The sequence below is a fragment of the Scatophagus argus genome, chromosome 9, assembly GCF_020382885.2.
Source record: "Scatophagus argus isolate fScaArg1 chromosome 9, fScaArg1.pri, whole genome shotgun sequence".
Taxonomy (NCBI): domain Eukaryota; kingdom Metazoa; phylum Chordata; class Actinopteri; family Scatophagidae; genus Scatophagus; species Scatophagus argus.
The window spans coordinates 7086182-7158270 of record NC_058501.1 but is presented as its reverse complement, the minus strand read 5'-3'; the positions used below and the strand labels follow the sequence as shown (position 1 = coordinate 7158270).

General features: G+C 40.1%; 1 protein-coding gene and 1 long non-coding RNA gene across 2 annotated transcripts; one reads left to right on the top strand and one right to left on the bottom strand.

Annotated features, from left to right (window-relative positions):
- Positions 1 to 26963: 26963 nt before the first annotated feature.
- Positions 26964 to 50751, bottom strand: LOC124065433. The gene is made up of 4 exons (XR_006844402.1): positions 50615 to 50751; positions 50445 to 50518; positions 30439 to 30605; positions 26964 to 28635 (listed from the first exon to the last, which is right to left on the bottom strand). It is a non-coding gene; the product is annotated as an uncharacterized LOC124065433 (long non-coding RNA).
- A 1831-nt stretch (positions 50752 to 52582) lies between these two features.
- On the top strand, positions 52583 to 68857 carry sall3a (spalt-like transcription factor 3a). Its single transcript, XM_046400329.1, has 4 exons — positions 52583 to 54312; positions 62832 to 65984; positions 66357 to 66694; positions 67198 to 68857. The coding sequence occupies exons 1-4, from the start codon at positions 54231 to 54233 to the stop codon at positions 67627 to 67629; spliced, it is 4005 nt and encodes a 1334-aa protein (XP_046256285.1). The 5' UTR covers positions 52583 to 54230; the 3' UTR covers positions 67630 to 68857.
- Positions 68858 to 72089: the final 3232 nt, after the last annotated feature.

Here is a 72089-nt window from a genome sequence, read left to right as displayed (position 1 = left end):
TGAAACAACAAGCTGCCCTTGCTTGTCTTCTGCTGGCAGGGCCAGTGGGATGGGCAGTTTGTGAAATGACAGGACACGCCAACAAATTGCATCACTTCTGCCTCTGTGGCCGAGGACAATGGGCCACCATATGCCGAAGTGGGGAAATGAATGGATCTCATTTGTGCTGGCACCCTGAGCCCCCGCTCCTCCCGACCCTGCTGGGGCCGCCGTGGCACCGAGGCCGACACAGACAGACGAGCCCACCCTCTGCCACACCGCCGTGCTGCTGTCCGCCACAGGATGCCATAAGCCAACTCCAACAAATACTTTGTTGGATTTGTTATCCAGTGTAGTGAAATCATTAAATCATTAAAAAACAAAAGATAAATCAGTTTATTTAACTGGTAACATGCCATTCTGTATGGAAAGACATGTTTCAAGCAAAAATTTTAAACACACTGCAACTGCAGGATTATTTGTGTGCTTCTTTAAAAAAAAGTTATTATTTACATATTATTTTGAACAAAAAATGATTTATGAACAACATATGGTACACCACTTAGGCTTCATACAGAACATGATATACATGTTTTGATAGATTTATATACTGGACATGCCTGTAGCCTACATGTAAAGTTCGTGTTTATCTGTGTCTTTATTTGTGTGTGTGTGTCTGTGTGTGTGTATGTGTGTGTGTGTGTGTGCAGGCCTGGGATGATAGCAGATGATTAAGGAGTGGCTGCTCTGTTGACATGAGATACTAATGAGGATGAAATGAGAAGGTCAGGGCTCGTCTCCAGGAGGGGCACACCCCTCTCCTCCCCCCTTCACCCCACCACCCCCCCCTCTCTCCTTGTACCCCCCGGTTGCCTCCCTCCTCAGTATGGTCGGCTAATCCTCCTCTTAATCGGCACAGACGAGTACACACACACTTGTATACACACACTGACACAAACACACACGTATACACTGAGGCGCCTCTGATCAGGCACTCTGCATCTTCATAATGGAGGTAATTAGCAGCTCAACAAGGCTGGCTCAGCATTATGATTAGCACCTCTTTTTGAGGACACTCTTACTCTGACCAGCCTGGCCTCTACTGTCAATCTGTTCTGCTAAACACTGCCAACACCACAGACATGAAAATAGTTTATTATGGAGTAGATTATTGTTGTATAATGGACTGGTTGCACAGCAGACATTTTGGCATAGCAGGAACCTCGCATGTGTATTACTGACTGCTGCAGTCCAATTAGAGGAGGTCTTGCATGCTGGTTCACTGTCACTGGGACATTTAGTGAAACTGAGTTGTTGAGAGGGATTATTTTGTTGCATACAAAATAATCCTCAATCATTACTTATGACCATTTAAAAGTGTGAGGCAGTAATTGTATCTGCAAAGAACCCTGTTATTTTCCATTACTTTGCTGTGTTCCAGATGTTGCTTGGCATCAGTGATTCTGAAGAAAGATAACAGATTATTCAGTGTTATTCCCAGGTTGTCAAAATATCATGCAACAATGAATTGTGTCCACATGTTAATTTTGTTGAAATAAGCACAAGCATGTTTTTCTTGATAAAAATTGTAGGCTCATAGGCTGACCAAGAGAGAAACGGGTTGGCGTCAACATGTCTTCAACACAAAATGTAGTAAACAATTGAACAAAATGACTACAAATTGCACCTTAAATATCTTTGGAAGTGATGTTTTCTAATTTCAGGCTGATAACTACATATGTCATGCAGCTGTCTGTCATCACCAAAATAATCAATGACTTATGCAGTGGAGGAATGTAATGATAGGATATCCAGACAAAGGTAGGAGTGATGGCTGCCCAGTGATGCAGCAAAGCGACCTGTGTGAGTGCAGTGGAGCTCTTATTAATGGAGGTGTGAGGGTCTCTATCAGCATAGTGAACTGCTGACCCTAACAAAGGGAAGGAAGTACTTGGCCAGCTGCATGCCATTTTTCATCTCTCTGATAGACCTCAAAAGAGAGATGTGGAGGGGGACAAGGGGTACAGAAGAGAGGGAGAGAGAGAGAGAAAAAGGGGCGAGTCCAATAATAAAAAGAAGTTGGCCCTGTGAAGTGTGGCGAAGTGTTGGATGGAGGCCCCCTAAACCGTGACCCCAGTGATTTTAAAGACTGTGTAGCTCACATCGTTAATCAAAGGCTGATGTGTATCACACTGACCCCCCCCCACACACACACACACACACACACACACAGCCACACATGCACGCACGCGTGAGCCAGGTCCTTATTGCACTTTGTCATTTTTCACAGGAGGTTCACAGCAAGACAAGAATCCTCAGACTGCCATCAGGAGATGACTGGTTGAGAAAGGTGCGTGCTTGATTTTAGTGTTTGCATCAATGAAAGGGGAAGATCATGGTGCATGTAAGGAAGAGGTTTTGCAACACTTTCATAAATATGACGGATATGCTTAATGATGCATTACATCAGCACTCATGATAGAGAAAATTTCACAAATCAAAGTCTGTTTATAGGTCTTCCACATAATATAGCATTCTCATAAACAAGAAAACTGTAATTTCAACCGTGTGTGATTCTGCCATGTTTGTAATTTGTAATGTAGAAATTTCGGATTAAATTATCCGCCACATTTTGGGGAGACAGAGCTTCTAAAGAACTCATGTGCAAACTGCAGTTCAGGAGTGTGTGTCATGTGTTTTTGACATCCGATTTCCCTCTTCCTTCTGTAATGAAAAATGAAGACAGTTGTGGAATTTATAAAGAGAGCTTTCAGTGAAAAAAAAAAAGCCCTAACCCTAACAAATCAGAAAAAAAGTTCTTCAAGTTTATGTACCCACTTTTAGCAAATCAAACACAACGCAAATATGCTCAAACATCATAAACATGCCTTATATTACAGTAAGTGTTGCTTCAGTCCAATGTGATTGCTGTGTTTGATCAGGAGCAGGGGAAAGAGAGAGAGGGAGAGCGAGGGAGAGGAAAAATGAGCCTGCCAGTGGTTAATTGAGCATACAGATTCCTAATGTGTCAGGCGGTGGCCTCGCAGATGAGGGATGGCACTTTTTTACGATGCATCTTCCTTTGTTTCCTCTTTGAGGCTAATGAAGTCGGCCTTCTAGTTGCCACCTGGGCCAGACACTCAGACACCCAAGACACTCTTACATCCTATTCACAAAGTCTAACAGCAAGTCATCATCTTCAGCATCCGCTCGCCTCCACCTTCCAGCCAGCCCAACGACAAATACACACACACACACAATGACACACAGGCCCAAATGCTGGCAAACTCGTACTGTATATGTGTGTGCACATGTATGCACGCAAGTCGGGTTATTAGCTGGACGTTTGTGATAAACTCACACTCTGGGCTGATGTTTACAACATATTCATTATCAAAGCCGCAGACCTGTTTATTTTTACTGTCTCAAAACAGCAAGCATCCATTATCCAAAGATTTTTTTTGTTTCTCCCGCTTGTCTTTTTTTCCTACATGCCTTGAGGTCACCCACTAATGAGCTTAACACTGAGGAAACGTGGAAGCGATTAGACGAGGCTTGGCTGTTTGAGCAACGGGGTGATGATATTGTGCCTTATGATTACACACATTTATATCAAGAGAAACAAGAGAAGAGTCAAGCTAGAAGGTCTGTAGGTTTTCACAGCTACATCTACAACTGGGTGATTAGTTTTCCTGAGTGTTAGCCAGTAGTGAGTGATGATCACTGTGCTTGGTAGCCTTGCACTCCCTCCTTATCTTTGTTCTGCTTTAGCAAGGTGAGCCTAAACCTCCTTCAGTGTCTCTCTTTTGCTGTGGCAGCTCAGGCCAAGTAGTTCTGGTCACCCAAACATGTTCAAGGTGCTCCATGACCATATGTTTGCTCACTGGGGAGCGGAGCAGGGAAGGGTTGGATTCTATGACCTTCACCCAGGTTGAGCAATGAATACTCCAGGCTCCACTCGCTTGGGTTCATGCCAGGTGAGCACAGTAGTTGAATATCCCAGACATGCAACCAGAGCCCAGCAAGCATTTGACGGCTGCAGACACACAGAGGGTGGAAAATAAGAATGGGTAGGCTGTAGAGAAAACCTAGCTGGTGCCCTACTCTGTGGAGAGCTTACCCAGAGTAGTGTTTCATGGGTAGAATTTTCTAGACCTGCAGGGGGCCATCAGACACTTGATGTTAAAAGGTTTCAGAGTTGGAGTTACAAGGTTTCCACATAGAACAGCACCAATTTTCTCTCATATGTGTTGATCTTCATATTGGAACAAAAACAACAGGTTTCAGGTTTTCAGGTAAAACAACACAGTTACTGTTTCTCACTAGTTGTGGTATGATATGTCTTTCATGGCACACACTGTCCTGAACATTTTGTTTTCTGTAAATCACAATTCAGCTTTCATTGTGCCTTGTTTCATTATATTATATCAATTCCCTATTTAGTAATAGCTATGGCAAATAGCGACATTGCAGCAGAAATGCCTCAAACAGTAGCAACAGTTCCCTGTTTTAGTTCTCTTGGGTTGTAGACAAAAGTGTTGTGGTTTTACAAGCACTCTGTGCCAAGACTGTGATAGTTATCAGTGACTTTTAGTTTCAGTTTTAGCACTTTCAGCACCTTCACAGTCAGAGTCAAGGCCAAAAATAAAAAGACATACTGTAAATGTTTAAACAAGCTCTTCTTCAAAGTACATATTATATTACATGTTTTGGATGAAAATATTAATTAAATATTGGTAATTTTATGGCTACTGTAAAAATGTTCTAATGAAAAAAAAATCCAATATAAAAACATTTGATATGAAAATCATTCTATATACAAATTTATATAATTAGTTACCTAATTTCAGTTCACTTAGAAGGTTTAAAATCCCATTATTTCATTGTTCCCCAGTTGAGTTTGCTTCCATTATTTGAATTAAATGTTTAGTTTTAACCTCTTTTAACACATACTCCTTTGTGAATTATACCATCTGCATGAGTGCAAAATAAACAACAGATTAAACCTGTGCTGATAACTCAAAATGTCTGCACAGTCGAGTCAACAGGGGATCTTTATGGGGAGGGAAAGGGCTGAAAGAGAACACCATTACTCTCCAGATATTTTAAACATGTGTTGGCATTTATCTTGGTGGTCCATGTCCGAACACTAATGACAAACTCTTGTTTTTAGTGGACTGAATCAAAGCCAAAAGCATGCCCACCCAAAACTTTAATCCGTTAATGTTTCCCACTCTCTAATTTGGTATTACAAAAAAATACATGTACAGTAGTTCTTCAAAGTAGTATAAATACAGAGTAACACAACACATATTGGACATGGTTTGTTTTTATCTTCTGTCTTTCTCTGTTCGTACCAGTCTTCAACCATCAAACTTTTTATTTTCGTGGGAAGATTAAATATTTCTGCTTGAGAACACCCTTTAAACTATGAAATGACTGCTGTCACTGACAGAAAGACCCCCCTGTACATACACACACACCACGCTCTCCTGATTTTGGATGGATAGATGGTTGGGCAGTGGAAGGGGGGGGCTGAAATATATAATCTCCTGAAAAGAATGAGGCCCTCTGGGATTTTCTCAAAGTGGCCCCTCTTTGCACTGAGGCTGGGGAAGAGTGGGTGAGTGCTGGTGGTGTGAGTTGGGGGTGGTGGGGGGACAACACTATTGCCACTCCACACTGTAACCTGAGCCAGAAGGGGGCCAATCTGTCAAATAATTAGCTGTTGCCCAGCACAAAGGTTTTATTTGCAGGAATTTCATCGAGGCAGGATTGAATAATATGTCTGTGCATTGTGCAGGGTCATGGGAACATCATCTCTTACTGGTGGGCCATAAAAGACGGCTAAATGATAATGAGAAAAGGCTCCGGTAATTCAATTCCTCGAGCGTTGGTTTCCATCTTTCTCCCCCCTCTTCCTCTCCCCCTTTCTCCCAGTCTGTCTGTCCTTTCTCTCTGCTCAGCTAATTGCAGAACTTCATATTGATGCTGAAGGGATTTTATTCAGTGTGCAGGAAAACACACACTGATGTATGATGTAGACTGTACAAAAGAAACTGTTCAGACAACCACATTTTTGTTCGTATTTATTGTTATGTGGGATTAAGTTTATGAATGAATCGTTGCCTTTTCTGGTCTGATGTTTTATTGTACAATGTGAATCTGCAAATAAGCAATGGAAACTAGTAAGGTACTAAATAAGCAGGCAAAGAAAGAGAGAAATATAGAAATACTTTTTAAACAGATCATATCAAAGATTGATTTCAAATATTGTTAATATTTTGCTGGCATATTGATTGTTAAGACATAAATGAAAAGATAATCAGTAGGATGTGCCTTCCACTCCCACCCCCACTGGCTCAGTTGTCTTTTTGTACATTGACCCCTGACCTCTGAGAGCAGCCAACCAGGAAGTGGATAGTGTTAAAAGGGATTGATTGGTTTGTGGCCTATAGATGATTGTTTATATCATTCCATACTGGAGGTTTAACCTTTGGTGACCCCTCTGTGGACCAATCCGCTGAGAGCCATGACCTGTATCCATTTGCAACAGCGCTAATTAGTTTTGACGGGCCTCGCTTTTGCGTCAGGGTTGTAAAATGAAGCCCTGCAGTGCCCTGATTGAAGAAAGACGCAGCACGGCTACTCCACTTCATGCCTACCATTTCCTCCTGCCGAATGTCAAACACATTAAACTTAATGTACCAGCAAATCTTACTCAATTATTTGTATGTTTTTGAGGTGTGCATGTGAGTGTGTTTATGTGCATGTCTGGTGGCCCTAAATGGTGTTCATATGTCAGTGTATGTTGAGCTGTCTGAGCACACTCAAGCATGCTGGTGTTTACATGTAAGAGGGGGATGAAGTGGGAGAGTTTGTCGTTTTGCTGGTATGTCCATGCGGGCGAAGTTTATACATCCTGGCAACACATTGCAGATGGATGAGGAAACTTGCTTTTAAGAAAAATAATTGGATTATTGCATCCTGTGATCCCGCTAATTATAATGAAAGCAAGCTTACAATTTTCCAATTATTATTCTATGCCGATTCTGTTCCTCTCTAATAAAGAGGAGCACTGATGCAAAACAAAATGCCAGAACTCCATTTCCTGCCTTTGCCTTTGAGCTATTCAGAGATGAGGGATGTACACACCCTCCAAATATCACCTCCAAAACCTCACATAAAAAGCATCTGACGACAGAACATACACGGCACCCAAAATTACTTGTGTAATTACTCGTACAGTACTATTTTCTCTGAATCAGTGATGATTTTTTAAAAGGAAATGTTTGTTCTGGTTTAAAACACACAGAAATGCAACACATAATTCTTGAAGGTCATAATGTCAGTTAATTAATGTCGTTTTGAAAATATACAAACTGATTTGCAAAATCAACAGAACAATACAGCAAAGTTTATGTCTGTTTATGTGGTTTTGGTTTCCAGGCATCATGCTGACATGAGTCACTGAATCTGTCTCTTAGAAAACGTTGTATTCAATCTCCTCCCCTCTCAGTATCTTCCACTCTCTTCTTGCTCCTCCTCCTGCTCCTCCTCCACATGCAAAACTGTATACACACACGCCATCAAACCCATGCCTCTCAGGCACAGTTTACACCTGGCATTAACTGTTCACACCTGGCATTTATCTTGGGTAATCATGAGTGAACATCTCTTCATACAAGTATGAATGCCCTCAAGATGTATCGAGATCCAATCGCTCAAACCAACATTAAGCAGTGGTCTGGACCACATATGACCACGCTGTACGTAAATGTGTCCCGGGCCACGATGAAAGACTGTCTACTCAACTGATGTTCTCAGTGAAACAACAACAAGAATTCACAAGAACTGACAAAATGGATCCTAGTACAAACTAAACGTGCTGTCTGATCTCCATTTGGTAAACTGTCATTCAGATTACACTTTCGGACTCTCTTACCTGCCCAGGTAAACAGCAGATGTTTGTGAACATACTGTTTCAACTGATTTCATCATTGAACTTATAACCACAATATCCCCAGACTTCCCTAAAAAAAAAAAATCCTTTTTAAACTCAAGATTTGTTGAGTGAGTAGAAACTTAACAAGTTTTTTGGAATGGCTGCAGCAAATTCTTATTCATTTGAGTTTTTATGTTGCAGTATACCTGCCTGCCTGCTGCACCGTGTCTGTATCTTACCTTCACATCTAGCATCTATTTAAACACATTGGTTCAACTGATTTCACCGACTACACAAAATTTGCAAAAGACAACATTTTATTGATGGTACATGTCAGATATTACAAGCACAAGAGTAGCTAGTATAGGCATCTTTGTCACTTGTCAACAACACATTTGTTATTTCCAGACTTAAATGATGTACATTTTTATTTGAATATAGAGCAAGGAAATGAGATCCAATAACAAGTGGTCACTTGAGATGCATTTGTAATGCCAGGTGTGAACGGATGCACTTAGAGCTGTCCACTTGTGATCAGATCACCCAGGATGGATGTTAATGCCAGGTGTAAACAGGGCCTCACTATCAATCACTCATATGTCTCTCTGCCCTGCCTGTCAGTCTTCCACCAAACACCCAGGATCACAGTACATCTGACAGTATTTCATCTTGGATTTGAGGATAAGTGAGAGGATTTCAGTTCAAGCTCAGAGCTTAGCATGAAAACGCTGCCCAGTGTGGAAAGCTAAGGGTTTACATGATGTGGGATCCCCAACCCACCCCCACCCTCACCCCAGCCTTTTTTTTTCCTCTTATGTCACTCCCACACTGTCTCTCTCCCTCTCTCTCTCACTCACTCTCTTTCCCTCCTTGTAGGGTTTTTGTTGATTTAGCTGTTAGTGGCTGCCTGACACAACACTGGTTAACTCCTCAAGGAGCTAAATACAGCTAACCCCACTGCATAGTTATTCTTTCACTGGACACCAAAGGGAACACAAAAAGGATGTATTTTAATTAAGTAAAACCCAGGGGCTTCAGCATTACTATAACCACATGAAGGTGGAGATGGTGAGATGAGGAAAAGAGAGAGGATGGAGAGAAAATGTATTAGTTGAAGTAACACTGGATGAGGCACCCTGTTAATGTGGGATAACTGAAAAATAATGCATATTTGTGATTTTACAGCCATAACTTTACACATACAGCACGGTGTTGGCCACTGGGATGGGTGACATTTTGTGCATATATTTTCATTATTATTCATTAAAATAAATATCTCTTGTTTTTATTTTCATAAATCAATGCAGGAAATGGTGAAAATAAACATAAAGCAAACAAAGTTCTATTCTTTTCTTAATATTAACAACTTCTATGCACTGGATGACTTGTTCCTTAGTTATGATGATCACACTGTAGCTTCAGACCCACCAACACCATCCTGCAACTGTTTGAATGTATGAGGGCGGAATGAAAATAGTTCCAAACAAATTTCCTACTTGCTGCAGCTGAGTAAATTTGTTTGTCTGTTTTAGGAAAAAATAAAATGAAAAAACTCAAAAAAAAAATAAAATAAATAAAATTTAATGAAAAGACAAAATTAATAGATAAACAAACTCTGTGTCTATTTCAGACCAAGCAGATTACAGTTCAAGGCAGAGCACTGACAGATTCCCTGCTTGTCTCTAAAGAAGAAGATAAAACATGTTGAAAACCTTTGTGATTTTGTGCTGGATGGACTCCAATCCTATATTGATGATTGATGTCTCTAAAGTAAAACAATACAGCAGATTTCCTGTCAAAACCAACTAGGCAACACAGAGTAAAATACAGTGCAATGTCAGTCTTTTTAGTGATGATCTAATTTACATGTAATCACTGTAATTACGCTAATGCCTTCAAATTTCTGTGGATTTATTTTGTGTTTAGTGAATTGACTGTCTGCTTGTATGTGCAGCACATTTTCATGCAGCATACACATCTGGAAGACTCTAATAACAGGTGAAGGGTTATGGTGGACCCCCCTACACACACACACCCACACACACACAAATATCTGCAGCATAGGTTAACCCTGGAAATAAAGAAATAAAGGCATTACATGGAGAACCTGAGGAGAATCTTGAATGCCAGTTGGCGGTAGGAAAGATGGATTGCCTGAATTCTCCACCAATCACCAAACAACACATTGGCTGCAGCATTGATTGATGAAGTATTTAAGTCGTCAATCTCACATCACCTGCTTTTCTTTTCCCCCCCCCCCCCCCCCCCACCACCTCCCCCTTCCTCCATAATGGCAGCAGAAAAGCTATGCTGTGTCTGCAGATCAGATGAACCCTGACCAATGGAGTGCTCTGATTTTGGGATCAGAAATTAATGATGAGGCGGCATAAACAGTTGAACAAATAAGACAAAAAGGTTACAGCTGGTAGCAGATTGTACAGTACATTTGTTACAGCCCATGTTCACCATAGACAGCTGAGGTGAAGACTTTTCCAGGGACACATAGACAGGTTCAGGCAGAGGGCTGGCATGAAGCCTGTGCTTGTGCGTGTTTGCACCTCCCACATTAAAGCAGTCATTTTCCAAACTGCACATTATACTTCCGCTGCTATGCACCCTTGCACTACACTGTAATACGCCCCAGTGTATATAACTCAGTCCAATACTATTGATTACAAATCATGATTAACAATAATAATGTTGATAAAAATGGAACATTAGCCTTCACCTCTGACCTTATTTGCAGACCTCTTTGTACTCTATGATGTATTCAATATCTTAATCATGCTTGAGTACACTTGGCAAGTGTGGGAGGGGGGCAATGTGCTGTGCTTTCATAAGCAGAAAACATCACACCTGCAGATATAATGTTGACAGTGCATTGGAGAGCAAACACAGAGATGCTGTCGTCCTGGAGTTATGCTGAAGAGGCCATTGATCCACCAGTTAACCTATTCTCCTGCATCTGTACAGCAGCAAATCCTCCAAGGAAAGCGACCTCCCCCCTCCCCAGCCATTGTTTCCCTCCACTAATATGATACCCCCTGAAGGTTCTCCACAGACCTCATTTCTAATCAATGCATGTGGTTGGTGGGATCATCCTGTCTCTGCAAATTAATGACTTCACTTTTTTCTGTGGTTTCATTCCATTGATTTGTTTTATTAGCCCATTGATCTCCATGCACTCCTCTCCACAACCCATCCTCTTCCTCACCCACACCCAACCCCTCTGCCTCCTCTTTGCTTATCAATATGAGAGCCGATGGTGTCAATTCTGCAGAAAAAAAAGTGCTTCCTTCATTAACCAGTGAATTCGCATTTTGATCAGTATTCATTGATTTATTGAGGCAGCAAAAATATTAGTATTTGAATTTCAACAAAAGTGGAAATAGGTCAACAATCCAGTCTTTAACACTCAAAGCATCTAAAATAGGCAAAGTAGAAGAATGACTTGCAGAGATAGGATATGGTGGTGTAGTTGATGTGTTACTGATTGAATACTGACTGTGACTGTGCATTGCAGATATTGACAGATGTTAAACATCTTTGCCTCACTGAATTCACTTTTGCACACTTTGCAGACCATCTTGTTTGGCTCTGCACTGGGAAAGCAGTTGCTACAGAAAGTGGCAGGCAGAACTTGTGTTTTTATAGCTGGGGAGCACTACAAGTGAGCTCAGCAGCAGGGACCTTCGCCTTTATTCTGTTTATATCTGAAAAGTTGAAAAAGCGGCACAGCAACTTTGCTAGGATATAATTTAATATGCTTTACTTGTCCAGTGTGATATCTGTAGCCGTGTGACACAGACTGACTGGTGAAGCAGTTAGGATCTACACTGCCAAAGCTAATGTAGTCTAATCTCCTCCTCCTGGTCAAACAAATTGCTTCACATACAGCAGGTCCAACAGGAATACAAAAGATAAACAACATTAGCATAAAATACATTGGCAAAGTTAGTTAGATGAAAAAAAAAGTGAATTAGAAGAGTACTGTGTTTTGTCTATGTTTTATTTATATATTTGCACTCACAGACGCACCATCTATTTAACATGTTTTTTTTTTTCACTCCAAACAAATTATTTTGCAAAACATATTTAAATTTGGCTCCACTCATTCACTTCATTTTCATTGAAATTAGTTTGACAATTGAACCAAACACACAGTTGCTTGTGAAACCAAGACAGATTTTTTTCAGTTGGTCAAAAATATGAATATTCAGGTTTAGGTAATCTAGTTTTATTAGTTTAATACAACTGTCATGCTCTAAGTCACTTAGACGTTCATCTGGTCAGGGCTCGGCGGTCTTATTAACAGCCATATCTAACTCTCTCCCCTATAATTCCCTTTGAGATCTGAACAAAAGGATAGGAAGTGCTTTACTCCGACAAGTCAGACTTCACTTCACAGGAGGAATTACAGCTTTTCATTTTCTGTCACTGGAGCGTTTTAGTGAGGTGCCCCACTAGCATAACGATGTTCTTTCTCTCTTGTTTTATGACTTGAACCATGCACAAAGAGTTGATTCACAGTAATCACATGTGAAAACACAAAATGCCGATGTGTGTATGTATATGTGAAGCTTAGAGTACACTTCCCGAGCAATAGCCCCAAAGGTACACACAATGGATATTCTGATGCTGAAAGAAATATATAGTCTGAACCATTTGCACCAGACACAAAGACTTACACCCCGGAGAGAAGCTAAAACACACAATTATCCCTAAAGGAAACAAAATTCAAATGTGTGGCTGTTCAGGTTAGCTCCATGTCCATCAGTGCTGTCTGTCTAAAACCATTAGGATAAACACAGTTTGCATTCTCTGGACGACTGCTGTTACACATCGTCCTCCCATAGCCACTGCTGTATTATTCCTGTCCTTCCTGAGCCATCAAATAGTGACACACGCCGTCTAAGAAAACAAGCTGAAGTAATGCTGGAGGCCATAAAATGTCTAGCTCCACCCGTCCTCCCTGCTCACTGCAATCCTCCCTCCTTTCCTCTCTGTAGTTCTCTTGCCGTCCAAAAGCTATCACTCGTTAGCTTGTACTTTTAATGCACGCAGTAAAGTGAGATCAAAATAGGCTGTCAGCTTGAGAAATCATCAAGTGTTCACCTACAATTTGACAGAAAGTATGAGTAAAATGCAGTGATGTCCAAGAGGCAACTATTTTAATTTTGAAATTACAGTTACTTGCTTGTGGAGGATGCAAAACTAAGCCTACATCAGGGTGTGACACAAGTGCCCACACCTACACACTCTAAAGGATAGTGTACTTTTATGGTCAGATATGATATAATCGTGACAATGTCCATGCTTAAAGATGAGAGAGAGACTATCAAGCACCCCATTCCCCCACCATACTGCATGTTTATCCAGCTTGTGGGAATTCCTGTTCCTCAGGATGGATCTGGAGTCGTCACGACTGGCGATGTTCCCGTCCCACCCTGCCGGCCTCTTTCATGGAAATCACATCCCACACAGATAGACGATTACTCACTCTCTCTCTTCTTAGACATTACACTGATGAGGAGAGATGGCTAGTGTGTTTATATTTATAAATAACATTGAGGTGAACCCTCACAAAACTATGCACACCAACACATGCAAACACGCATACTGAATTTACATTTTAGCCATCCAGGCATCCGTCAGAGCAGATTTATGACTACGCTTGTACATGCAAACAATGCAATGTTTTATTTTTAAATGGGTACTCCACTGATTTTAAAACTTGAAGTTTACTCACGTGAGTACTTCTACTCAGCCTGTAAAAACAATGTCTTCTGTGGCCCTGGAAGGGACTTTCCAAAGTTTGAAAAAATAAATGATGATGTCATCAAGGTTACCTCTGCATTGGTTTGAGAATTAAACTTTTTCCTCAGAAAGATTTTTTTTTTTTTTTTACAAACTGGAAAAGCTGGGTTTGAAAGAATTTAGAAATGAGAGTGTGTCTAAACAAATACACCACTTAAGTTGCATTGTGGGAAAAGCAGGTTTAATAGTGAATAAAAGTTAGGTCTCTCCTGCTTTGATTTTGACCATTTATGCTAATAAATCTTATACTAATAATATGGAGTAATAATAATAATAAAATTTAGAAATAAAGATATTCACATAGATATATATTTGCAGAGATATACATCCAATAATATACACTTCCTAAAAGTGTTCGCACATATTTATCTTAACAGGCCTTTAACTTCCATCATCTTGATACTATTATCTGTAATTTATTGCCAGGATACAGGTCATAAAGATTTATCTCTGGTATTAAATGTGGTAAAGTATTCAGCACATAAACAGGTAGGTAACTTAGATTTAGGTGAGTTTAGCCTCCAATACATCCCTGCATCTCTCCTGTCTTTACATAAATCCTTTCAGGGCTTCTGGCAGCAGTTTCCTGCTCTTTCATCTGGCTCCCTTGTGGTAGGACTATTAGCCCAGCCTGTATACCTGCAAGTGTTTGAGAGGCAGCTGGCTCTGGACGCTCAGTGCCTGCATGGGCCCAGGGGCTGCTGGGACCTGGGAACACTGGCACCAAATACCAATGGGTAATTAGACCTTCATTCAAGAGCAAATGTGGCAAGCATTAGACACAAGGCTCTTTCCGGTTCAATTCATATCTCCATCCTTCCTTCCTTCCCCTCCTAGCAACCAACCATCTTCACTTCTTTCCCTTTTCTCTTGTTTTTGTTTTTTGACTGTTGGACAGTCCCTAATCTCAATCTCAGGCCAGTATCTTGACACAGGAGTGTTTTAGACATGGGAATTTGAGGTCTAACAGAGAGACAAAAAGATGTCAGTCAATAAGGAGATTATTTTGATTTCTGCCATTTTGAACATGAAATCCAATTAGCTTGAATAGAGAAAGGCATTTTGGAAACTGGGATGATTTGATCTGTTGGCACTCACAGTTTTAGTTAGTAAAGCAAAGCAAAGTTGTTACACATATGACAAGATACTCATCTCTCCTCATTAAATGTTTTTCATAAAAATGGCATTTAAGACTTTTTATTTTGAATTTGAAAATTAAAATAGACATCCTTCATGAGAGATGTAAGTACCGTCTTCTCTTTCACGACTGACTTGTTCAGTAATAAAACCCAAAGTGTAGTATAATAGCATACCTTCTTTGAAACATTAAAAAAATGATGTTGTTATAATTTATAGGCTTCACTACATTCTCAGGTACACAAGAGCCTACACACAATATGAGCTGAATGTATTTAAATGGCTCTATGGCTATCATGTAATGTGCCACTTTGCCGGTCTCAGTTGTGAGAAACATGACAACGGTTGTTTCTCATGTAAGCGGGGAACTACGAGAGGCCCCTTCTAGTTTTGTGGTGAAAGGTGACATAACCCATAATTCCATTCAAACCACAATGTTCTTTTATCAGATGTTCCTCTCTGATACTGTGAGGGTGGTTCACATGACACAAAGCAAATGTAAAATGACTGGACTGCTATAAACCCAAAGAGTTCAGTAGTAAATAAACACAAAATTAAATAAATCATTGTATGAATCCAAAGTGTAATATTAAGAAACAACTAAATTGTGCAGAAACAACTCAACTTATTATTTCTCTTCTCTTCATAGCTACCACAGCAACTAACTGGCTAAGCTGCTTCATGAATTGAATTATTACTCAGTGAGTGTTGATTCATTTCTTCAGCAGCATTGTGATTTTCTAAATGTGTTTCATAGAAGGTCCATTTCTTAAAAAGATAAGATATATATATATATAAAGTTATTTTTTTATTAAAGTAGGGTTGCATAAGTTACCCATCCTGTTAGTGTATTACCTACAGATGGTGGCTGGGAGAACCACAGTTCAGAGGAGCAGATGGGAGTACTGACATAGAAAGTAAAGCATTGCATTGCTGCAGACAGGGTCAACAGCAGAATGTTTTTTAGAAATATTAAAATATACCTGACGGTGAGGTAAGAATTTAAGATCTCTTATTTATTTATTTGATATTGAGCCCTTTTAGGCTCTCTATAGAAGGACATAAACATGTGGAGATAAAATAGATTTTAGTCAAGTATATCGCATTCCTTGTGTCACAGGTAAAAGAGGCTTGACTGGTCTGATTGTGCAGTGAATGGAATCGTACAGCTGGGGGGAAGCCTGCTTTTAGTGGTCAGGGAAAAATACTGGGTCCAAATTAACATAAACAGGAACACAAAAGAAAAAGGGGAGAGGAATGAAACAGAAAATAGTGTTGTCAACAGGACCCCCGGAGAGGAATTTCAATTTCATATATCTAATTATCCCTGTCAGATGGAAAGAAGTGACAAAAAGCTGCCTTTGTTCTCTCTCTTTATCTCCCGCATCTCTGTCAATTAATTTCAGCATACGAATATGACTAATTGTCTCTCTGCAGCTCTGCAGCCACATAAATAATAATTTCGGCACATGTTGGAGAAGGGGGGTGTTTGGGCATCAATTTATGATATTTGAACACAATGGATTGTGCATAATTCAGGTGATCATGTTAGCAGGCCGCTGCCACCTCTCTGTAGGCATCACCCTCTGCCACACAGTCTATAATACCTCTATGCTTTCCTGCTTTTGTAAACGAGAGCGTTATGTCTCTCATTTCTGTCATTGCAATTGTTTCTTTGTTTAGAGATAGAGATGATATTAGCATCATAATCACACAGAAAGAAAGAGGCAGCAGTGATGACTGATTTATGCATGGTTTGTGTGGAGAAACCAACAAAACCAGTCACCATTTACTGTGCATTTTAATCAGATATGTGCATGTTTATTTCAGGCATTCATGTGCTAAACAACTTGGAAAATCAAATTTGTCTAAAATACACTACTTGACCATTAAAACTTTTTCAGTGGTTGGTCAACTACCTTTAATAAAGAGCTCTTTTCTAATCCTGTAGTGGTGGAAAGTATTACAAAGTACATTTACTAAAGTACTGTGCTTAATTGCATTTTATGCAACTTGATACGTAACGGCAGTACAAGCTTCCCAGCAGATATTAAATGGTTAATTCGAGCTCCATCTTCTACAGCCTAGTAATGAAATGGTATTAGACATAATGACTTTTACCTTTTGTAGTTTAAGTGCCTTTTGATGCTAATAATTTTGTACTTTTATTACAATTTACATTACTATAGTTTTAATGCAGCATTTACTAGGAACACACTTCTCAAACACAGTCCTGCTACATGTAATTAGAGATCTGAGTACTTCTTCCACCTCTGCAATCCCATACAGAAAACTGTGAGTAGTTACTGAGGAACGAGTGAGGACTGGATCAGGAATGACCTGATGCATCATTAATAAGTAAAGTGATTGGAGGTCTATAATACAAAGCACTAGACAACAGAGATACTATAGTAACGAGTCATCATCAGTAATTACTCATGACTTAGAGTAGTTATTTTTTGTTCACCCTAAGATGGTACATATGTTAAGTAATCACTACCAGTAGATTTTCAGGGACTACCTATTAAAGATACATATCAATAATCAGGTACTTCTTAGTCCCTTGCTTGGGTCTTAGTACCTATTCACACCTTTAGTGTACCGTGTTGTAAAGTGTTGCCACTCATTTTTCTGTTTGAATCCAAAGGACAGTGACAAGGAAACACTCAAAGTAATACAGATTAAAACTGTGTTTTTACCCTTCATACAAATTACTTTACCATAAGAATGTTGTGTTTTGGTTTACATTTACTCACATCACAAGGTTTGTGTCTCTGAAGATGACTGTATAATTAATTGGTGTCTCATTCACTCCAAGAGACCTTGTCTTTGCCTGCGTCTCACAAAAAAAAAAGAAAAGAAAGAGACGAAGGCCAAAAATATGCATTCCTACTGAAAAGATGTTTTATCACTTTATTGACATTGGCATAAAAAGCCTTTGAAAGATAGTGCTGAAGTAATGACATTTTTGATTCAATTCAAGTCCCTCTAAAAATCTATCACCAAAACCTAAACATAATGAAACAAACATCCAGAACTTGTCCAAGCAAACACGCAGTCAAGCAGCGGCACTCCAACCATAAAACATACTCACTTATTCACTCAGACAGAGAGAGACAGAAAGGGAGAGAGAGGCAGGCTGGGAGGGGAGTGTGGGGGGTGGTATTGTTACATTTCATTAGACACATTCCTTCTCTGTAGACTCTTGACCAGTTGCCATGTCATTTTAGCTGACCACATTTTGTACGAACCTCTCTCTCTCACACACACACACTCATTCTGTGTCAAATCCAAAATGGCTTACTGTACTGTCACTGCATCTGATACCATATTAAAATATTTCATGAAACTGAAACAAACGACCCAACGAGGCAACAGGCTTTGCATATGCTTTCATGTATTATCCTACATACTTTCATACATGAACAAACAACGCAGGAAGACCAACCAGCTAGCATTGTCAGTCTGTATAAAGTCCTGTTTTACAAGCTTAAAAAAAATCTGATTAAAAAACTTAAGGTGGCGTTATCTGTGGACCTTTTCTTGAAGAAGAGGGTGCCATGGAGTGAGGAGAAAACTGTGCAAAAGTGAAACGCCTGATTAGCTAGGCAGAACAGCCACATAGTTTGGGTATACAGTTAGCTTTGTCTCTTAATGAACTGGCTAAATGGTCACTTACAAAGGGAACTTGTCCAGAAGCACCAATGACAACTTAGTCAAAACTGCTATGTAGAGGTTATTACTGTAACTGACACCTGTTGTAGTCAAACCAGAGGAAACAGGATACATCATATCAACTAAATGCAACCTGTCACTCAAGTCCAGCTGTATAATTTTGTCCCAAAACTTTCCATGCATACATTAATTTGCATTTTTCCATCAACAGTCAAGTGTCTGTGAAAAAGACCACAACAAAAGGAAAAAAAATGATTTGCATTCAGTGTATAAATAGTTCCAGGACAAGGGCTGTTAAGTTTGAAATTAACATGTAAACAGTTGGAAAGTCTGCCCTGTCGCCTCCCCACCCCCCACTCCTTAACCCCCACCCCTGGTTCCCTTTTAGCGCCTTGATAAATATACATAAAGCCTCACACAAAGGCTGCCTTGTTCCTTTAAATGGGCTACTTTTTAATGGAGACATATATTTCCAGGATTATATCAGCATTCAGTTGCAAATTGTGAGTTTTAATACTCGGGTTGGTTAGTCTATGAATAAGAGTATCATTTGAATTCAGGGAACACCTGGTGCTGAGGGCTGGGCTGTGAGGGGGCTTCGAGCTGACCCGGTGTCAGTGCCAAGGCTTCACTTGTTCCCAGCATTCCCATTGAGACTCTCACTGCCTCAGCCTTCACTCTGATACTGTAGACTTCACTGCACATGTAACAGCTCATGCTCCTGTCTTACAAATGCTAAAGAAGTGACATAAGCAGTTTTGAGCCAGAAATGTGAAATATTGTCATGATATGAGATCACTGAAGGGTCAGAGATCTTTTAAACTGATAAAGGTGCATAAGTTTTGATGTAAGAATTAATTTCAGTTGGATTTCTCAGTTTTGCTGAGAGACGCGCAGCATTTTGGAAAAATCATCTCATCATTTTCTAAAATCATTTGGGCCAGATCAGCTGTACTTGGTTTAGAGTGACAGGTTAAAATGAAGACAAGAGCTCACAACTACTGTACCATAGAAAACAATAAAATAATAACTCTTTTTTTACATTACTTACTTGGCTGCCTGAGAAAAGAGAGAGGGCGGGGGAGGTGGAGGGAATGAGAGGTACTGTTTGGAGGAGGAGAGAGGAAGGAGTACAGGGTCCATTCGTATGCACCCCACATCCACTCAACACACAATCAGGCCTGTATTGCATTTTGCAAATTTATACCCAGGATGTTGGTTTAGAGTGTTTCCCTGAAAAAAGAGAAGGAGTTTTTTTTTTTTCAAGTAAGTGTCTGCTTTCATGAGCAAGAGTGATTGAGGCACACAAACAAACCTTTGTTTCCTAGCTCACAGATGCAAGGCCCAAGCTCTGATTTACGTCCCACCCTGAGACACATTTGTGCTTTTTTTAATACTTCAAGACTAAGACTGTATGAAAAAAATAGGGTACTCCTATAAAAAAACATTCTAGTCTACTGAAGGGTGAAATTTATCAAAATTGTGATTTTCTTTTAATTGAAATCTGAATGACTTTTGAGTTTACAGCTGCAAATATATATATTCAAAAAAGTAATACCAGTGATATACATTTGACACTATACATCCACAAGCCATTCAAACCACCCTCCCTTTGTCCTAAATGTTTGCACAGCATTATGTTTGTAGTGGCTGGAGGTAGAGGTAGAGAGGTACTCATGACAAGCCAATCTATAGCCAGTCAACAGTCAAAGTCAAAGACAAGAAACACTGAAGCTAAGAAACACCTGGCTTTGATCGGAATAAATTATGTTTTGGTCTCTGTGACAATGATGCTATAAATGAACACAGTCAAAGAACTATATTTCTTTGTATTAGTGCACTGTCACTGTAGCATGTTGGCACAGTTCTGGTACATCATCTAACTGCAGAGCAGCGCTTTCCATGATGCTGGAGTATTTTAATAACAGTAGCTCTGAAGATGAAGATGCGTCTGAACTGTGCTAAGTGATCATTCAGGTAATTTAGGTGATGCACTAATGTGTGTTTGGTGAGTGTCAGTCATTTAGCAGGCACAGTAGCAGTAGCATAGGCTACACTGAAAGCAGTTTACAAGCAGCATGATTGTAATGAGTAGCTCTATCTGGACTCATCAAGACTTTTGAGAAAAAAATAGCACCATAATTTTTATTTTTCTTCATCAAATCCATCTTTTTTGCACAAAGTACACGTAAACCTGCACTGCATTGGCATCACAGAAAGCCATATATTTTGATGGCCAAATGATAAGTTTGTAATATGTGCACTACATCGGGTCAGTGTTTTATATTTGCTGAGCTGAGAACACAAGTCAAGTGGGCAGGTTGCTGACAACTTGTTTACGTCAGTCCCAATTAATAATTAGTTTAATGATTTGAGCGCTTGACATGTGCCCCGGACAAATGCGGGCAAGAAAATGCACACACAGTGCTGTTTGCATAAATCTGCCATTTCAGCTGGGGCTGAGGGGGAACGGAGAGAGAGAGGTGGGGGAATTATAGGACTCAGATGTGTGTGATTGGCGGTTCCCTTGGCTCCCAGGGTTAGAGAGTTCAGAGAAAAGCCGATTATTGCTCTCCCTCAGGTCAAGCCTTCATAAACAAACAAGGGGAGAGCCTGAGGCACCATGTTTTAGTATGATTAGCATATCATACAGCCTATTGACAAGGCACTTATCATATTACAGCAAAGCCGTCCTCTGAGCACATGGAGGTTACATGTACAGGGCTGCCGAGCACACATCTCTGTTCATTAGAAGAGTTCTCGAGGGAGAGAATAAATCATATCAGCACGTGGTTATGGCAGCGCAGGCATTTGACTCGTTTAATAAGCCGAAGAGGAGCTGAGAGTTAGCTTTACACAGAGGAACAGGAATGGAGATGAATGAAAATGATTGACAGTGGCTGAGGAGTATACTATTACTATTTTACACCAAAATTGGCACATGTATGCAGTATATTTTAGAAACACAGATAAACCCGACAAAATTAAGTAAATGACTAATTCACCATTGCTTTTTTTTTTGTCTTCTCTGGTGCGTCAAGTTTGACAACAGGGAAGAGTAGACAGCAGCAGATTATGTACCTCATCAAAACACACACAAACACACACACACACAAAGAAAAAAAACCTTCTCCATGGAAGCAGCTAAAGAATGAGGCCAGCGACATTACTGTGGTTACTTTTTATATATCATTTACATCAGTTTCTTTCAAACTCAATGTTCAGGTGCTGCTTGAATGAACAAGGATGAAAAATTACATTTCCTTAACTTCAATGCACATTTTAACATCACACCAGAAAATGGGCGTATCCACCCAGATGTCTGCTGATCAGAGCTGGTGCAGATAAATACCCATGTCTACCGCAGGCTCAGATGTTTGTGGGTTTTAGTGTTCAGTTAAACTTTAGAAGCTAAATGTTAGCTGGTCCAGTTTAGTTCATGTCATCCTCAGCATTACAAACTGATTTTTAATGGCATCAGAGATGTATGGGGTTGATCGGGGTTAAAGTCAGGGTTACGTTAGTCCCACAGAGTTACGGTAAGGTTATCAGTTGGACTCATGCTGACTGACTCATGCTGAAGACTGAAACACAGAGCAGAAATGTTCTGAATTACAAATTCTGATTTCAAATTCAGTTCAGTTCTGTTATCTTGCTCTCAGCTTTTAGTTTCACTGTTGGTTTTGGACTTGCCAATCGAGGTCTTGGCTGTCTGCAAGGATGATCCAATGAACAGCGAAATGGCTAAAAATAAGAGGAAAGGATGATAGAGTTTGGTACAGCGAGCAGACAAAATAATGTTTCTTTGGATGATGAAATTAGCTCAGAAGGAATTATGACTGTGTCGTAAAACTGCATCCATGATGGAGTGGAAGTCACCCAGACTCTCAGACACGCTACTCAGATTTCAATTTGGACAAGCCTTTTCTCCTCAGCTACACAAGCTGAACTCACAGACCAGGGGCCACAATTAGCGGCTAGCCTCTCTGACCAGGGAGAAAGAGCAAATGACATCCGCACCTAAGCCCCCCTAAGCCTGAGGAGCCAGGCTACGGAGCAGCTTCAGTGCTCTCCTCCCTCTAGTCAAGCATGGTCCCTTTAGGTGGTCCACACACTGGGGCAGGATGGTATATTTGAAGTGTTTTTAGCGCTGTCTAACCTCCCTCCAGGAGGCAGGAGTATTGGGGATGACAAGCTGGGTGGATGTACAGTGGGCTATGAGAGGTTACAACGCAAATACTGGAATATTGGATGAGTGTTCTTCATGTCTTGGCTTCATGGGTGGTGGCACAAAGCTGGGATCAGTCTGGATGCCATGTAACTTGGATAATCACATCCACCACTGGCATGAATCTTATGCCAAAGAGAAGGACAACACACTGAAGGAGCATGCGTTTAGTTCCAAACTTAAAAATGACAATTAAAAATGTTCTAAATAGCTATGGTCTGGAGTTCTTTTGTAAAAAGTAATTCAATCCAATAAATGATTTGCTTGACCATCCTGGGCTTTTGTGTATACAGTCCAGTATTGAGTGTGCATCATCCCACCCCTTTTCTGTTCACCTTACTCTGTGCATGTGTGTGTATTCACATGTGTGTTTTTAAGTGATGCCATCCCCTCACACCCACTCCCTAAATACCCCCCCATGCAAATTAGAACTTCACACACGTCGCAGCAAGCTGCCGGGTGCTCTGTGATTTCACACGACCAATTAAGGCCCTCTTGGCAGTTGTGTGAACAGTTTCATTAGAGGAGATAATATTGCAAAGTGAAATGATAAGCAATCATTATGATTAATTCCCAGACATTACATTGCTTGTTAATGAGGTGTAAATGATCTCATTATTTTTTGAAAGAGTACAGATTAGATTAAAGTGGAGTGGACAGCGCTCCTCGGTGTTCAGACAAGTTAGTGTTAATTAGGCACAATCTCCAGGAGCAAATGAGCCGCAACCCTTTGGTAAACAATTAGGCTTCCATAGCCCTGGGCTAGATGGACAAGGATAGGCAACTGGATGGAGAGATCGCTGGAGAGATGGATGTTGAGGGAGTGTTCAAATTTGAATCCAATTCATCTTTCTACAGCCATGCAAAATTAGACAAATTACCTTTCTCATGCTGAACAGTAGGGTTAGGCAAATATTTGAGGACGATACTGGGCTTTTATTAAATATCAGCCGGTTATTGTTGTTTACTCCTGATACGATGCAGTTTCTATCTTCACTACAGCTACATAATATTTACAGATATACAAAAAAATGCTACATGTAATTGAATGGCCTTTGTCCTTATCTTTCAACTCTTTTTGCTGAATGATATCACTGAGATGACATTACAAGCAGCAACACAGGATTACATGTTGTTTCCTGTGTCTCTCTTGTGCACAGGAGGCAGGCAGACAGGCAGGCAGGCAGGCAGGCATGCTGATGCCAGTGCAGTAATGGCGGGCTCAGTCATTAAAAAATACAAGCTATGAGAATGGTATTTATACAATATAAATATATTCAGTGGCTAATGCCGAAAAATGACAATAAATATTATCAAAAAATAATTAGACAAATCATGAAATTCTGTTGTTGATTCTCCACTCCATTCAAAGGTCGTGGAATGTTGGCAGACATGAGGGTCAGACTTCTACACAGGTACAAGGTGTGATTTCATGCTCCCAGTCTCACATTTTCATGCCTTGCTGCTTCTCTCAAGGTAATAAAACTCCGACAGTTCAGGTGTTTTAAATGATTTTTTTTTCTTTTTTTGGAAACAAAAGTTGAAAATTGCTTATTTTGAAGTGTTTTATCTTATCTCTTTATCATGAAAACTGAGCTCAGCCTGTTGATGTCAAATTGTCATTAATTTTGTGTCTTTGTTAATTCAAACAACACTTTTGTGTTTAAAAAAAAATAAAAGATTTTGTGTGTGCACAATTTGGCAAAAGAAAAAAGAAAGACTTTTCATTTCAACGAGACTCAGTTTATTATTTTGCTTTTGTGAAATGATTGCATGCTTCATTGTCGGCGTATAATGTCATTAAACATGAGGGCCACATTGTTTCAAAGGTTACAGCTGTTGTGTGAAGTATTAAGAGAATGAAGAAAAGCTTTTTTTAAAACAATAATTAAAATCATTTTCCTTGAAAGAGAAACAGGAGCACTTTCGCAAAGACAAATCTTGATGTCTCAAACGTTAGAACAGTGTTGCTGTATCTCATCTAAAGACGGACTGGAGCTGCCACAGTGGGAAATGTCTGCCTCTGACAACATTGATTTTACCATCCTCTGCCTTTGTCTGAAAAGATATGCTTAGATTATGACAAGAAAAGCGATGCTGTAATCCCTCTGCCATAGAAGTTATATTTTAGAGACATCGGGCCCTTATCAGTGATTGATAACGCTTAACTCAAAAACATATAGAAGCATTAGGAACGTCAATATTTTGCCGGCGACTGAAGGTGACCCCTGGTTCCTGTGTTTGCAGTGTGTGCGCAGAGGGCTTTGATGGTAAATTTGTAAGGGTGGTTATGTGGGGAGGCTATTATGGATTTGCTATCTTGGCCTGAAGTGTTTGCGGCTGATTATGTGATTAAATCAATAATAATTTCTGTTTGGGCTCCTTTGCTCCTCTGCTTCATCTTCTTTTTCCTGTGTAGTTGAGTGGAACGGTGGGTGGGGACTGGTGTACACAAATACAAATGCAGGCACAAACACACACACACTCACACACACACACACGTATACAACCATATATTACACACAGCAGAACAACTGTGTAGCAGATGGCATTAAGGGCACATTCCAGGGTCCACAAAGTTTAAATGAAGGAATTAGTCAACAGAGAAGGACATGTAAAATGGGAAAAATGTTAAAAATCAAAATGTTTCAGCAGGTTTTAAACACTTTTGTCTGAATAAAGAAAGGTGCAAATGCATCTTTAACACAAACAGATAAACAAGGAGCAATTCTTTTCAACAAAATAACTTGCACAAACACTTGCCTAACTTTTACTTAGGATCTGTGACCCTCCTAGGTGATGCAAAACTAAAAACAAGACTAAAGAAGATGCCCAACACCTCAGCTGCACCTAAATGTTTGTTCCTCTACACCTCAGACCCTGGTGTGTTGCCGACTTGTGCCAGCCACTCCTTAGCAACCACAGTCGCTCCCCTCTCTGGTTGTGCCAGGTTTGTTGTTATGTCTAGACTGCAGGAAATGCAACATTACATTTGTTTACAACCAACAGGAACTAGAACCAGAAGCTGTTACGTGATTAAAGAGCACTACCCAGAGAGAGTGTGTGTGTGGCTCAACCCCCTGGGTTTGGCAATGATTGACTCGATATAGGCGAACCAAAATGGAGAAAGAGAGCAGAACTGCTGTCTGCATCAGCTAGATGAACAGATTACATTCAATGCAGTGTTTTCAGTAAAATTCCAGCTAGCAAAAGTAGGTTAGAAGGAGCCAAGTTTGGGTGTTTGTGTCTGTTTTGTACTGTATTTATAGTCAGTTTGTGTTCGTGTGAGCATGTGTCTATGTAGAATATGCATTCAGTGTGTCTGTGTGGCTGCATGTGTGTGATTGCGTGTGGCTGAGTTAACTCACAATCCCTCAGCACCCTCTTAAATCTATACCCAATAAAAATCAGCGCCGTCTCGAAAAACAAAACCCAGGGAAACATCTGTAAAACATCGATTTTGCAGATTGCGAACCAACTGCATGGCTAATGAGAAAAGAAATCATTTTTGATTAATTAACCTAAAAATTGGAGAATCTAAGCTGCCACCAGGGAGATGACAAGTGCTGCAGGCCGGATCACACAGGAGGGGGACATACTGTAGAGCTGCTTCTAAGTCCGGCTCGCTTGGGCAAGGAAGAAGGAAAGACTTTGGGAGCTCTGGTAGTTGAGGTATGGCACCCATTAGTGAGCCAAAATCACCAAGAGACTTTGTGGTGATCAAATGCTGGAGTAAAATATTTTCCACTCAGTGATTGTGCCCATTTATTCATGAAGGGGAAAATGTTGGTTAGCTATCAGCATAGGTGTAATTTAGTGCTTTTACTTTAAGGGGATGGTTTACTCTAATCACACAGACAAACGCACACGTACACACACAAACACACGACAAACATAATGTCTCACTTACCTCTTGCCATGCAGACACTTTTGGTTTCATTTGCAGAGGTTATTGCAAGCACAATCGAGGTGAACGGATTTCTTTGTGCTGCTCAAGCTATTGAAAAATTATGAAAAGCAATAGAAGCTACATGTCCTCAATTCTGCTGTTACTACACTGGATAATTCAACACATTGTCAGCAGTGTTCAGTGGCACTACTTTGTTATTCTTGAATATATATATATATATATATATATATATATAAATCCATTTTCCTTCATCGTACTGGGGGCAAATCAAACAAACTTCCCAGGCTACTGGGCTGGTGACCCTGTGAAATTAGGAAATGCCTACTCATGACCAACCTCAAATACATGTATGAGTTTCCAAGAAACCTCAATCAAAGATGCGGACACTATTTGTAGAAATTTTAGAGCTTTAACGCGGGAATATAATCTTATAATTCACAAGACAAAAGTAAAGATAAGAGCAACATAAAGTGCACGTTGTTTGTTTGTTTTTACTTTAGGTGAAGTCAGGAACATACTTCTAATATTGTTAATTATTAAACAATATTATATTAAAAGTATAATATTAAATATTGTATTAAATTAGTGTTAAAACAACTCTCATGAACATTTAAATCAGATATGCCAGGGCTGAAAACGACTATTCAAACAACTTTTATTCACTGTCACATGCAGGTGAGACAGGTCTGTATCTACTCTGTATACAATACATCCACATATGTGCACTTCTGTAGATTAAATTATTATCCAAACAGTTTTCATTCCAGCATTTTTTGTGCTGCCAAGGACTCTTGTACTGCTTTTACCACAACCATGTACATGCAGTGCATAATGACCCAACCTGTATATACACAGTGTGTCAGTACATTGCTGATATATGTAATGTGAAATCTTTTGGACTTTATCTGCATCCCTGTTTGTATCCTATATTATGAGCTACAATAAAATAAAATTCCTGCTTGATCATACTTGGTCAGTATAGCCTGGAATTACTTAAAAAATGATATCACACTCAGCTCCTGTAACTTATTTTCCTGAAGTCACTGTTTCCATCATAGGCCTAAATCAGCAGAATCTCTCCCCTGTTATTAGTTCAGCAAGTATCTATAAAGAAATGTGAAATTTTTTCATTTCAAAGAGGACATCATCACTGTTTTTCTACATACAGCCCAGGGAGAGAACGTCTAAACACATGTGACCTCTCAAGTTTGTATCCCAAGAGAGCAAATGGCGAGCTAGGACTTGTGGGAAATATCAGTAAGTTCGGAACTTGTTTATAACCGATCAAATTACAAACCTGCAGCCATTTATTGTACACACACTTAAAAAGGGATGCATGCAGTTTGAGTAAAAAGACACTGCTATACTCAAGAGCTCTATTCTGCTCTCTCTCTCTCTCTCTCTCTCTCTCTCTCTCACACACACACACACACACAGTCTCACCCGAATCGAAGGAGGGTGCAGAGAGCCAAGTTGAGCTGCACTCACAACACAGCTGGTTCTCCAAGGTCAATAAGAAACTTGGAGTGTTTATTTGTTCATGTGTTTTATTTGCTTTCTAATACAGCTGAGGCTCTGATTTGACAGATCTTCTTGAAAAGAACCATAGCGCTTCAACATCTAAAGCGCGTGGGAAATTTCCACGAACCAAAGAAGTTTTCTCTGTCCCTTTCTTCTTTTTTCCCTCTATTAAGATTTTCATAATTCATTACCAAGTTGACTATTTCCCCCTGGTGTCTCCATTTTCCCACTTTTCCCCATCAAGACAGCATAATAGTTGTACCCTAGCAGCTCACTAGGGTGATGCAGCAACAGCCTCCTACCCTCTGATGGCTCGACAGTAGGCCATTGTAAAGCTGAATCGCCGTGGATTTATGGCCATAGTCCTGGGTTCCCAGAATGCAATGTCACTCTGTCACACCGTCATCAATCTGCTGTCTCCGACTAAAGACAAAGAGGGAAAAAATCACCGCTGAAAAGTAGCACCACAGTCAGAGTGACACTTCTTTATGCATGATCTTATTTTTATCAGCTGCCTGTCTGTCATAGGTAAAATGTGCGGGAACAAAGAGCCCCATTTACTCAAGACGGTCTGGGTGCCGCCACATCAGACATCATCTATTGGTTCCAGATTGCACAATTAACAAGGGGCTGGTTGAGTGCCAAATGCGGCCATTGTAGCAAATTAATACATCCTTCGATGCCAAAGCATTTCAGGACATTTAATCTTCATTAAGCTGTATCTCTGGACCCCCTTTTCACACGTTAATATCCACTTATGTCATGGCGTAAAGCTTTAATATGAACAATGTCGGAAATGTATAATAATTTAAATGCTGTGAGATTTGGCGTGACTGACTGAAGGAACTTTCTGTCTCTGCTGCAGATCTAATCCTTCTTTCAACGGCTAACTTTGCTATTTTTCAGCTAAAGCAGATTTTCAACAACAAAAGCAGTCTGCCGACAGAGACTGAACACTGTTGTCCTCCCTTGCTCATAAACCCCTACCTTTCACAGTCATTTCCCATGATCTACACACACAGATATTGAACGCTATAAATCAGCTTCATAAAGGACCTCTGAGCGATTCTGTGACTTTTTGGGAAAATAAAAGAGAAAGAAACCTAAATCCTCGTGATTAATGTGCTCTCAAACCCTCTCATAACCATGGTAACCAGGGCAGTTTGCCATGCCATTTAGAGGATCGAGGCCGTGACATAGAAGTAGCATTTTTTCCACGTCTCTCACTGATGCACCGCCATTCAAAACAATTTAAAGTTTTTCAGTCTCCACTCTTGATTCAAGCAGGAAAACAAACAAAATATATTACGCTTGAGCCAAATCATGTTGCATAATATAATATAATAAACAGCAAACATCTTTACAATGATTCCACTTTGTCCACAAACTACTCTGTCCAACACAGAGCACATTCTGTGTCTCTGTCCTTAGGCACTACTCACAAACTTTCTGAAAGTGTTTCAGATCATAAAATAAAAAGCTTTGTGTCATACTACAGTCATAAAAATCATAATCTGTTGTAAGAAAAGAACATCAGTGTTGGATTTGATGCTGGTGATTCCTCTAAATGATCACAAACGCACAAGGCTAAAACAAATGTCTTCACATGGCATTCCAGAGCTGAGGTTTTGGGGGAAAATTTATTTTTTAAAAAAATGGAAAGACTAAGAGCCTTTTCACTGCAGGAAAATGCTATTGCAAGACACAGGAAGGTCAAGTATTGACACACAGATGGGGAGAATTCCCCTATTACTTTTTAAAACTAATTTTCCCATGGAGCTCGATAAAGTTTTGTCTTTTCTCAGAAAACTTATACTGAATTTTCACATTTATTCATTGACATTTTTAAAGGTAAAAAATAAGGAACAAATTGAAGAAAAAAGTAAAGACAAACCACTGAAAATCAATATTAGATAGTGGGTACTATATAAAAATACCAACAATCCTGCTTAACAAAATAAAAGCATAATTAAATAAAATGAGCTGTAATGAAATCAGACAATGAAGAGCAGTAGTATTTCTTCATTTTGCACACCAGATAAAGCTGGATATTTATGGCAAACAAATGCATGCTTTCAGGTAAAAACAAAAGAGGAAATACACACACAGTAAAGGAGGGCATGCCTTTTTAGATGTACATAAAATAGAATGGAGAGGGAAATTACAGGGTGTAGAGGCAGAAGTAAATGAGAAGTATGGACGTAAAATAAATACAGAGAAACTCACCCACTGTGACAGCGCTGCGATTATAAGTTTGCTGTTGATGCCTCCGATCCGTCAACTACCTGATGTGTGCCTCCTTTAATTTACTATGTCAGTAACACTGCCGTGGAAACCCGGCCAGCATGATATACAGAGACGCTTTGCATGGACTTCACTCCAAAGTGCCAATTCTTGAAAGTAAAAGGGAGAGGGGGAAAAAACATAAAGTTAATAAAAAGTGCCATTTCTAAATCACCTTACATGGCTTTGCAGCAACATGTAGCAGCTGCTTTGTCATTCTTAGGAGAGCTGGTGCTCACTTTGTGCCTTTTCATTTATGAGGCATCCACATTCTCCTCAAGTAATTAGTCAACACAGCCAGGGGTGGATGTGAATGCTGTTTGTTTTACGCTGTACCAACATTATTCTGTAGTTTGGGCAAAACAGTCATATTTAAGACAATCTTCAATCTTTAATCTTGTGCATAAAAGTGCTAAATCTACAAGATTCCTTTCTAATAATAAATTAGGCAGAGAAGCTACAAAGGAAAAGCATGCATTCATTAATGAGAACACATTCTTTCAGTCAAGAACTACCCAAAATAAGAAGTCAAATTTTGTAGTTGTTCACATAACTAGTCACAATTAAACAGACTGAAATTTGAAAGGCGTGCTTTAGCTCTATTAGAGCGAAGGACTTGACTGTGTTCTTAGACAAAAGGTCTTGACAGAAAGCGACAAAGTTCAGTTAAAGGAAGAGTGGAGAGGTGAGCATTGATTTTTAAGGACAGTATTTCAAACTGCACCCCAGAGTGCAAGGCAGGGCTCTCACACTGATGACACTAATTCTTCAGGGAAATTCATGTTAGTTGGTGTCTAGACATTTTATTAGTTGGCCAAAGCACCACAAGAATGGCTCCTATCTCCCTTTTTCAAACTCGGCTGCTTACTTAGAGGCTTACAGGTTTGAGCAAATTGACGTCTTTCAGCCACACCAGCCTTCTTTGTGGATTACACCAGTTTGACTTACTTTCTAACTGATATAATGTAAGTGGCATAGCAACAGCCACTGCAGGGAGATACATTAGGTCATTTTGTTGCTTGTTGTATGGTATAATGACAAATATACACTACTACTCATTTACATTTGTTAGATCCAAAAATGCATAGTCAAGACCTTTGCGGGTACCTCAATACTTAGTTTACAATAGTTTTCTACCAGTTCACCCGTACAGCTTGTAAATTTGACAATATACAGTGAGGTAGTTAGCTGCAGCCAATGTTTGGAGTTTTGTATAAAGCCTACAAGACCTTGTTTCATCAAAAGACTCACATCCTATATTTTAGATCAGAAGAAAATAGTTGGAGGCACTGATTATCCAGTCAGGTGCCATGAAACCACTGCAGAGGAAGAGGAAACAACAAGATGACATAATCGCCTGTGCAACCTCAAACAGTGGAAAACAATGTGGAAAATGTGATGGAAACTTTGTGTGTCAGTCTCCTCATTTCTCTGCAGTTGTTTTTTTTCATCTCTTCAGTGGAAGCTTGAGTGAGTGTGTGTGAAAATGTGCACAAAAATGGGCAGATGGAAATACACTCCTTTGTAAATTTTATAAATGTGTCTGGGAGAACTTGACCAATCATTTACTGTCGTGGCCTTCTCCCTCATTTGCTTGTGCAATCTTATCACAATACAAAGCAATGTCTACTTATGACCTCTTGTCACAGGGTGCATGTCTCTGGATTGTCAACAGTTCAATCCAAGTGTCACATTTTAGAGGGCTTAAAAGTTTAACATGCTTGAGCTTGTGAAACAAACTGGGCTTATGAAGCAAACTCGCTCTCTACATGTTTCAGCTGAAACTACCAAATTGTGATGTAAATCTTACATTCTGTACTTTTGAATTTCATTTCAGACAAACTGTTATACTTGCCCTGGAAACAAAACAAAACACTTAAGGAGTAAAAGATGCCCCTTCCCCCCAAGCAAACAAGGTTTCTTACCAATGTTTACAGCAAACTGGTTCATAGGCCGACTTTTATTTACACTGAATCAGAGTTACACTTTATACAGACAAACTGTACCTCAATAAATGCATTTGTATCTTTTTAATTTTAGTCTTCAAATCTGATGCTCTGTTTCTCTCTCTCTCTCTCTCTCTATCCCTTGCACACACACACACACACACACACACACACACACACACACACACATACGCATGCATGTACGCACTCATACTCAAGTTGATTAGCAGGGCTCCTGTGAGTGTGTGTCATGTTTTAGTGGAAAATTACAGCTCTTTCAACAATTCCTCAGTTGGAATCCCACTCTAAAGTGGATTTTATCTGCAAATCACAATTATTTTGTTCATGCTCTGTTTTAATGGGCACACCCGCTGGGCTGAAGAAGACACTTCTCTATTCATAAATGTATTACTGCTGGGGAATCATTAACTTATTGTTAGCGGCACAACTGATGGCTTATTGACATGACAACATTCAACCAACGCTTTTGTCTTTCAGCCCTACATCCATATCACTGAAACGATGTCATCTACCCCATTTCCACCACTCCCCTTGTGTGTTTGAGCTTAGTGGAAGGCTTTTCAGTGACTGGGTAGAAAAAGTACCCAGCAAGAGATAAGTGTAGGCTGGCTTTCTGGAAAGTCTGAAGAGGATTGTTTTTCTTTTTTATGATGAAGAATAAGAAAAACAAAAAGCACCAGATTCCACAGTAAATAGGACAAGAGGGCGTGACATGATATTAGACGGAAATCACTGTTTGCTTAAAATGACACACTTCTTCCGTTATTGTTTCAAGAGAAGAGCGATGAAAGCCTAAAAAGTGGCAAAACACAAGAGAGACGCTAAATTCGAATGTGCGAATTTTCTGAGAAGTGAAGCTTCGACTGATATTTACGGGGGGGAGATGCAGGAGAGTCACAGAGTCAGACAGTTTGCACAGATGGTGGCCATCCTTGGTCAACATTCAAATAAAAAAACGGAATGAGCGTCTCCCCCTGTGTCCAGCTATTCCTCTCCCAGTGAATGCAGATGCAGATAAAAGGAGGGGGTGTAAAAGTGTTTAAGTAGGCAGAAGTTGTAAAGGAGAAAAAAAGCAGAATTGCTATTCACTGCTTGTGCAATCCTTTCTGCCTTGTTGAACTTTATTAAATTCTGTCGTTCTCTCCTTCCCGTCTGGCTCTCTTTGTCAGCTTCTTCTCATGCGTAACTCTTTTTTTTTTTTTTTTTTTTTTTTTTTAACGGAGGTGTTGTGGAGGGCATTCAGGCTGAAAGAATGTGTTGGTGATAATCATCCCACAGTTGTACCAATAAGAACCCCACTGAGATGAATCACTGTCAAAAATCTGGGGTGAGTGGAATAACTAAAAGTGCCGTGTCCACGCTGCACCTTTACTTGCTCGAATTCGCTGTTCATATCTGATTTTTGGGAGCGACTGTTTGCACCATATCTGATACTAATATGGATTTGCAACATTGTTGAAAGGCAGGTGTACACCCACTAAAACAGTAATGTGAATTCATCATATTTAAGGTATACACCATTAAGTTGTGAATGAATAGAGATTTTATCAAGATAAAGTAAAAAGAAAAGTAAAAAAAAAAAAAAAAAATCTTATTGACGTTCATAACAACACATATATCAGTCACATGAGCCAGCGTTTAGTTTTGTGCCACATATCCACTGCAAGAATCCAACCACAAAAAATCTGATCCAAGACACTTTGTGTCAATGTAACTTCAAGCAGTGTCAGCATAGTGATTTGGAAGTGAACTAGAAATATTTAAGATACACGGAAAAATATATTTGGACATTTACCCTGAATGGAACAGGTAAGAGTTGAATAAATGTGATTTAAATCAGCAGCAAAATATTAAAAAGTTCACATCTTTCTAACTGTACATGTAGGACAGAGAATGCTGACAATCTCTCCTATGTATGGCATTTATATTTTAATTTTCAGCTATTAGAGTTTTAGGAGAAATGTAATACCACCATCATAAGGAAGCATGTTTAAACACGTATGCAATATTCAGTGACAACATATTTGGTTACTTTTTTGTACTTTTATTTGTGCTCATATTTAGGACCCGACAGCACATGGTTAAAGTTAGGGAAAAATCACTTGGTTAAATATTTAAAAGTCAAAAGTGGCTTGAAGTATCACATTTAGCCACATTTTAGCAGAACCACTATCTTTCACTAACCAAATGCTTTTGTTACCTAAAGACAACAAACTGTAGGACTGAGGATGTGAACCCGGTCTTCAGAGTCCAGAGTCCTGTGCCTGGCCAGCGTCCACCCTGACCACCTCATTGTACATTACAAATTACGTGCTGAAACAAACATAGCACAAAACATAATCCAAGAAGCAATTATGTTTCAGTCCAAACATATTTGACAAAATAAATCAGTATAAATACAGACATTCAGGGTTTAGACTCTGCTTGTTAAGAGACGGTGCACTAATTCAAGTGAATGAAATCACAGTTTCATTAAACTATTTTCATGTTGCATGACAGGGTACCTGAACACCACTTTGAGAGATTGAGGATGCCTGTGTGAACTGCAACAGTTGTCTTTTTTTTCTCTCCCTTTCTAAGAGACAAGTTTGGTCTTGAAGTATGTCTGTATTCTGGGCATTCATTACAGCAGCTATGAAAGCCAGGCTAATGGATATGAAAGCCCAATCAATTGGCCAGGAAAGGCAGATTAGGGATGGATGAGTCACCATATTCCTCCTTCTTGACAACCATGTCATGCCTTTCAGCCTCTCCAGAGACTTTGCTGATTGATGCCTATCTTTCATCAGTCCAGCTTTAATCTGACATTCCACATCCTTTATAATCATATCAGCAGGAAATCTATATCACATCAGCCTCTCTCTCTCTCTTCCTGTCCCCAACCCATTGCTTTAATAAAATGGAATAAAAAAACTGACAGTTGTGAGAGATGTCATCATCTATTGAACACATTCTGAAAGAAAAAAAAATAACTATTGAGAGGAGGTAAAGACAAGAAAAGGCTGTTCCGTAAAACAAACAATGATTGTGAAGTGACATTTTGGGAAGAAGTGGCAGGCTCTCTCCTGGTGCCAGCCAAACAAACAAACAGAGGAGCGAGACAAAGTGCAATCACTGACCTTTGTTCAAAGAAGACATCTAATCTGTTTCCACTTTACTTAATTAGAAAAAGCAGAGGAATTTTTAATGTGCACAGTGTTAATGGGAAACAGCTCACAGGTGCTAATTAAAAAGAATAAAAAAAAACTGATCTCTTTGGTAACTTTGAGTCCATTAATCTATATATTCATCCATCACAAAGCTGGCAAACTTTTTTTCTAATCATATGTACGCTGTTTTTAAAGCCAAATAACCCAAATATTAAAAGACTCTTATGTTTGAACTCATGAATCAGATTTCAAACTCAGAAATGTTTATTTCTGTATATACCCATATTCGAACCATGAAATACAGGATCTGGCCTTTGTCAAACCTGAGAGCTTGGTCTTTACGGGTTCCACAGAGTTACCATGTGTGCCCTTGAGGTGGCAAATGCATTCATTTCCTCTCTGACTTCGCCTGGAGAAGGAGGCAGCGCTGAGCTGCCAAAACAGTGTTTCATGTCATGTAATCCACTAAGTGTTTGATGGACAGCAAGAGGCGGCCAACATCCAGATCCAGATTAAAGCTGCATTGTTAACAGTTACAAACTGGATAGGAATTAGATGCCTCTTTTGAAGTTACATATGAGTACAGACATCGTAGTAATATCATAAATACAGTAATGTAAGATGGCTTGTGCTGCACTCAAGTTTACTGCTGTTTAAACTCTTAGTATGTTAAAGAGTCCAATTCTGTACCTTCTGGTTCACTGTAGATTTAATTGACAGCTACAGTAACTAGACATTTTGGAGATTTAAATAGCCTACAATCCCATAATGATCTTATTAAACATCATGGCTTTAGTAGATTAAGCTAATCGACAGCATAACGAACAACAACAGTGAAACAGGAATAGCTCAGCATTGACGAGCAACAACTTTGAAATTCTGCTTACATAATAATACATCTGTAATAATAAGCCAATACCATGATTGATCTAACAAGGATATCAGACATGATGATGCTCACCTTTAATGCGAAAAATACATTTTGCAGATAACATTCCTGTGTGTCCTTGAAGATTTTGAGGACATACTTTCTCAATCAGTTTTTTTTTCTTTTTACTATGAATGAATGGATCCTATATGAGAACATTTTCAGTCAAGGATTTTTGTTATTAAATTTCTATAGATTTTTTCCAGTTTCTTTGTGTCAGGCTCCTGTTTGCATGTTGCTGTCAGTCAAATCTCACCCAGTCCAGATAAAACAGATTGTCACGTGTCATAGACATGAATATGTAATATTACTGTGCAATACTTAAAGATGGGAAACCATGTTTTCAGATTTCAAAATCTGATTGCAGAGCTTTTCCTTGTAAGAAAGTATTTTTACATTTCAAAATTGCTGCTTTTACTTTATGTAAAGCTTCTGAAAACTTTGATGAAATAAGTTGTTATATCGGCATGCTTTCATTCCTTTCTTAAAATACATGTCAGTTTAAAACAAACATCTATTTGCAGCTTTTCATTATCTTTGTTGTCCTTGTACCTTTGCTAGCTCTAATACCATGAATAACTTTTTTTTTTTTAAAGAAACATGTTACACTAGTTTTGTTTTCTTAATATTCACTCAAAGAAAATAGTCTGAGACAATAACGCACAGATTTCTGCTTCCTGTGTAATATACGACCCAGCAGCTGATGAGCTCAACCTCATGCTATGCACCCTTAACCACATTAAAGCCCCTCTTGTATGGGCAGTGTGTGGTCTGCCTCTCAGGGACGGCAGGGGACGCAGGAAACAAATTAGCTTTCTTGACCTTGGCCCAAGTTTCCCTTCCACCCTTCACCCCTCCTCCTTCCTGCCCTTCATCTGGCCACTTCAAGGGTCAGCTGGATGACAACACGCCTCTGTTGTCCTCCACAGTCAGGACATATTCAGATGAAAAGATCATACAAGCCTGACGTGCATCGTGGGAAATGAGGTCTATGAGCTCAGTTTATACATGAGGTCAACTGGATCTGGATGTGGTCAAAATGATTACCAGTCAAACAAACGTCAGGTTTACGATGCTGAGCAAAAAGAGCAAGTTTAAGTTAGAAATACAGGAAGACAGAAAAACATAGGTTTTGGGTCTCTCTAGTTTAACCAAAATGAAACAAGATCAAGGAGGGGTTAATATAAGGCGAAACATGAAGACAACTAAATTTCAGCATGGGATTAAACAGTGAAATCACTATTAGAAGGAACATTTCCTGACAACATGGAGCAGTCATTCACGCTTTTTCCACCCTCAGTTTCATTGTCAAGATTGCCATTTCACATATAAACACTCACACACACACACACACACACACTCTGCTACCCCCATGAATGAAAAGTAGGTTTTTCATGCTAATAATAAAATCTCAAAAGAAATGCAATTTTCACAGCCATGGCGGCCTCTGCCCGAGCCCAAAATGAGAGACCTTTGGCTATAGGAGTGAGAAGAATCCTTTCAATGATAGATATTGGATTGTAACACCAACAGGCAAATCTAATTCTCACAGTTCACGCGAAAGCACGTCTATGTGCATCAGTGTTGAGCCTGAGAGCAAAACTAACCTGGGGTGTCCAGGGGAGGGAAGTAGCAGCACTATATTAATGCCCATGTTCTTCATTGATCTACTAGGACTCCTTAATCTCATGGGCAGCATCCTCCTACGTATATTTCATAATGTGATACATTGTGCATCAATAACACTGGTAAGGGCCTATGCTTTCTCATGCTGGCTCACAGCATTTATTGATCCCACAGTGAAGCAAACATGTCTCTAACACATGGGCCTGTCACTCCGCGCAGATATAACAAAATTGTCAAGCCACGGTCCTCGTTATTACACACTCTAATGATGACAGGAATCAATAGTTAACATGACAAGATATCATCTGCAAAGTTAATAAATGTCTAGATGGAAATTGGGGAGGTTAAAAAAGGCACTTCTGTGTGGTTAAAGGAAAGCAAACACATGTTTGAGACATTTACCGCTCACCTCCTTAAACTCTCTGCTCTGGGGATTATTTATTTGCTGTATGATTCAACTGGTGTTCTGGGAATGGATGACAAAAAAATACATACAGTAAAATGACTCAGGAGCATGGCTTTGGCAGTGGACCAAGTTGACCATATCCTTATGACTAAACGGTAGCTTAAGCCAGAGCAATTTCCTCTGCATTTTCTGCAGGCAGCCATGTAAAAATGATTATAGGTGTGAGCTATGAGTAAGGTTCAGCCAAAATGGGTTTCTGAAAGCTGAAGCTACTGGATACTGGCTGCAGTTTTGTTCTTGCAGTTTGTGAGTTAAGATTCACATTTCTTTCGAAACAAATTGACCTGGACTGGTTATTGTTGGTGCTCCTCTATCTCATTTAAATTTATCTTGTTGATAATTTTTTTCACATTTAAATGTGTCTGATGCCTGGGGAAGGTCTATGACCAAAACACTATTGAAAATAAACTCAGTGGTGAAAGTGCGCATTAATTTAAACTTTTTCTTCAACATGATATAATTTTCCCATAAAGAAGTCTGTCAGATGTGCCATGAAAACCATTAAAAGCAGGAGCGGGAGAAAAAGTTACTAGTTTACTAAACACAGTAAAACTCAAAAGAAAATATATAAGAAAAACATGATTCATGTAAGCTGGTAAACCAAAGGCCACCAGTTGCTGATAACATTGACTGAAGTGTGTGTGTGTGTGTGTGTGTCTGTGTCTGTGCTTGGATTCCTCTTAAGTCAGATCACATGGCCGGCAGTCTGAGTCCAGACAGTAGGAAGTGAAAGTGCTACTGCAGCCACAACACAGGTCAGATCTCAAACATGGTTTTCCGCTGTACAGTGCAATCACTCTTCTCGTTTTACTCACAAAACTGCCGGAGATATTTTCAGACCAAGGACAGAGGATGAGCCCAGCTCTTAATGATGTAACAAGAGAACGATGGGAGGAATTCTAAATTTATAAACCTTATCACCAATTAAGTTTAATTTTAGTGACGTATTAATGCTTTTCTCACAAAACAAGTGATGGAGATAAGTTTAAAACACATAGCAGAGCATCACCTGTATTAAAGTCTTACCAGTGTCAGCATTTGTTTAAAAAAAAAAAAAAGTTACGTTTGTTCTAAATTGTTGAGTGTGTTTGTGTTATAAAAATACAAGAGACTGATGCTGTGCTCACTGTTGGATCTGAAGCTCTTATTGTTTTTCTGCAGTTTAATGAGCTGAACCTCAGAAGCGTTTTGGAGAAAAAAGGGACACACTACGGGTTACTCAGTTTGATTTTATTTTGTCATTGTGTCTGACATCGAAGGAGGGAGACAAGAGCAAACGTGAGGTTTGACAAAGACAGTGGCAGAAGTGTGGAAGTGTGAAAAATAAAGCAAAAGGGGAGACAGCTATTTGTGTGCAATGGAGAAAGACATAAAAAAAAAAACAGCCTCGCACTGAGATAGTTGCTCTAAATGAAATACCTGGAGATTGCATGTTGCTTTGCATTTGCAGGGGTATTCAATTTTAATTAGGGTTTTGGAGACATCTTTTATCAGACTGTCACTAATCTCTCTCTCCCTCCCACTCCTCTCTCAAACACACACACACACACACACACCCTCTCATCCCCACATTTGAAAATGCAAATACACAGCCACAAGAAAAATAAAAGACCAAAAAATGAAGAAAAAAAAAAGATTTTATGGAATAGTACCAACAATTGGTCTGATACACACATTATCACAAAGCAATGAATTGGGGACAAACCGTCGTCCCATTTCATTTTGGAGAAAAAAACCATTACCTCTACTTTTTAATTGCATTTTCTTTGGGGCAAAGGTGATAATTAATTTTGCTCAGGGAGACACAAAAGAACCAGTAACAATAAAATAATAAAAAAAAAGTTTAATAGTATTCTCGCCTTCAGTCTCAGAATAACTATTGAATTCTAACATGGTAACTCTATGAAAGCATATTGCGGGACAGGGCAAAAGCAAGTAACACACTATATTCTGCCGTGTTGTTCATGGACAAAGACCTGTTTATTTTGATTTAAATTTCAAAGCCAGAGTAAAGAGAGAGGAAAACACCCAAATCCCGGTGAAATTCTTGTAAATTAAAAGTTGGGCAATTACCTTCAAATAATCGGGTATACACACACACACACACACACACACAACCACACAAAATATAAAAACATGCCTCAGATGATCCTTCCCTCACATTACTTAATTTGATATAATTATTACACTGGCATCAACTTTATTAAACAAATTAAAATATTACAGGGGTTTATACACCCCGTGATGTTGTTTGAACATTTCTAATCATTTATTGAACACAAGCTCTGAACTAAAGTGCAAACTTTTTCAAATAAAACAAAAAAAAAACGTCATTACCCTTAAAATAAAGACAGGGTTCAAGCTATAAAATGTCTCCCCCCTCCCCCCTTATTTCTATCTGAGTGTGATGCGGTGCTAAGCCTGTCTCCCTCTCTTCATTCCCGGCCCTCTTCCATTGTTAGTCACCTTGTTTATTGGCTCGAGCAGCTGTGGCGTACTGGACATCATCTGAAACTACAAACGACAGGATGCAATAAGCTGGAGAATAGCAGCAATCTGAGGAAAGTTCTCCATTCACCAGAGCTCCCTAACTCTCTGTCTTCTTATCCTGGGCAGAAAATAAAAAAATCAATACGGGCTCACAGGGCTTGATAAAAGTGCCGGACAGGGAAAGAAGCTACACTGGATATAGTAAATTAAAGTGATCAAAATTTTCCAGTCGACTCAGCCCAAAGCCTACATAAACTAACAACCCTGTCTCCACAACTGTCTGTCATCCTCCTCACACACCATCTTCATTCTCTCCTTCAACTTCAGTTCATTACACTGCCTTTTCTTTTCTTGTTCTTATTTTTCATTTGTATGATCTTGATGTGAAAATGTTTATTAATGCTTAATGTAACAATATTATGGTTACATTTTTCTCGTGTTCATAGGGTTTGACAACAACTCCAACACAACAAACTGCTCCATGTGGTGGTGGTGCATTAGAAGGCACACGGGTGTAGTACACCCGGACGCTCCACCACTGCTTTAATAGAATACTCACAATTTGAATATTTTGGTTGAAATTCACATAATTTTTTTAAATTATTGACGATCCAGTCATCATTAAATTGTATGTCATCTAATAGAGCCAATAAAGCAAATGAAATGGTTGTCAAATGACATTTAAGGTGTGTTGATTGATTCACAATGTCAACTTATGTAACATGCGAGAAAATATTCCACCTTAAAAGCTGGCGGTAGCTGCTGGTAGCCTTTGAGTGGCAGTCTTTCTCCAGCCTATAGCCTGCTAACATTGGCCTTGAAAGATCAAAACGCAGCCAAACATCCTTGCATTCATCACTCACTTTTTCTGACCATTTCCTTTCTTGCAAAGAAACTACTTTTAATCCTGTTAATTTGTAACTGACTGTGTACCCAAACCTGCCTGACAGAAGGACAAGTTACATTAACTTCAACTTTGCGCATGAAAGTATGTATACATATCATGTCAGGTGCGCTGCTACGACTCTGATTAGTTAAAAAAAAAATATTGTTGACAAGAGAACCAAAACAATAAGCTGAAAGATGCTGAAAGTAACACAAGCTAAAGCTCTGCAGGACTGAGGAAAACTGCAGTCAGCTTATTCTCTGTTGGTTTGTCATTGAAGCACCTTTCACATTCCACATAGTCATTTTTCCACTGTTACTGTTAAAATGTTAATTAGTGTAGTTTCAACTAGGCCTATAACAAATGGAGGCAAATTAAAACCTGGTAGCCTGGACAGTTGGTAGCTCCACTAACACACGGAGGTATTGCTAATTCTAGGGCTCCTCAAAATTAAGACCATAAATCGTGTTGCTTCTCATAAAAATCAGCAACTTGCTGCCTTCTTGCTCTCCCTATTCCTGAAAGAAATACATTTTTTTTTGTTTGTATTTCATCATTTCAATCTTTTCCCATCTCCCATTACCAGAGCACGTGATGTACACTGTAGCTTCCTAGTGTTTTGTTTGTCCCATAAAGTAATAAAGCTGATTTCCCAAAACCTGTGCGGTGTAAGTTCTCATTTCTTCATCTTAACCATATCAATAACGTCTCAAAATGAATGTTGTAATTTAATAACATAGAGTCAGTAATTTGTGAATGGGCACAGAAGACAAACTGAAAAATCATCACAGCTAATTTATTGCAATACATGCCTTCATATACTGTTAGAAGTGCGTCCAACCACACATACACTAATTCAATTACAGTAATGCCAGCAGCAGCTGACTCACTCTGCTAACACACACACACACACACACACACACACACACACACACACACACACACACACACACACACGCACACACTGTGCTAACCCTGCACAGGCCCCCCTTGGCACCTTGTCCACCTAACAGTAAGAAGGGATTAATAGGGATTGGCCAATCCAGTCCAGTCTCATGGTGTATGAGCTTTACCACAGAGCTAAGCTGATGTGCCAGCTCAACACTGATAACTGCAATTTGACGACTGTGCCGTACTGAGTGGGGAAACGTTCCACTTGCTGTCTCATTTCCATCTTCTTTTTAAAACTAAGATTGTGATTTTAGTTGAGGGATTCAGAGGCTTTCCACTTCAGTTTACTGTAAACTTTAACATAATTTCATCTGCCTTGTCCTGTATTGTTTGTGGTTAGAGCATCAACTAAATCTCATATATGAATTAAGGAAGATGTATTTACAGTTGAATAATGTTAGAACTTAACAGGTCACCAAAACAATTCACTGGGTGACGAACGCCATGTGCCACCCACGACTAACACCTAAGCTGCATAAACTGACCTCCGCTGTATGTTTATGTTTGTGTCTTCCTGTACGTGCCAGAGCATTGGTGGATGAGTGTGTCAGCTCAAAACACCAACCACCCGGGCCAGCATTTGCTGTGGCCTTATATCCTCTTGACCCAGGTTAGACAGCAGACAGCCTTGAGAAACTTAAATCCAGCCATAACCCTGAGCATCACGCACATGTCCTATTAGCTCACACCGCAGCCCGACTTTCCAGGGACCCATCGCGGCCTTCAGCCAAGATCCTGCACAGTCCCTACATTCTCCTCTTAAGAGAGTGTGCAACATAATACTAATGTCGAAAACACTTAAGGAACAGTACAGGATAAGGTTTCCTGAGATACACAAATAAAGGAAAAGAAAGGTGAAGTACTGTGGCTCCACTTCACTTCAAGTATACTTACGCTATGGTTATTTGAAGTTTAAAATATGTTTCATACTAACATAGTGGTCAAGCTTTTGACTGGAATTGTCTGATGAGTCTTGCTATGTATTATTCATCTATTTTAATTATTATGTTTAAATATATTGAAGTAATATTGAATAGAAACAAAAAAGATTACATTTTGGTGAATGTTTTTATTTAAGCAGGACAGGAACCACGGAAAGAGACAAGTCAACAGATTACAAGTCAAACGCACCAGTTCAAAGGAGGATTAACACGGGATCTTGTCTGTGTATGGGTCTTATTAATCTTGTGTTAGCCATGCAGATCCTGATGGTCAAATGCTGCCTGTCTGTTTCTATATTTATCTATTTTAATCTCTTTAAAAAGCAAAAGGATTCCAAATACAAATGCCACAAGAGTCAATCCAATTGAAAAACAGTTGGCAGTCCAGAGTTTAACACTTAAAACCTTAAGAAAAGATTACAGAGGGCCCATTGCGTGCATATTCGAGATGCAGTGATTTAAATGCATCACTCTGAAATCATTTGCCTAATTGTTTCTGTTAGAGTTGTGTAACCATTTAATTATAGGTCTTTACTGTACGCTGATGAGTAATTCAGAGAGCCCCAAACCCCAAGAAACCAAGCAACAGTGTGTATAAGAAACCTGTAACTACAAGTGTGTGCGAAGATTAGGATTAAGAGAAATAACCTGAAAAGCAAAGTGTGTTACAATGTCCAATAAACATAACATAACATATTTAAAATTATATATGTTACCCAAAGCACTTTGAAAGACCAATATGAGCTTTGTTTGCTCTGGTATTTCTTTATGTGTAATGAAACACATGATGTTAGTCTGTGATCTTCTGTATGCACAGTTTGCAGCAGCTGCTGCTGAAGCTTGTCCCTGCAAAGCATGATCGATGAGTATGTTGCCATGTAAACACACACATCCATACCTCCCCTACACATTGCACACACACACACACACAAAGCTTGATTTTGAATGGTCCTTAATCACAACTAAGCAATTGACTGATCAATGACAGATATGAGGAACAACTGTGGAATGCTAAGAGGACTACATTGGCTTTTATCAGTTTCTTTACTTTGGCCCATTTTTTATCACAGATTATATTTCTCTCAGTGTTAACAGGTTCCAAGTCCTGCCAAGGTATTAATTAAAATCTAAATACTAAATATTGATCGATACCTTATCAGCACATAGCAGTTGGTCCGCAGGCTATTGATCCAGTCTGTGATTTATTATCATATTTAAGAAAAATCATTTTATGTGATTATACGGGGTAATGGATTTTTAGCAAGGGGTATAATTCTTTTTTTTCTTTTATACTGTGTTTGTTATGTGGAAGGTGGAGCAGATTTCTCAATTGCATTCGGAGATCACTGATATCCTTTGTACTGCACCACCCGAGCCCCCCCCCACCTCCCTTTTCAGCCCTGCGTGGCCTGTGAAGGGCTAAAGCTTGTGTAAGAGAACGATCCCCGCTCTTGTCATTGGGAATAATGGCTATTGGGATTACCTCTTTAATCACAACAAAGATTAACAGATGGTATGAGAACAGTTATTAGCAAACATCTTGCACTCATCAAATCAATAAGATGATTTGTAATCAGCCTGTCGGTGCAAGTGAAAAGGGAGCCGGGGCTGTTCCCAGTGAAAGATCCTGGCAATCAGAGGCTACTGTGTAGCAATTACCTCTCCACAAAATAGGTGCTCTTCCTCCACTGGCTGGCAGTCCTCCAAAACACACACCAGACTGATAGCAACACAGGGCATTAACACAGTAAAACACAAAACACTGCATGGGTAACCTTGTATTTGATCAGGTGTTAGGTTGCTCCGTGATTTCATTTCACTTTGTGCCTTTTAATTTGGTGGATCTCACCGTGTACTTGAAGGAAAAAATCTAAATGTTTACATACGCTGTCTCTCACTACAAAAGACCATGTAGCTCATTAGCGGGTTACCATGAATAAGTCAGTGTAGGGACAAAGAGGGAAGAGCATAGAAACTATACAGAGCAGGGTTCACTGTGAAAATATTTCTCCCTGGAGACGGAGACAGAGAGAGAAAGACAGCGACTGAAGGACTGTAGACATACTGGTGCATCCTGTACTGTAAATGGGAGAATGTAAAAACTCTGGATATGTAAGGAGTAACTTCACTTTTTACTTCACACACACACACACACACACACAAATCTCCATTTAGAGAGTCTTTGCTTTGTTTTTCATTCATATTTCATGTAAGTGTCTGAAAGAATCTTGTGTGTGTGCAAGAGTGTGATTTTAAAATCTGTTTTCTTTTCTCAGCTTTGATTATTACATAATTACATGTAATATACATATAACATATCACCTATAATATTATGCTACTCGTCCAACTCACTTAAACATTAAAACACGTTTTCTTTCATTTTGTTTTGCACATCGAATAAAAACAAAAAATAAACTCAGGCCTACAACACCTGATCATGTGCAAACTCGGCCTTTGTCAAACTACAACAACCTACAACTTCTCTCTACCCACTTCCATTCCACGTCCAAGCCGAGGGTCCACCGCATTAAGTGGTATCCCGAGCCAATTACTCTGGAGTGGAAGTTGGTTATAAAACTCTCCCACAGCGACTCCACACCAGTGCTGACTTACTGACCACGAGCAGCTCCGTGCTGTGTTTGTAGCATGCAACTTATAAATTTAAGTCCATACAAATGTAAACTGCTCAAACTGAGATTGACTTGTAATATTGTCTAGATTGTATTTAAGATCAAATACATCCTCTAGTCTAGCCAAATGGTAGATGTGTTCATTTGACTCTAAAGTGTTGTATGAAGCCAAACTGTGTAAAACTAACAAGCTGCAGAGGCAACATGAGATCACACCAGAATGAAAAGTGAGACAGTGAGACAAAACACACTGCTTCTGAAACACACACAACCACCGTTCTGAACAGGTACAACACTTCCTTTCTGAAACCTTTCCATCCCAAAGGTTGCATCCTGATCCGCCTTCAGGATCCGTGCGTCGTACAGCTGTGAGTGTAAATGCAAACATAGCTCACTACATGATGGAGTGGGAGTGGGGAGGATGTGGTTTGAGAAAGGCCTGTCGACTCCACGACAGAAGTCAGAATCGGCCATTATAGCTTAATTTAGGGGCAAAACAATATCTATTTTACACCAGCTCAGCCTCAGATAACTGACTAAAAGGTATCAGTTTAACTCTAATTGCTGCTCTTAAAGCTTGCGGGCCTTTTGCAATCGACCTCACCTTGTTTGTATTGTGGCATCTTTGTAGCGGGAACAGCGAGATCAAACTGATGCTCTAAAAGATAGTGTTGACTGAAAGCAAGCAGTCGTTTAGGAGCAAATGCAGAGACACATTTCTGACCTTAGCGAGGTGTTGAATTTGTTAAAGCTTGTCTGACTTTCATTATCTGAGGAACCTTGTGAATACTGAACTGATTACTGTCTTAGTCTTTCGTTTTCTGCTTTTTCTCTCATTTCAAATGGCGTCAAGTACACTCACATACAGGCGTCCACTTACCCTCCTGCACACACACACACACACACACACACACACACACACACACACACACACACACACTTCTAATGGCAATCCAATCACAGTATACTAACTTTCATTGTCTTCGAATCAAGGTGCCACATATATCTATCTTTGCCCTCCCTCCTGACACACACGTGAAAACATACACATACTACCACTACTGTCAGTAAGACAGCGTAGGTATGCACTTTCCATGATTAAGCAAGGCTAATGGTGCCAAAACAATGGCACTATGGAGTAACTGATGCTGTTTAAAAATTCAAAGGCCTCTATTGAACAGACAACGTGGCACACATATCACTGAGCCACGGATCCCTGCAGCCCACTGGTCTGGCTGCTGGTGGCTTTCAGGCACATGCATAGTACCCCACCCCCTCCGAGCAACACATCAGGACCTCCATGCAAACACAGATGGATCTCTGACCCACAGTTACATTGACAGACGGGAATTTAAAATTGCTCTAAAACATAGTTCTCCTGTGTTTCATAAAACATTCACCGAGACATGCATGCTTGCAGTCGTATAACTGCAGAAAGAGACACACAGGCACCTCTCCCCTCCCACACACACACACACATGCATACACACACATGCATACACGCACAGTCACTTGTCAAGTGGCTAATATCTTCCCAAGGTCAAACCTGACAAGGAATTCCAATGAGATTAAGTGTCGTCAGTGCGACTTTAGCCTCTTTCTGCTCATTGTTCTTGGAAATGGCATCAGAGCCACGGATGACCAAGGCCACGGAGCAGAAAAACCCCTTCTCTTCTCGTGTAGACCGAGTTCATATGTGAGATATTTGATACAGGCCCTCCAATTCAAACGTCAAAATGTAATAATGTTCTTCTTTATATCTATATCTAGGAGGGTTATGCCAATATGTTGGTCTGACTAGTGTGTCAGGATTTTAATAAATATCAGGTATCTGCCGACTGTGCTGTTAACTTCTGACTGTGACAGAATTTTTTTTGATTTGCTTGCAATTGTTTAACATGTCTTTCATCAGTTGATTTTTTATTTATGAGTCCCAGAGTTTCTCTGCTATAGATTAAGAGGGTCGTTCTTTATTTAAGAGCTGCTAATGCTCTATTTCAGTATTTTGGAATTATGTTAGGACTTTTAGGGTATCAGAAAATATAGTATTCCTGACTAATTAGGTTCTAAATTTTGATGCACTGTTTATAAAGTGAATATAATTATTTTCACACTTGCTGCACAGTATATCAAGTTTTCTTGAATCACATGCAGGCAGATCTTCATGTTTCCCTCCATATGAAGTAGCGTATCAGTCTGGCAGATAATCGGAGGGTGTTTTGTTTGTAGACTCTTCTAAGCACCAGCCTTGTCAATGTGTCAGCCAGCATTTGGTGCGCTGCCTTTCACACTGAATTTGACACGTAGTCCTTTGGTGGCGGCAATGAGCATTTTGTCATCTCTTTTTCGAGTGCCAAGTAGATGTCCAATTACACCCCAGCCACTAATTTAATTACAGTAGCAGATTGGTTGATTCAATTCATTTCAATTAGTCTTGACTGCACCAGTCAGATCAAATTTTACTCATCTCAGGTACAAACTGCCTGTCACATTTTATGCCAGCATAATAGGGAGGTTGTGATATGATAACTGAGAATGTATGGCTGGAGTTCACTGATGTCCACAGATCACACAGAGCCAAAAGCCTCCTAATCTCTGACTCTGCGATAAATGTCAGAGCAAAATATGTCAGTCCAGGATCCCAGCGACTTGCCACTTCGTAGAGTCACAGCTACTATAGTCATTACTTATGCATGATATCCACAGTTGTATCAAATTGTGTGTGTTTGTGTGTGTGCTTTACATATCCAGTTAATGGATGTGTAGCACCGAGCAAACATAGAAAACACGTCAAACAACCTATATAATACCATTCAGACATTCAGGTGCTGCAGTTTCACTCAGTGTCGACTAATGCTACGCACACTGAAAGTGTCTCCCTCCTGAATAGTTTCAGTAACACTTCATTGAAAGAACCGGCGATAGAAGACCAAGCACTAATAAAGTAAACCATGCCAACATTAACATTAATATTTATAAAAACAACGCTAGTGATCCTTTTTGAGTGATAAAATAATACAGTCTTGTATTAAAATAGCTCCCCTCAGTCTGTTTAAGAATAGAACATTACAGCAAGATAAGAAAAACAGACTATGTCAAGGCGATGAAAAGAAGTAATAACCTGATATATATATTTTTAACTGAACAGCACTTTACTGGGACACTACCATAACGAGCAGCACATGCCATGTGACATGTAACTAATCACAGAAATATTATAATGATAGATTAACACAGAATACAGTTTTGATGATCATTACAAACTCTATCAAGTACTGTAGACAAAAATTAAATTTCTGCATGAGCATTAAACAGCGAGCAAGTTGATGCTAAAGACATAAAATCCATAATAAGGTCACAAAAAAATATTTTTCCAGCTGGAGTGATGAAGGAATTTTACAATGCAGGAATAGAACAGATGAACTTCACTAAACGTAGGCCTCCACCCCTTATATATAAATTACCATATACTATGTAACATAAAGGATTAAGCAATGCCAGTAAATACTAATAAGATCACTCAGAGATCACTTGTCTTCAGAGATCGTGTCATTATGATCAGTCAGTGGCAGAAAAAAGTTACACCTCGTCTCTGATTGGTGCAGATCGAAGCCACAGCAGTATGCCATAGGCTGCCATAGGCTGCTACAGTAGTCTGCGGTGTGTGTAAATGCGTCTTGGCACCAGTTGCGGCGGCGCAAAGACGTCTGATTGGACGCTGACGCAAGGAACTCAGCTTTTCGGACTGAATTACTCTTAACGCTCTAATCACATGCTTTACAGTCTGAGCAGCGTATGTAAAATGCGACGCTCTCTCACACTTGTATTTAAACGTATGTAAATGACAAACGCGTTGTATTTCAATGACGCACAACGACAGGAAAACAATACGTTCAAACTGCGAGCGTCGTTTACCTCTTGGTGTCTCCCTGACGGTCCGGCCTCCCCTCACGGTATCCACAGTGAGAGACGGATAAGCTCCCGGCAGGCTGCAGAGTGTGAGGGAAAGAGAGAGGAGTTCTTACACAAGTGCAGTTCATGGTGCAGAGAGGGCCAGTGTGGAAGCCTAGTAGCCTTTTTCTTACCTTGCGACACAGATCCAGAAGGGGTGAAATGGGTAAAAATGGTTGTTTGGGTGATTACACGTTTCTTCTCTCTCACCCTCCCTCCTCCCTTCGTCCCTCGACACCCCTCCTCACCCCCACCCCCACCTCTCTCCTCCACAAGCAGCGCGCTCCCTCCTCTCTCTCGGTGAATGGGGAAGAGTGGCCCCGCCGCTGTAATAGCCGCTCTGGGGCTCCAGCTATGCACACAACGGCTCGTCCTTTAAGGTTAGAAGATACCTCTGAGACACACCCGGTACCAGCTGTGTCATAAAACAAACGTGTATTTTTTTGTTACCTCTCCGCTGCAATCAAAATTAAAGAGCTATTTAGCTGTTGTTATATTTACATTCAGCTTTTCTCCAAATTCATAGTCACTGTAGCTGATGGGGGGGGGGGGTCCACTCTCAGTTGTAGAAAATTATGTGAGGAGAGAATTGCAGGCTACGTGGAGCCTAAAACCAGACAGAAAACCTTTCTGTCAATCAAACATTTCACACCAAATTAATTACTTTCCCAGAAGCCCAAGCTGTTTGGCAATCCTGATCACAGTGGATCTTCCTCCCACTCTCTCTCCCTGTGTGTGCGTGCGTGTGTGTGTAGTCTATACCGGATTAAATGACACCTCGTCTTAAATGGCACCTTGCCTCGTTTCCCCTCTCCTTTCATCATCAGCAAAATAAAGATTAGGCCTACAGAGGAGATTGTAAAGGCTCGCCTTTAGAGGCGTACGGATCTTCATTCCTCCGCCTTTGTGATGATATTGATGATGATGATGGCCAAGTGGACAGTTTGATTTTTGTGTGGCGAGCTAGTTATAAAGAATCAATATTATATCAAGGGGGTAACTTTGGTGATAAAGGACTTCAGCCACTCTGGCTATTCATCATAAGTCTGTAGCAAGCAGATAGGTCAAAAGAAATTATATTGCTCTAAAGAGTGTGTCTCCTTATCTCTCAGTACCAGGGGAGTGGAGGACACGCCGATCGATACAGTAGCTGCCGTATACTCCTTGCAATTATCAATAGCTGATTTTGTCTTCCTGGGGCTGCATCTATTAATACCAGATAATAACAGGCTTTTGGACATAACTTCTGGGGGGGATGATGGAAAGAGAAGGACAAGAAGAAGAAGAAGAAGAAGAAGAAAAAAAGAAAGTTTGTTCACAGGACGACCTTGTTGTCAACAGATTTGTCTCTCATATGAGGTGGACACAGGGGAATAGACAAGTCAAACCGACAAGAGGGGGGAGAGAAGGGGGAGAGGGAGGGGGGAAGCTCTAACTGAGCTCTCCACTATCCTCCCCCGAACTGGAATAAAAGCTCAAAATACATCCATACAGTTACGTGGTCTCTAATTTATTGAAAAATTCACGTTTTACGCTTTGGAAAAACTGCTTTAATAACTCAGAATACAAACCAGATTATTTATCTTAAAGAGATGTATCTTCCCATGACAAATTATGAACTTAATAATAATAAAATAAAAATAACCTAATACGCTAACTTTCCTTTGTTCAGAAACATGTTTATCAATACAACATGAAACAAACGCGTTTGTGTTTCTCTCTTATTTACATGCCAGGCGTCCTCACACATCTTAATCCTCTCAATCCTTCCCCCATTAATGTGACCCCATGATGCATCCAGAGATTTTAATGCAAATAGAAATGTGCACAGTAAACTGCTTGATGTGTTTATTCAGTACCACAACGAGCTGGCGTTGTTGTACAGCATCGTTTCTCTTTTCACCTCCTTTCATTTTAAGCACGTGTTAAAAGAGACAAGAAAAACAAACACACTTACAGCGCACGAAGAATTAGGTTTATACGTTGTTTTAAATGGGCCAGACGCGCCACGCTATAAATTATCTTTATTATTATTATTATTATTATTTAAGGGTAATCATTAGGATGTCGTTATTGTTAGAAAAGGACAAACTGCTCCTCTAGTCGTTGCCATCGTGCGTCAAATGGTCATAAACTAGAAATAAAGTTAACATAACGGCAGGAGCTTGTCATGGAGAGCCTACCGTGGGACCACAAAATCACTGTTCTCGTAAAAAATATATATCTACTCCGCGAGATTAATATGACAGTCTATCTCTTACAGGCGGCGACTGGTAAGAGCTGTGTTGTATTATATGATGGGAGGTCAAATCTGGGTGTTCACACTGGAGTCAGAGGACGAGCCATTGAACAGTAACGTGGTGGTACATCCTAGTGGTGGCTGAAAGCAATGGGCTGAACCTCTGCTTGGGGGTTAACTCTCACACACAGCGCAGTCCCCCACACACACGGAGCCATGTCCAATACCGAGAGACCGACAGTGCTTGTGGGCTGCCAGAAGATAACTTCAAAGTTGGCTTCCATGTGAGCCCACAAGGCGACGAACGGAAAGACGCTGGCTGATACTTTAATTTGGAAAACAAGCGCTGTTTTAGTGTTTGACCACCAGATATCCAGAAAAGCCACTTTTGGAGAGCGCACCGAGGCGAAGACGCAACCGGGAGCTAAGACACGGCGAGAGGAGGAGGAGGAGGGGGAGGAGGAGGAGGAGGACGAGAGGAACTTCATCGCGATCAGAACAGTTGTAGTGGCTTGTCTTATGCGGGACAACTGAGTTTTTCATCACGGTGTTGTTTCATCGTGGCGCCGCTTTTTCCGAAAGAGCGCGTCAAAGTTTGGAGAGCGGAGCTGCGCCGTTAGAAGAAAAACAAGCCATATTAACAATTAATTGATCATTTATTGTCAAGAACTTTGCTCGTCCCGCCCGTCCACCTTGCGATTATCGATGTCCGTGTACCCAACGGCAGCTACTTCACCGGAAAGACGTCCGAGAAGAGAAAACTTTAAAGCCTTGAAACACCTAAGAGACTGTAAACATCGCTTCATCTGAGTACAGTTCAGAGGGAGGTGCGTGTTCTACCACAAAAAGTTGCCCGGAGAGAGAAAGTGCGAGAACTGAGCCAAGCTCTCCACATAGACTTTATGAGAAAGAGGCGTTCTGAAGTTCTCAAGTGAACGTGGGATCATAAAGGTGATGAAGATGAGAGATACTGTGAAGAGAAACACGGCGGCGAATCCTCAGCACTTGTGACTCAGTGCGCTTCGTGAAAGAAGGGGGGGAAAAGACGGTTCCTCGTTGAAGACCCCCCCGTGAGCCGAGCATAACAAGAGATTTGGTGCGTTGTGTTGCGTTGTGTTGTTGGGGGAGGTTGGATAGTAAAGAGAAAAGAGACGGATAAAGTCTGAGAGTGGAGCAGCTAATTGCTTAGTCCGTCCCTCATTACCATATCCAATGCGCGTCCTCTGGACTCCAGCCAATCCTCCCCACCTTCACACGGTGCCATTAATCGCGAGGCATTATTCACTATCATAATTATTATACCGACATGCGCAATCCAACGCACAGCAACAGCAGCGGCGGCAGCAACACCACCGGCTAATTTCACAATTTTTTTTCTCCCCTCTCTGCTTCCAGACTATTTGCGAACTTTTTGTGTGTTGATTCATTCGCTCTTCGCTGATGTATCTGCAAAACGCAGAGACATCTCGGAGCGCAAAAACAGAAACATCGCCAGCACTGACGCCAGCAGCATGTCCCGACGCAAGCAAGCCAAGCCGCAGCACCTCAAGTCGGACGAGGATCCCGCACTAGCTGGGGTGGTTTCCGAGCACGGTGAGTGGATTTGGTCAGCTGAGATCTCTTGTCCAGGTCTTCTTTCGAACAGACAAACTTCCTCCTTCCTCGCAGCTCTGCTACACCGCTGTGGTTTCCCCACCTCACTCTGTTATAGAAGCGTTTTAAAGTTTGACCTTAAATGAGAAGTCGTTTGGATTTATTTGGGATTATCGCTGGGTTTCCGATAAGATTCATTTGGTACATATGTGCAATGATTTGAAATAAATCAGTTGCAGTTATTAAGTCAAAAGTCTCCCTGCAATCGACAGGGACGTACCCAGTTATCAGTGAAGAAGTTGCGTGTTTTGTTGTATTCTCAAACATCATTTTGACCTGCATCTCCCTCAGGCTGCAGCACAGTGTCGGCTGTTGGCTCACACATCACTTCTGAGATTAATATAACCAATACGTGCTTTCATTTACAGCAGTTTGCACTTGCAGCATTTACATCATGTGCTGGAGGCCTTTATGAAACTCCTGTTAAATTAATAGATGTATTTATTTTAATACTTTGAAACATGTTAAATATCGGATCTTTTTTTTATCTTTTTTTAAAAAAAAAAATACATATCTTTGGAATCTCGTACAGTTTACTTTGCATGTGCACGCGCGCACACCAAATCCACGCACAAACGATCTTACACGCAGTGTGAGAAGTTTAGAAAAATCTGAGCGTTTTTTAATACAAGTGCAAAATTCTTAATCCGCGAATATTAAGGGAAACCGTGCAGGTGAGACACATTTTTCACTATAAAAAAAATTAAAAACTGTTAAATGTTTTTTTTTTTTATTTTTCTGTTTTTATTCTGCTTTTGTATCTCTTGTCCCTCAGCGCCTGTCTGGCTCTCCGACGAGCAAAATGCGGATTCTGTTGCAGGTCGAAGCCTTGTTTTGTTATGGAAATGTTTTTGTTTACACCCCTCACATAAATTTAGCACACTTGATTTGTTCCCTTTTGCTCACAATGTCGACAAGATCCGTTGACAGAGCTCGTCCCCGCCATGTGGAAAGAAAAAAAAGGCTCATTCATGTTTTATTCTGTGCCCAGGCTTTTACGCAATAAAATGACCATTACAGAGCTAAAGTCACATCTTAAGCAAGGCGTAATGCTCTAGGAATTATAGGAACAACATGTCAGCTGTGTAAGAATATTATTCTTCTTACTTTATAGTGAAAAAATCCTATTGTATAACCTTATAGTGTTTTCAAATTTAGAACTCTTTTAAATTGTTCTGTTTTAACTGGCTGGTTTTATTAAGGCATATTGCAAAACCCATAGAAGAAAAACATATTTTATGTATGAGGAATGAGATCAAATAATTTAGTAATATAGTATAACGTGAATAAACACTCTTCACTTAAACAGTTTTTACTATGAAAATCAAAACATTTCCTAATGTTCGCTGTGAAAGATGTTTTTCTTTTTGGGCATCCATATAAAAGTGGATGCTGTAAACAAATCACTGCTATCATTTATACCTCACTAAAGGCTCATGCTGGCCACACACACTTTGCAGGGCTTCTTCACAATAGAAATGCGTGATGTAATCTCTGGGGAGCAGCTCTCTTTGCATGGGGAAATGTTAGTGTGAGGGGGGGGGAATCACGCTGATGAGTCTCAGCTCTTTTTGACCATTTTACTCTTTGATTTTTTTTTGTCATTGTTTCTGTTTTAATGGTGAGATGACCTCTCCCAGATTTTGGTCAGAGATACGAAACATCCATCAGGTTGCTGTCTTGTAAGATTACGGAATGAAGAGCGAACCTTCTTTTCTTGGCGATCAAATTTGCACGCAGGGAGAATTTCAATGCAACAATATTTTTGCAATTTGTGAAAGAGAAAACAATGAAAAGACAGAACCACCAACAGAGGGAATAAGTGTACAATTAGAAAAACTCCATACGTTCTTTTCTTGGATTCTGTTCTCCTTTTTAACACACACTGACTACATGGATGTGTAGCTTTAAAATAAAAACACACAGGCAGACAGTGTTGTGGTTAACTTATAGCGTCTACACCATTGTGTTCAAGACTGGAAGTGGCCGTGGAATGTTCTTGCCTGTCCTTGTCGGAACACCATACTGGCTCGCTTGTTTTCAGCACAGACGATGCAGTGAAACAATTCCAAGCCTTTGGCAGAGAACAGGGAGTCCATACACACTTAGATAAACCTAATAATACCATGTCTCATCCAAAGCTACCTTACAGATGAGCTACAAATGCCAGACTGTCAGTGTATCATTGCAGCATGATCAGGTCCTCCGCTGCTTATTGTCGTGGTGCAGCTCGTGACGACACTATTGATCGCTGGGCTTGACATATCATTGCATATAATGTCGAAGGAATTCAGAAGTTCCAGTTGTCAGTCGCTGTTTGATTTAGACTTTAAATCCATATGTGCTGGCCTGGTGGCAAACAGAAAGTCGAGCTTTGGAGTGGTGTTCTAATTGTGCTCAAGGACACACACGCTGGCTGTAGCGCATTTCATGAAGATACCCATCAAACAGGGAAATAACCACAACTTTCTGGTTCTTGGGTATAAATTTCACCTTGCGTGTTCATTTTTCCAAATCTTCAATTTCACCTGATCTTTTTTTCGTGTGAATTTCTCTTCTCGCTGTCCACTGCAGCTCAGTGAGGACCTCTTTAATGTCCTGCATCCCAGAGAAGATGAAAAACTAAAATCAAGTGCCAACAAGCTTGTCTGGCATATCATCTCACCCTCAGGCCTTCCGGACACTTGCTCCCTGGGGGCATGGGGGATTGTGTGGGGGGTGTGTTAGGATGGGGAGAGAAGCAGGGTGCGGTGGGGAGGGTCTGCTTAGAAGTGCTTTTATAAAGCTTGCTGACTTAACCTTTGTCTAGCCCCGGCCAGCCAGGTCCTGCCGCTAGATGTCAAGCTCCTTGTACAATTAGCCCATGTGTGCCGCTGACCTTGGCAGCACAGCTTACGCGTGTCCTAGAAAGTGTGAACACTGACAGGCTTTTCATCTTGCCACTGCTTCCTCTGCATCCAGTGGCTCTGAAGGTGTGCTTGTGGAATGTGTGGGAGGTGGCATACATGTTACCTATGAACACACTTGTGCTTTCTTCTATTTAGAAAAATTCCCAAATCGAAATTTTCCCAGCTATGGACAGAGATGTATAGCATCACTTTCAACCAAGGAAACGAAATTTTATTAATAATATTTGTAACAAAAATTATATTTCCTACAGCCTAGGAGACATATCAGGAAATACATGATGGTCATGCATTTACTGAACAGGTGGCTAACTACAAATGTGGTTTCAGTTTACATTTTGTCACTTTGCTTTATTCACATTTAGTCAATATCAAAATCTTAATCAAATTCTCAAACACAGTCACAGTGTTTAATTTTTTTTTCTTTTTATACAGCTTGATGTTTTAGGCAGGAATGCATGTAGTTATGAGGTGCAAAAAACATAGTGAGGAAATCCATGCTGACAGTGACAACATGGTTCCCCTGCAGTAGGGCTTTGTTTGGCTTTTGTTTTAATCCCCTCTCACCATTGGGTGCAGGCCTCTGGACCACCCACATAGTTGTGCCAAAGATGTGTTCAAGAAGGCACTCAAATATGGCTGTGTCTTAATTACTACCCAGCACTGAAAACACACACGAACAAGTAAGGTCCTGACTGAGAGGAAGCACTAGACAGCAGAGAGGAGGGCTATTTAACATCAGATTTTGGTGGATTTAAGAGAAAGCTTACAAGCCTTCGACCGCATTTTGTTCTTCATGTTTTGTTCTTTAGATGACTTTGTTTGTGTTTGCTCAGGTGATTTTAGCACCTCTTATTATTCAGAAAGCAGAGTCATGGAGGAACAGTTTGACAGCTGAGATGTTTTGGTTTGTTATTGATTGTGCTTTGCTATTTGGGTGCAAAAAGTGAATTAGTTTTTTCATTTGAAAATTACCAACTAACCATCTAAAATTAAAATGACCTGATGCAGAGATCTCAATGTAAAAAAAAAAAAAAAAAAAACATTAAACATGTCTTTGGCCTGCTGAGGGTGAGCACCCATTAGATCCTAAAACCTCCTTCTCCTCGTCTTGATCTCTTTTGTAAATCCACATCTTGATGGGTGACACAGTCATCTGGACAGAGTGCCGTCATTGAATACTGTATTGCAAATGCTTACACAAACAAATCGTTAATGTTTTGGCTGTTCAACATCTGCACGCAATGACAAAGGCCTCTCTGTTAGGGCAGATATGACTGTACCACTCTGCAGTAGAGCTGACCAGGCCGATGACACACACACACACACACACACACACACACAATGAGCTGTGCTGAGGACGCTCGAGCCTCTGTGAGTCTTAGGATGCATGGGATCATTCGAGGAGATGCTTTATGTGTGTCGTGAGCACAGAGACGTTACTGTCTAGAAACTTTGCAATACGAGAAAAATTTGTGAAGGGTTTATTGGTTTGGAAAATACATGCAAATTATGAGAGATAAAATTAGTGGAATTAACGCAATGCTGACGCAATGTGAAAATAAGATTCAGTATTTTAAAATTGGGAATTAACATTTGACAAAAGTTTACAATCAAAGTAAAATCCATTTTTTTTCTTCTGTGTCCTGAATGATTCTGTGACAAATTACCAAATTAAACTAGTCAGCCAAATCGAATTAAATATAAAATAACTTTTAAAATTCATTACTTACATATAATTAATTTCCTAGAGAATAGTGAATGTGTGATTAAAAAAATGGAAAACTGCAACTGACAAGAATTTCAACATTGCTGAAGCTTGCAGGCCTCTTTTTTTTTCTCCTTCCCTTCCAAACTTGGAGAGGACTCACAGTGATGTCTCTCTCTTTAAGGGTACTAAGTTATCCTCAGATGCTTGAGAAGAATGCATTTTAAAGGGACAGAAGGAGGGGCAGGTCTGGTAAGGCTGCAAGGGCAGGTACTTTCTGGAGATGAATATTCTTTGTCTTCAATAATGTAGAAGAAATTAAAAATAGTGCAGTTTCATGAAGGTTTAAACTGAAAATGTTTAAATGGAGGACACAGTATACCTGAGATGGCCCATTTTAAATGAGATCCCAGTGACTTTACCTTAACATAAATGTTACCAGTGTCAGTATCTCTCTCTCGTGTGTATTCATTAAGTAAATCTGGAAATTGTTAAGAATGGAAGAATTAGTAATTGCTCAATGCTTCGGTCAATGCTCAGCTCTGTGGCTTTCACAGAATCAGTGGAAAGCATGAATACCTCATCTGATATAATATGTCAGATTAGTGGTTTCAGTTAGCATGCCAAAGATTGCTGAGCAAGATAGCGGACACACAGATTCGATGTCTACAATCCAGCTATTGACGGCGTTCAGTTTAATATTTGCATCTGAGTAAATGAAGACTCTTAAAGGAATGAGAAACGGATTGGATTTTTTTTCATCCTTTCTTTTCTCATGCTATAGGAAAATCAATACCCCCCCCCCCCCCCCCCCCCCCCCACACACACACACACACTTTTCCACTGTCTTGCAAACACATAACAACCACAAAATGTCGCCTTCACACAGCTGCACAACACAATGGCACCTCACTGTTACAGGGTGATTGTGAAAGCAAATGGAATTATTTTGAGATCATGGGCATGTACAGTGTTATAGCATTGCCAACAAAAGCATAAAAATAATCAAGTGGTACACCAATGTGGCCTGTATTGTAATATTGAGTAATTGTAGCAATGTTCAGACTGCCAGAAACCACAGCAAAATCCCACTTGAAGTGTTTTGAGCTATTAAATGTGTAGAATTGAATAAAAAAAATCTTTAGAGCATCCTTTTGATCGTGCTCACAACAATTGTTGCAACAAGACTGAAAATGCCAAGTAGGAAGGATTCTTTCATTTAAAAACATGAGTGTCAAAATTCACTAAGATTTATTTTAAAGTGAGGAAAAAAAACTGCTTTTAGGTCATAAAATTATAGGTCTTTGCAGGATAAATTTGACAAGTAAGGCCTGTGCAAACACACTTCCACACACTCCAGATACGTATTTTTAGTGACAGCAAAAAGCATGTTTATGTCTGTATGGGCTTAAGGTGTTTATCTCTATACATACGCACGCAATTTGTGTGTGTTCTTTGTCTGTGTGTGTGTGTAAAAAAAAAAACGTGTCAGTGTATGTGAGGTCAGAGGCATACAAAGGCCCCCACTTGTAATTGTATGAATGAATAAAAGAGATTGACAGTAATACCATTCTAATAACTAATCAGCTCAACACAATGCCTACTCATTTGCGTTGACCTTTCAACCCTCAATTATGGAAATGAGTTCTGCTGTCCGCTGCTGGCCCGAGGAGATTTTTAGCCTGCTGTCACATGTCGCTGACGTTGCCACTCACTTGTTCCTTTTCACTTCCTGTTGTTTGTTTAGGTTTCAAGTTTTTAAATGATTTTACATTATATAAATTAGAAAAATTATCAATTATTTTCTGCTTCAATGAAATTTTTCTGAAATTTTGCTGGAAAATCAAGAAGGGAGGTGACATGAAAATGAGATGAAAAGTGCCAGGGTCGACATTTTATTTTTTTAAAACTGGGAACGTGTCATTGTTTTGTCTGTCCAGCCCTCAGTGATGATGAGAACACGGAGCCTGTCCAAAGTCTGTCTGTTTAGAATTAATTTACAGACACAAGCCTCCTTTGGACAGAGATTACAGGAGAAGTGATGAATTTCTTTACTAATGAGTCACTGTAATTGGTACGAAAGCTGTGTGTCTGCCTCACCATGGCTCACTCCAGTTTAAAGGATGTAAGGCACTGTGCGAATCGCATGGTTACTCATATTTTAAACAAGACCTTTAATGAGTGAATGTGCAGTCTGTAATGTGTAACATTTTCAGCATCTGCGTTTTTAGAGGTAATGTGGACATGTCTTATCTCTTACATTCGCAGGCTGGTTAAGCCTTTTGGGTCAGTGCCATTGCTATGATTATTGGAAGCAAATTTTCATAAATCTAATCAGTTACTTGTTTTATTCAGGATGATTTGTGTGTGGGTGTGTGTTTAGATATACAACGCATACAGATAATTATAAACCCATAGCTCTTTTAGTAGCTATGAGTCCCTTTTTAAATACTTATTAACTCACCTAAGAATTATCAAATTGACCTTTTTTAAGAGCAGCTTTTTTAGAGTGAACATCTTTTTATGTAATATATCACTTCTGTTTGCAATAATGCCTGTTAAATTGTCCTAACATTTTTGTAGTGTAAAGTATACTTAAAATTGTTTAATCTGTATATAAATAATTGTATTACCAGATATATGCTGGGTCTTTGAGTGTAAACTGAAATAAAGTACATGCAGGGTTCTGTGTCAGTGACTGAGCACACTTCCTACTCCAAATGAAAGGGAAATATGTATACAGCCACAAACAACGCACACTCACATACTGAGTGTAACTATATGCTTGAACACAAAAAATAAACATACAAGGGAGGCCATTTTTACATCGTTTTGATCAGGTGTGAATTAGGTCCATGTTCAGAGCTTACGCTGGTTTGTTTGACTCTTGATGGTTGCATGTGGAAGAGGAAGTGGCTTCCTACAACTGTGATTAAACATGTGTAACTAATCAGAGACTTTGCTGCCATGGCACTAGCATGTAATTTGTTGAGTCTTATTTCAGAGTCCATGGAAGTCGGAGAGAGAGAGAGAGCGAGAAAGAGAGAGAGAGAAAGAGAGAACCTGAATTGCTCAACTGAAAAAGAATGCTTTGTATTACAAAACCTTTCAAAGCATTTCAAAAATAAGCGCAATTTGACATGTATATTTTGATTGCACATATATTAAATGCTCGAACTTAACACTGAATAGTCCTGCAAATATATCAGAGCTATAAATTCAGTAAATTCAGAACACTTTCTTTCTACAACAGTATTTTCCTGATATCATAAAAAAGGATATTCCAACATAGACTCTATTGCTCAGACTGAGGGCAAGAGAATTGCCTTCACAATGCTAACTGAAAAGGCCCAGACATTTGAAATTCAGGTGGAAATGACTGAGCTTGATAGCAGAGGGGAATCCTAATGGGACCATCAAAGTCCTGATTTGTACCCAACAGATGAGGCAGCTGTGAATTGTATGAAATATTGGAAATCAATAGGTTCTATGGAATTTCATTAAGCGGCAGTATCCACAATTGATAGGCCCTCATAATTTGATGGATTGCACAAAGAAAATTATTAGCTGGCTCTATGGAGAGGGTGTGAATGCGCAAACCTGAGTCTTGAGAATTGGTGAACTAGGGCAATTTGTTCAGAGTAAAAAAATAAAAAGATTATTGATTTTGGTTATGTTAAAAGAGAGAAAAAAAAAATCAAAGGTTAAATCTTTGCAGCACTGCAGTGCAAAATATGTGTGGATTCTTTATTGATTATTTATTCATTAATTCTTCTTTTTTTTGCTCCCTCCTCCCTCCTTTCCTTTCCCCCTTTGCCCCCCCTGACCTCCTCCCCTCCTTCTAGCCCGAGGTGATGTGCTGGACGATGCCGACAGCGGGAATGAGAGCCGCAGTGGCAGTGAGGAGACACATGTATGTGAGAAGTGTTGCGCAGAGTTCTTCAAGTGGTCAGACTTCTGTGAACATTTAAAGAACTGCACCAAAAACCCCCTGGTGCTCATAGTGAATGACAATGAGGACACACCTAACCCCTCCCAAGAGTACCCTACAGAGCCCTCCCCTGTGCCTAGCTGCCCTAGCGAGCAGGCTGACAGTGAGGATGCCAGGGAGGGTAGCCACAGTCCTGCTGGTGAGGGGGATGACATCCCAGAGGCAGCAACCTTAAATGGGGTCAATGTCCTAGAAAAGGAGGATGAGCAGATGGAGTTGGAGCTTTCTCCTGAAAAAAATATGGATCCTGAAGAGAGAGATGTGACATCCCCTGAGCCAGATGGCTCTCTACCTCAGCTCAATGATGTCGTCCCCTCCGCTGTTACAAGCTACGCCATGCCAAGCACCAATGTTACCCTGGAGACTCTGCATGGCACCCGGGTTGCGGTTGCCCAGTTTTCACAGAGTGTAAGGGCAGCCGCAGGCAATGGAGTTTCCACCATGGCTATTCCCATGATCCTGGACCAGCTGATGGCCCTCCAGCAGCAGCAAATACATCAGCTGCAGCTGATAGAACAAATACGCAGTCAGGTGGCTCTGATGAACAGACAGTCAGCCTCACAGCCTGCTCTCAACCACCATCACAGCAATGCTGCTGGAAATCAGGGGCCTGTATCCTCTTGTGTCCCTCCTGTCACAAATCAGCTTCAACTACACAACTTCATCACTCCTCCCGTCCATCAGTTGCCTGTTAGGTTGCCAGCCACTCTCAGTGGTCAAGGCCCTTCACCCCTGACCTCAGCAATAGAAGGGCCTCTCTCTCATACACCACAAAGTGGCAGTCAGCAGCCTTCCATCTCTTCCATCCCCAACACATCTTCAAATAACTCGGTGTTTCCCCCTCCCAGTGGTACTGGAATGTCATCTCTACTTCCTTCCTGTTCATCCTCAGCCACAAACAACAACATTAACACTAGTTGTAGTGTGACAGGAGGGGGTGGCATTAGCAGCAGCTCAGCTCTTCCCAGGAACTCCACCACCCCTCCTTCACTCAGCCACAGCAGCCTCCTAGGCTCTGCCTCCAGTCTACCGCTGATACCTCACAGTTCGTCCAGCAGCGTTATCTTCCCCAATCCACTGGCCAGCATAGCAGCCACAGCCAATGCGCTTGACCCCCTCTCTGCTCTGATGAAACATCGCAAGGGGAAGCCCCCAAATGTGTCTGTGTTTGACACTAAGCCCAGTTCTGAGGACCCCTTTTTCAAGCATAAGTGTCGGTTCTGTGCCAAGGTGTTTGGCAGTGACAGCGCCCTACAGATCCACCTACGTTCCCACACTGGAGAGAGGCCCTACAAATGCAACATATGTGGCAACCGTTTCTCAACCAAGGGAAATCTGAAAGTACACTTCCAGAGGCACAAAGAGAAATACCCACATATTCAGATGAACCCCTACCCTGTGCCAGAGTACCTGGATAATGTGCCCACAAGCTCAGGCATCCCATATGGAATGTCTTTGCCCCCAGAAAAACCTGTAACCACATGGCTAGACAGCAAACCAGTTCTTCCCACGGTTCCCACTTCAGTTGGGCTCCAGCTGCCTCCCACTCTGCCAAGTATGATGGGGGGTTTCGGTGAGTCTCCAAGCCTCACTCCACTCAACAGGTCCCCTCAGAGGCCATCGCCACCATCAAGTGAGTGTGCATCTTTGTCCCCTAATATCATCACTGATTCAGGCTTGACCACTACTTCATCCTCCCCAAAACCCAGCCTAGGGAGTGACGCACCTCCTCTATTGAAACCTGAAGGTGTTCTTCTGCCCCCAAGCTGCTCTACTAGGCCAGGAGAAAACACCACCACCACAACCACAGTAACTCATGTGGTCCTTTCCTCTAGTGTTACTTCCACCACATCATCCAGCAGTGGCCAGATCACTGAACCCATCACTAGTCCCAACTCTGTTTCTAACTCTGTTTCCCATCCTGTCCTTCCCATGCTCTCAGACCAGTTTAAGGCCAAATTTCCTTTTGGAGGCCTCCTAGACTCTATGCAAACTTCAGAGACATCAAAGTTGCAGCAGCTTGTTGAGAATATTGACAAGAAGATGACTGACCCAAACCAGTGTGTCATCTGTCATCGTGTTCTGAGCTGCCAGAGTGCTCTCAAGATGCACTATCGCATCCACACTGGTGAGAGGCCTTTCAAATGCAAGATTTGCGGGCGGGCATTCACCACCAAGGGAAACTTGAAAACACACTTTGGTGTCCATAGATCCAAACCCCCACTTCGGGTACAGCACTCCTGCCCTATTTGTCAGAAGAAGTTCACCAATGCGGTTGTCTTGCAGCAGCATATCCGTATGCACATGGGAGGGCAGATCCCTAACACGCCGGTACCTGAAAGCCTGCAGGAGATGGATACTGACCTCTCCCATGATGAGAAGAGTTTAGATGCAATGAGTAATTATGATGATGACCTTCTTGATGAAATGGAGCAGGCAATGGAAGATGAAGCTGACTTAAAGGATACAGAAGTGGACCCATCCAAACCGTATTCACCTGGGAGCTCTCCACCAACTTCGATCATCTCCAGCATTGCTGCAATGGAGAACCAGATGAAGATGATTGACTCCACTGCCAACATGACCCGTTCATTTGGTCAAAAGCAGAATGGCAGCTGCTTCGGAGGAGAGGCCGATTGCTTTGGAACTGATTCCCTGTCTGTCATGGGGGATACAGAAGGTCAAAGCTTGGGAAGCCCTGCTTTATCTGAGTCCTCTGGCTCTATGCAGCATTTGTCTCCAGCTCACAGCCATTCTGAGAGCCAGCTATCCAAGTCCCCTGCTACTCTCAACAGTAATAACAACAGCAGTGCCATGACAGCAGATGAGGGCCAGGAGAACCATTCAGCTGGCTTGGCAACAGTGAAGTCGGAAAAATCAGAGACCCCATCTCCGCTGTCAGCAACTGAAGGCACTGGGGCCCTTGACCTGACTGCCACTCAACCTGGCAGGCACTTTATCAAGGAGGAGAGCCACTTCAACATGCTGTTTCTAAATAGAGATCGAGGTGTGTGTATGCAAAATTAATGTTAAAGTTTAATGCATTATATAAAGTGAACTAAATATATAAATACATTAATATATGCAGTCATTACCAAATCAATGCACTCACAATGTCATCGGCTAAGTATATATGTATGTGTGTTTGTGTGTATGTATGTATGTATATATATATATATATATATATATATAGAGAGAGAGAGAGAGAGAGAGAGAGAGAGAGAGAGAGAGATAGATAGAGATGGTCGAAAGTATTCACACAAATCAAGTCCTAATATCCTAACTAACTTTCTGCCATATAGGGCACACAGTTGCAAAAGTACCCTGTGCAGTTTTGACATCCGCATTCAAATATAAATTTTTATCATTTCTTTTTCAGGGCTGAGCACTCCTAATTTGGCTAGCACTGCATCGAACATGATCAAAATGGAAATGAATGGACATGGGAAATCAGTGTCTCTGAGTGACAACTCTCACTTGCCTGTGAGCATCCAGGTTCCTGCTGCAGCACCTCAGAGCACCATGAGCCCCAGCATTAACCCCATGTTGGCTCCCCCACCTCCACGACGCACTCCTAAGCAGCACAACTGCCACTCATGTGGGAAGAATTTTTCTTCAGCCAGTGCTCTGCAAATCCATGAGCGCACACACACTGGGGAAAAACCTTTCGCATGCTCCATTTGTGGAAGAGCTTTCACCACAAAGGGAAACCTCAAGGTATGTGTCAGTTGTAATGTAGTATTAATTAGAATTTTACTTAAATGTTGTCATTCTGGTTTCAGTAATGCTTATTTTAATGTCTAACACGCTGGAATCTAGCTTAAGACCTTTGGAGAACTGAATGCCCCTTCCCTTTCTATCACTTTTCTTGTCTTTCTTGACTGCTCAATACAGAATATATTTTAGATTTACCCCACCAGTATACATTTGAAGTCAGTCCATTTCAAATATAAAAAAACAGAAATATTAAATAAATAAAAAAATATTCACAACTGAACAGTCTTAAAACATCTATTAAATGTTCTCTAATATAAGATTTTTATGTGTTTCTACAGCATTTCAAAAATATATATCTGTTTGTTTATACACTGAAAATTGGCCTTTTCCCATCCATTCCCATCCATCAAATGTTTGTTTGCGTGTAGTATTTTCCGTGGATGTAGGATTTGTGACTTACGACACACTCGTGATGTTTCTTTTTATTGTCTTGCTAATTTTAGGTTCACATGGGAACACACATGTGGAACAACGCTCCAGCCCGAAGGGGTCGTCGACTGTCCGTGGAGAATCCCATGGCCTTGCTGGGTGGGGATGCCATGAAGTTCAGCGAGATGTTCCAGAAGGATCTGGCAGCTCGGGCCATGAACGTTGACCCAGGCTTTTGGAACCAGTATGCAGCCGCCATTACCAATGGGCTAGCCATGAAGAACAATGAGATCTCTGTGATCCAGAACGGAGGCATCACCCAACTGCCTGTCAGCCTCGGCGGTGCAGGAATCACTTCATTGGGAGCCATGCCGGGAGGAATAGACCGTGTTCACACTGGCAGCAGCCCCCCCATGACGGGTATGGAAAAGGCTGGTCTGGATGTTGGGGCCAGCCGCCCCTTCTCCAGATTTATGGAGGAGAACAAAGAGATTGGTATCAATTAGAAAGATGGTTCTGTATTATACCAAGGTAGGCTTTTGGCAAAGACTAAAAGTCGAAGAACAAAGAAAGAAACTGCTGATCCAGTTTGAACTCATGCGTACTATATTATGTACAGATTAAATATTTTTTTGTTTGGTTTTGAAAACATAGTATTTAGTATTGATTAGAGGTCTTTGCCTTTCACCCATTCCCTCCTCACTTGATATTTCGCCTATACAAAAAATACTTTGTCTCTTGTTTGAGAATATGTCGTCTTGCAAGATTTGCATGGTACTTATTGGTTTTTAACAGTATGTTGGACTGCTTTTATGAATTTCTTTGAAAACCAGGATCCTGCCTCATTGACAATGGTTAAGCATCTTGTCTGGACAGGACTAAAACAAAAGAGAATTGATATTTGTCTAAAGACAGCCTGGCCTTTGTCTGGCAACCTTGTTTATGATTTAAATATGATGGGGCCATGGACAGACTGAGGAAAAGACTGAAGTATAGTGTTTCTGTGCTCGCCTGATATTTTTTTTTTCTCATGAACTAGAAGACTTGAAAAAAGTAATGTTTGAACTATTTTAATCTTTACATTTAGTCTCCCAGCATTGTCTTATAATAATGTCCTGTGTCTTTAGTATTTATGATATTGACAAAAAAGCGGGTATAAAAATATATTTAATGGCCCAAGCATTTTATTGATCCATTTTTTTCTAAACTGCAGGCTTCACTAATGAATATCTCTTTTAGAAAAGACAATATGTCGTTTGAGTTGAACAACAGAGAAAATGGTAGGTTTTGTTTGGATATCTGTTGAGATTATGTGTATCTCATTACACGATAAAAAGGCTAGAGATATCCGAAGCTGCTATGACCACAACCCTGCTTTTAACCTTTGTAAAAAAGAAAAAAAAAAAAGAAGTGTTCCTTTTGAAGAAATATCTATGTATAGAAATACAGACAAATCTAAAACAGGTATGCATATTTTGTATCACATAAAAATAGACATCATGAGTTGAGAGTATTTGTCATGTTTGTGAATGCACTTTTTAAAAACAAGACGTTTTGTCTGTGAGTTACCGTTAACCTTTTGACTGAGCTATCTATCACATGCTGTTTTTATTGTTTCAGCGTACCACTCCTACAATTTGCAGAGTCGGTTCTCTGTTATTGCATCTGTGCTACTTGTCAGAGTGCAAACTCATCACTCAATCAAAACCCTCTTCAATAAAAAAAGAGAACAGGTGTGTGTTTGAATGGTTTTCTTATCTGTATCATGTATTCCCTTTCTGTGGCAACCTTTTATTTCCATAAATTAAAATTTAAATACCAGATTCATACTGTGTGATCAAATGGACAATAACATCTCTTTATTATCATTAATATTATTGCTATTTAAATTTTTCTAAATCCTTCTATAAAGAATTATTCAATATGTAGGAGCTTAAAAGATTAAGACATTGGTTTTGGAAAAATATTTTAAAAAAATTCTCAGGAAATCATTTTACAGTCATTACTATTTAAATTTATGTAAACAACAACTTTTGTGTTTGACACTTCACTATCAATATAGTACAATTAAGTAGCAAAAAATTAGCAGTTATCTTAAAAAATCAACAGGTTTTAATTCATGGACTCTCAAAACTTAAGGCCCTACTGGGACACACTGGTTTTTCCCCAGACATTTTATCATGGCTTTGGAAAAATTTCCCTTCAAAAATCCTTAGCCTTATACTCTTTTGTTGTCACTGAGCTTTTTTTTAATATGTGTGTGTGTGTGTGTTCTTCTATACGGATCCACTGATCTGTAAGTATAATTAAATACTCAAAATGATAATAAGTCAGACACAAATTACTACAATATTTCTGTTTTTGAAAGAAATTCATAAAATGCTGTATTGTGAAAATTAAACTGTTTTCCTGAAATATATTGATAGGATTCTTCCATGTAAAAGCTGTTACCCTTATTGGATCTATAACAATGACAAACGCTAAAACTAAATCTTTTATATCTGGTGAACCTGAAGTATGAAAATCACAGTCAAGATCATAATACCAGTGAAATGAATGATTATATGCCGAGACTTAGCGACCTACTGAGCTCATGTAAAATCCACGATGAAACCAAACCATAATAACCTGAAACTTGCCATGGATGTTGTGTAATAGAATAGGAGATTAAGAAATCACATGTTCGCATGTGAGACAATCCGTGTTTGTCCAGCAGTGTGCCAAGGCATTTCACTTCATAACTAAGATGCCTTCCTGTGCTGCTGTGGCAGTGTTGCACCATACTGTGTTTGGGTAGTGGTGTACGCCGTGTGGGATTCAGTGAAATCATCGTTTGTGTGTGTGTGTGTTTGTGAACAGTAAAGGGATGGTGGCCTGCTCCCAGCATTCAGTCCTCTTGGTGCAGCACACATGGTGCACATGTGTGTGAACACATACACAATCTTACACTCCCACACAAATACCCATCTTCTCATTTACTCGGACGATGGAGGAAAAAAAAATCTCTGCTGTGAACAACGTGCAGCCACATTAGGTACGAGATGAAAGTTAATGTTAATTCCTGAGAAAAAAGAGTTTTTCGGTGCTTATCTGGAGCAACTGGTCTGGCAGATGTGATTCACTTGACTAAACCCTTTATCGTGAATTCCTCTCTATATAAAGTAAGATTGCCATGACTTTAAACTCATTTTCATGTCAGTCTGCAGAACATGGCAATAAATCATTATTCAAAGCAAAAAATAAAACACTTGAAGCAACTCCAGAACAACAAACATAAAGATCTGATTTCACAATTTCCTCTGAGTTCACCCATCTTGTCCAGTTAAATGAATGCCTTTGGGGTATCTACCAGGTGTTTCTGAGCAGCTGATATGTTTGAGATACAAGTATTAGACATGCTAACTACCTGAACCATTACGGAAGCCTTACCACAGTATAAATGTAATAATATACACGAGGAGACAATGCATTATCACAGCAATAACGTACAGCATGACTACTATTGTACAGCCAGTAGGCCAACCACATTATCCACTGCAGCCTAAGTGATGATTGGTCCTTCAAAGTCCAGCTTACATCAGCTTTCAGCACTGAGCCATAAGTATTTATTTTTGTGTTATTTTTCTCTTGGCTTTCACACACATATTACTTTTCATGTTGATGAATCAGAGTTAAAGCTGCCCTCAGGAGCTCTACAGGCTGATTCGGTAATGCACGCTGCAGTTTGTAAGCCCATTGTTTGACATTGCACTGTCAGCTGATCACGCAGGCTTAGTCAGTGGAATTGTCAAGTAATGAAGAAATTTTATACTGACTGTTTTTCTCTATGGAGGCACTTATTTTGCTCATATTTGAGTAGAAACAAAATACATTCCACTCATTCTTCGACTCATGCGCCTGCATTTAACAAAATATTTAGCAGACAGCCAGTATACGTGCATGTAAAGACTGTTGTTTGACACTCTAAATGGCAATTCTTCTCAAATTTGTAATATAATTCAATAGACTGTTGCTGTTCATAGAAATACTCTGCTGTTTTACCTCAAGTGATTTCAATTATTGTCCCTTTCCAGCTCAACATGGGGTTAAATAAGGTTATAAATATGACACAGTTGGATTTCCATAACAAAACCTAAGCATGTCATCCAGACTTTGTTTTTTTTCCATTTAGCGATACATTACAATGGAATGTCGAACTCATGAAGTGCAATTTTATGTCACTGTTGAAAACAGAATGTTTATGAGCAACCATGGAAAAGCAGACAAGGTATTATTTGAGGTAATTCTATTTAAGAACATTTTATCTAAGTTTAGAGTGGGTTCTAATTTTCTAAAAAGTAAACATAACGTGGCTTTGCATTTCTCTTGGATTTTTTCTTTTTTTTTCATGAAATGTGGCATCTTTCCTCTTTGTTGAGCACATAGATCAAATTGCTTGGCCTCTTTTTGTTCTATCTGCACTTCAGTCGTGTTTGTGTGCTACCTGTTTGAAGTGAATATGTGTGACATTTGGGCATGGCACAGTGTGAACAGACAGGCCATCATTGGGACGGGGCTGTCGGCTGTTTGTTTAATGCCCTGCCTACTGTGAAAGTCTCCCTGAAACAGGCGCAGTAAATATCTCCATTGATCCAGAGGCAGGGGGCCCTACGATGATGTAGTGGCGAAGAGCCACAGGAGTAAATCTAACCGACAGTAATCCAATCCCATTCTCAAGGCTCTTGGATCTGAGATAGGTGCTTTAAATCCAAAAGTGTGCCTTTTTGCACAATTTCTTCTGCCTTTGTTGGTGCTGCTTCTCTATATTTTTACCTCTGTGTCTCAACTCTTCAGTCAATCCATAGCTTGCTGGGGTGTTTTGTTCATATCCTTTATATTTGTTGAAAATCAAATGCCCATAATGATGCTGCAAACTCAGCCTCATGCTCATTCCACTGTCAATCTCACTCCCACACTTACTTTTGCT

Excerpts from the sequence above, each read along its gene's own strand:
- sall3a (XM_046400329.1), top strand. The coding sequence starts at position 54,231 with ATGTCCCGACGCAAGCAAGCCAAGCCGCAGCACCTCAAGTCGGACGAG. Across the intron at positions 54,313-62,831 it reads TGGGGTGGTTTCCGAGCACG|CCCGAGGTGATGTGCTGGAC; the intron begins GTGAGTGGATTT and ends CCCTCCTTCTAG. Across the intron at positions 65,985-66,356 it reads GTTTCTAAATAGAGATCGAG|GGCTGAGCACTCCTAATTTG; the intron begins GTGTGTGTATGC and ends TTTCTTTTTCAG.